The sequence below is a fragment of the Castor canadensis genome, chromosome 1 (genome assembly GCF_047511655.1).
Source record: "Castor canadensis chromosome 1, mCasCan1.hap1v2, whole genome shotgun sequence".
Lineage (NCBI taxonomy): Eukaryota > Metazoa > Chordata > Mammalia > Rodentia > Castoridae > Castor > Castor canadensis.
Window position 1 is genome coordinate 185480815 of NC_133386.1, and position 72089 is coordinate 185552903.

At 34.6% G+C, this 72089-nt stretch overlaps 3 pseudogenes; 2 read left to right on the forward strand and 1 right to left on the reverse strand.

The window, feature by feature from the left end:
- Positions 1-5608: 5608 nt before the first annotated feature.
- On the forward strand, positions 5609-6544 carry LOC109676681 (olfactory receptor 4C46-like; annotated as a pseudogene).
- An 8147-nt stretch (positions 6545-14691) lies between these two features.
- LOC141413819 (WD repeat and SOCS box-containing protein 2 pseudogene) lies at positions 14692-15562 on the reverse strand (annotated as a pseudogene).
- A 17947-nt stretch (positions 15563-33509) lies between these two features.
- LOC141421567 (olfactory receptor 4C11-like) lies at positions 33510-40179 on the forward strand (annotated as a pseudogene).
- Positions 40180-72089: the final 31910 nt, after the last annotated feature.

The window sequence follows — 72089 nt, forward strand, 5'->3', positions numbered from 1 at the left end:
AGTCTGAGATGCCAACGTCTCTTTTGTATGGTCACACACAGCACAGGGAGGAGTAATAAAGGTCAGAGTTGGTGGGGAAATCTATTTTAAGGACTGCACCCTGGCTGAATATAATGATAATTGTCTGACCTATATCTCTAGCAGGTTCTGGATAGTGCCTGAAACCCTGATCCATAAGCTCTGTGGGATGGGGCTGAGGAAATAAAGTAGCCTGCTTTTTACTGTTTTCACTGAAATGATTATTCTACAGGAAGGAATAGGAAGAGATTGTGTAAGGGGGTAATGTGAAAGGGGAAAGCATGATGTGTTACTGTGTCATTAGACTGATTTAAAACAAACAACTAAAATGAAGGAAGAAAGAATGGAAGGAAGAAGGGAGGAAGGAAAGAGGGAAGAAATGAAAGCAGAGGAGGAGGAGGGAAGAAACACTTTGAATTAAGTGAGTCAGTAGGGAAAAGAAATTAAAAGTGAAAACAATGGAAAATTATTTATACATTTTTTTCTAATTTAGATCAACTTGTTATTACATACTTAACATACAAAAATTCATCATTTTTATATGCACAATAGGTGATTTCTTGATAAATTGTATATACTTATGCAATTTCTACCACAATGGCAGTTGATTGTAAATTTTATTTATTTCTTCCAAGAACTTAATTTTGGCTATGCAGTCTTCCTCATTTTGCATGCTATTTCTTGGCTTTGAACTCAAGATCTTCCTGGCACAGCCTCCACAGTGCTGGGGTTTAGCCATGTGCCACTATGCCTAGCTTAATGTTTTATTTTAATCTCTATTAGAAACAATGGAAACTTGAATACAAAACATAAAAGTGCAATAAGAATTATTGTGTCAACACAATTTCAAGAGTTTCTCTTCATACTATTCATACTATAAGCAGGCCTAGCTGGGAAACCACTGCTCCAGGTAGAATATTTCTCTTTCTCCTCTCCAGTTAGGAAAGAAAGGAAGTGGGATTTGAACTGATTTCAACAGTGTCCATTATACTTTGTATCCTCACCAGCAGAACTGGAGTCCAATCCTCTAGTCTTCCACACTCAGATCGTTACAATAATCCCCTGCTCTCCTGCTGTCTGGTTTGTCTCATTAATTCCACTCCTCATACTATATTTAGAATTTTTCTAAAACTCAATCTCACCTCACCACTCACTACTTTAAAAATAATTTCGATATTTTCTCCATATTCCTATCATTAAGCTTTAACATTACTATAAAAATCTTTTGGACGTTTCCATTACTACTCTCCAGTTTCATGTCTTAAAATTTACCTTCATAGTGTCCACTTGTTACCTGATACTTGTGGTTTCAATAAGTAACTTAAAAAATTTATTAGCATAAAATTGTTGTACAAGGGGATACATAGTGATATTTACTTATGTGCTTTCAATACATCTTGGTTAGATTTACCCCCTCCATTATTCTCTCTCTTGCCCCCACCTGCTTCTTAGAACTATTTCAACAGGTTTCATTCTTCTATTTTGATGTATGGATACAAAATGCATCCAATGCATTCACCTTCATTTCCCTTTTCCTTGTGTCCACCCACCTCCCACTGGTATCCACCCCAGAAAAGTAATGTTTGAATTAGTGATGAATTAATGACCTCAGTCATGTTGAATTGACTAGATATACTATATATTCTTTCTTACTACATATCCATTATTATCTACCTGTACTAGCAGTGTTTTAGCCCAACCTCTTGCCCTATTCACTACTGACCCTATTTTATCACATGGACACCACTTTTAAGGTCTGTTCACCTAGGAATATTTTTCACAATCCACACCCCAGGTCTTCTCATGCGTCCTTCCAGTATACTTTCATAGTATCCTGCTATCTTTCACTGATAGCATTGTGCAGTAATTTTCTACTCCCATTATGAGTCTCTTAATGGATTTTCAATTATGTAAAGAAATAATCTCTCTGTTTTAATTCTTATCTGTAACCTAACAAAGTATCAATTGTTCTTTGACTCAAGTGTATGTGTTTGCTAGTGAGTGAAAGATGGAAGAAATGAATGAAATTTTTATCCTGAAACTGCATAGGTAGATCCAGATATTTTTAAAAACAGCTTTTAATAATGTAATATGATAATAAACTGATTAAAAGTAATATATGAAATATATGAGAAATATGTGAGATAAGAATTCCACATTCAGGGATAAAAGTTTCTTGTGAATACAAAGACTACATGAAATATTTGTCCATTGGCTGAGAAACTCACTTTCAAATTCTTTCACATTCTTTAGTTTTAATGAGAGTAAAAAGTGAAATTTCCTTTAGAAATTCCCTTCAGTGCCTAATCAGATAAATGCTTACATTCCATTTTTCATTTACAGCTTATTTTATTGAATTTAATTATGACTACAAATTGGTAAGGTTTAATATTAGTCCATACTGACTAGGCTATGAGTCATAGATATCTCTGTAATATGGAGACTTTTGGAGTTTTTGGTTAATTTTGAAACTCTCTGAGAAGTGTGAAAAGAAGCATTTGAAGTAAAAACCTTAAAATGGCTAAATTTAATTTAATTTAATGTCTTCATTACTTTAGTTCTCAAACACTCAACACTGTGTTTTCACAAATAGTTTAATATAGGTAAAAAGAAAGATGTTCTCTTAGGGACATACATCATCACAGAAATTGCATCACTAGTCGCCACTTTGATGTTATGCCATGCTATTCACATGGCACTTCACTTTCTTAACAGGAGTTCAGATGGAGAAAGAAGCTCACGTGTGTATATGGTATGTACATAGAATATAATATCCATTCAAGAGAGGATGATTCTCAAACACGTCTGCCTAGATGACTTGCTTCTAAGACAAAGCCTTTCCATCAAAGGAGATAATGAATTTCTGGGAGAGAAAGCACAGCTACAAAACCTGTTTAAATATCCTTGTAGTGCAAGATGAAAATGTGATTTTGTTGTAGCAAACATAGCCAGTGCAAAATTCATCATGAATAGGGTGATTTATCAAAACAATTTTCATCTAATCATTTTACCTCTTGCACTGCAGAATCAGAATTCCAAAACAAGGGTTATTTGTCCATAGAGTATAACGAAAATCCTTTTTAAATTCAAATACCAGGTTGTGAACATATTTTTAACCTTTAGAAGGAAAGATAAGATTTATACTGATGCCGATATTCCTTAACACTAGTTAATGTGATGTTGAATTATCTGAGGTCTCTTTGCAAATGTATCATAGTGGATTTTTTTTTATTTCTAGCAGATGTCACTTTGAAGATGCTATTGAAGTGAGCACCTAAAACTATGAGTTCTATCAGCAAATACTGTTAAGGTAAGTTTTTCAGTAGTTTTGATTCTTACTAAATATAAGTTTCATGTTTAGGAATCATTATTTTTCAGTATGTTAAATACACTCATAAAGAATTTTATCCTCATCCAAATTTTTCAAAATAACATTGGTAAATATCTCAACCTATTTTAACATTGAACAATGTGAGACTCACAAAGATGAACCAGTTCATAGCATCCAATTTTATAATTCCAGGAACCACTCATTTGATGGGACACCTCCTTTAATAACTAAGACTAATCATGAGGATGAACACAAAGCTGAAATTAAACACTCACACACACAGATAGACACATACACACAGACAGACAAACACACACACACACCCCAAAAAACTATAGATGAATGTTAAGTGACACAGCTGCTTAATTCAAGTATAAACTTGGGGAACTCATACTGAGAATATAGTGCTATGGATAACAAACTTTTTGTCACGTCCTTGAAAGAGATATTGGTCATGATTATCTCTTAGTATATGTCAGTTTGTTTCTCTCTGTTACTACTCATGTTTTCAATTCTGGTTATACACAGTTTGTAGCTATAAATGAAAGTCCATTATATGTCCCTAGTCTGCAGTACACATATTCAAATAACAATCAAATTTCAGAAAACCCATCAGGTGTTATTTGATAAGTAGATATTGAAGGACATGTGTGAACTGCCAGGAAATGTGCTCAAACTGAGAAGTTAATAAGTAGGAGAACCATGATTTTAATTTGGTCTCTCTGATTCTCAAACTTACATACTTCCCCCACTGTTGTAGATGCAACACCACTGCTCTTAAAAGTTTTCAGCAGAACCCTGGAGCCCATACTTTATAATGTTACTAAAGATCAGAGACCTGGGTCTGTGTGGCAGCTCAAGATAAAGAAGCTATTCCAATAATACAGCAGCAACACTCACTTTCTTGATACTTACTGGGAGGTTCAAATGTATCATTATGAGTCTACATGTCTGCTGGTAAATTGCTTCATGTAAAGTTGCTTCTGATGTAGAATTAAAGTAATTTAAATTATTATGGTCCTGCAAAAAATAATTTCTAATTCACAAGTTTACAACTGGAAAATATGGGTGTAAGAATTAAGGCTATGAATTCTTAAACTTCAAGATATTGAAGTATATGAAGTTTAATAATATGAAGTTCAGGAATACAAAAATCAAAAAATAAAAATGGACAATAACCTTATATATATAATGTATATATAAATATATATGGATCTGTCATTTGTAAGTTGGATTCTTAACTTCTATGAGCTTTTATTACTGATAAAATAAGTTTACAAACATCTACACTTTATAGTGAGAATGAAATCAGCAAGTATCTGCTAAAACATTAAGTGTTGAGAGATTATTAATACTACTAATGTACTTAGTCTCTGTGGTCATTTTTCTGTATGTAAAATGTATTAAATAATTCCATCCACTAATAGGAATAACGTGGGCAAACAATTGGTACCATACCATACACTGAAACTATTTTTATTATTGATTATTACAGTTATTACCTATACTCATCAAGTATTATGAAAGTACTATTCTATCATTTCCTTACATTTCCATCATTGTGATCCTGACATTCCTTATATTACCATTTGTAAACATTATACAAACAGGGCCATTGTGCTCTGCTACCATATATTAGTAAGCCTTAATTGGCTCCATTCAAGATACAGAAAGATGTTAATTTATATATATATATATATTATATAAGTATATAAGTTACTTTATTTACGTATAATCCAACAGTCCCCTTTCCTCAAATTCCTTGTCAGCCTTCCACTCATATTCTCAATCACCTTTCTTGGCTGTTCATTTCCTAAGAAGATAGGGCAAAATTTCTTTGCCATACAGTAATGTCTTAACAGCCGTCATCTACCATCCTCCAGCTACTACCAACCACCACCCATGATCTTAATAGCCATCATCTACCACTCCAGTTTCTACCTCCTTTTGGAGATCTTAATTGTGATATGTGTGCAATCACCAATTTCATTGAGGCTCTGAGTTGTGTCAGACTGTTATGTTTACTTAGATGGGCTTGTATCTTGTGTGTTTAAAAAGTTCTTCCTGCGTATACTTTTCATACAATCTGCACTCAAGAGTAAATTTGGAAAATCTTCAAGAATTAAAAACAGTTTTCTCCATCTCAAAAAATAATTTCACAAAAGACAAAGACTCATTTGATTTCACAGTCCAACAGTACATTAAATTCAAGTTTGTATTAATTTTTTCAGATAATATAATAACTTTCTCATGAAGTAGATGGAGAATAGGAACAACGTGACAGAGTTTGTTCTCTTGGGGCTTGCCCAGAATCCAAAGATGCAGAAAATCACATTTGCTATGCTTTTGGTCATCTATATCATCTCTATGACAGGAAATGTGCTCATCGTGGTTACCATAACTGAAAGTTATGGATCCCACTGTTGGGATCTCCTATATACTTTTTCCTGGCCTCGCTCTCCTTTTTTGATGCATGCCTTTCCTCTGTCAGTACCCCTAAACTGATTGTAGATTCAATCCATGGAAAAAAGACCATCCTCTTCAATGGATGTATGACTCAAGTCTTTGGAGAACATTTGTTTGGAGGAGCTGAAGCTATACTGCTCACTGTGATGGCCTATGACCTCTATGTGGCCATATGCAAGCCCTTGCGCTATGCAACCATCATGAACTGGCAGGTGTGTAGCCTGTTAGTGGGAGTGTCATGGGTGGGAGGTTTTCTTCATGGAGCTATACAGATTCTGTTCATCTTACCATTACCTTTCTGTGGTCCTAATGTCATAGATCACTTCATGTGTGATCTGAACCCTTTGCTTGAAGTGGCTGTACTGATACCACACTCTGGGGCTCTTCGTTGCTGCCAATAGTGGGTTTATCTGTATGTTCATCTTCCTCCTTCTGCTGGTCTCCTATGTGGCCATCTTGTGGTCTCTGAAGACCCACAGTTTGGAAGGAAGGCGCAAAGCCTTATCGACTTTGATCTCTCACATCACAGTGGTCATCTTATACTTTGTACCCTGCATGTTTGTGTACCTGAGACCTGCTGCTACTTTACCCAGTGATAAAGCAGTTGCTGTATTCTACATGATCATAACTCCTATGTTAAATCCTTTAATCTATACCCTCAGAAATGACCAGATGAAAACTGCCATTAGGAAAATGTGCAGTAGGAAAATTCTTCCAGTTGAAAAATAAATGTGCCTAAAGCCAAATATTCATTCAGCTGAAGAAAAGGTCAAAAGGTTACTGTAGATGATCTCAGGAAGTACTAATTGTAAGACAAAGAAAAATAAAAAGACAAAGAAAAATAGAGAGAAAAAAATTCATAGACTGTAGAAGAATACAAAAATAAAAGTGAGTAAGTATAGAAAACTTAAGCTGGGACCACTTTTTGTATATCTCAAAATCGTAAAAACTCATGGCTTGTCTTGCTAGCCTTACCCATGCAAGTGGATTTACATACTTTCCTTATAATAAAAATAATAAGCATAAAGTATCGATACTGAGCATCAATGTTTCTTACACTCACATGACGTAAGCATAGTTTATACCTCCATTTCACCTGGGAGGCAGCATATTGAAAGGGGAAGAATAAAAGACAACGCGGTAATGAGCCCGAGTCCGGACCATGCTGATATTTAGAACATATTCTTAACTAATGTGACACACTGCCCGATAATGGTAAGGAAAGGGAACTTTGAATTCATTTCTAATTTTCAGAAGAGAACTCTGCTGGGCACATTTGTATATATCAGTTTATTTTCTATGGCTAAAATTCAAGTAACTTTCTGTAATATTTTCTATTATTTTAAAATCACAACAGATGGCCATCAGTTTCTGGTAATATTATTCTGTCTTAGTACTTTATGGCTATGAGTCATACATTGCAATGAGTTATAAATAATAACTATGTTTTTAAGAATCATAATCATTTTGCATTATTCATGTTACCCTTGGCTGATAAACCAACACAAGGAGTCATGATGTTAATGAATGATCACTTGAATATCAATACGCACTCCTATTTCAAAAAGATAGACTACTCATAAAATACTTGCCTCTTATCTAACAATAATTTCTACAAGGTAGCACAAAGTCCAGCACCTGATACTTATTAAATAAATGAATAAAAATTTAAATTACTGAAATAAATTCAATTAAATGGTCAGTATAAAAAGTGTATTTAGAGATTATGAAAATAGTTTCTAACTTTATCTGATTCAGTCTCTGAGTTGAGTCCTAGCCTGTCATCTAAGGAAAAGCATAATTTTTCATACCTCATGCTTAATCTGTGGAATGAAAAAGAATTTAAAAGTGAGTTTCTCAATATATGAACAAATATTTTACCTTGGTGTTCTTTCAGCAAGATTTTATTATACTAAAATATACAAAGTTATTTCTCTATTACTCTATGTCTCTATTACTTTGTAGTTACATTATTAATGGCTATTTATACAACTATGTAGTTGTATCTACATACAAAGAAACTTGAGATTTAATTGTTTTCATTTAATTTTTCCTTAACTCATTAATATATTGATTCAAGTCCAAGGAATTTTGATAGTTAGTGGGCCTTCGTGTGAATATGAAGACGCCCAGGGTCATTCTCCATTAATCTTATGATCCATTTAAAAAGAGAGTAGAAAATAACCATAGTTTGTTATAAATGTTAGGATATAGTATGAAAACATTATGAGGACCTGAGGACCACACCACAAAGATCTGGGAGGGAAGCACATAGAGTGACATAAAAATTCTCTCCATCTGTTTAAACGGGGCTAGCAGAGTGAATAAGTAGGGAAGAGGTTAGATCACAGATTCCTTGAGCAGTAGTAGACAACAATGTTCAAGAAGTGAAAGAGGATACAGAAATTCTAACCAATTCAATATGTCTGTTCTTCTATCCACTCAAAAATATTTATTGAAATTCCAGTTAGTGGCATGTAGAAATTGGACACAAATATAGCAAAAAGACAAATTGTACACTATGAGAATGGACAGATAGGAACAGGCAAGTTCACATAGGCTCCCATAATTCTATTAAAGGTAAATAATAGGGAAACATTGGAAATATTTTTAATCCAGAGAGTGGCACAACTAGATTTCATTTTACAAATGATAGCTCTAGCTACAGGATGAGGAATGGAATGAAGGAGACAAGAACAGCAACAGGAGAGCAGAAGGTTACTGTCAGAATTTAGTGTGAAAGGCTGGAGGGTTCTGGTTTTGCTGCAGTAGCTACAATGTGGGAGAAACTGCTGAATTTAGCTACAGTCCTCTCCACCAGGTCAGTGCTTTCATGCTCCAACAATTGTGAGCCTGGGCATCTTACATGTAACAACCCTACTCTTTTCATGGTTATGAACCAAAGAAGAGGAACTTAAGTTTCATGATTGTGCCCACCATCTTACAACCTTCCACTGCTCAATAAAGGACTGTCATGAAGTTTTGAAAAGTTTGGTTCCACTTGCCTGCATGTAGAAACAGTCTTTAGTGTGATGTATAGCACAGAGCTCTTAAGGCTCCATGCTAAATCCAGCCTTTAGTTGAGATTACACTGCACAATTCTTAGGTTAATCTTTGCCCTCTCCCATGTGGAAGGTACTGTGTATTTCCAAGGTAACTGTGTATTAGTTAAAAGAAATCACATATTTCTGAGGCTACTGGGCCTTTATTACAAGCTGACACTAATCCATGAAATTGCAGAACATTAGTGTGATCCACCAAAGTAAAGCCTCATATAGGTTAGGTTATCTATGGAAATTTAAATTAGGTCTGTCTCTTAGTAGGAATCATGATTCATTTTTTCATTATTTCCCCAAAAGGAATAAAAAAAAATAATGGGCCAAATACAGTGGGTTTTGAATGAAAGATTTCCAACAATTTAATGATCCCTCTGGTAAATAAATGACCACAATGATGGTATGAAAAGGTGAAATCTGCTTGCCTTCTTATTGAACTAGTCCTGTAGTACAATATATATTCTGGAGCTCCCAAGGTTCAAGGCTTTAATCACACTTCAGTTGAGAACACATTCTTTCTTTGTCCTACCTTCGTTGACTTCCCATAATCTCTTCTTGCATCCATCACTTGCATAAAATTTTCCATCATTGATCATATACATACTCATATGTAGAACATGTTTGCAACAGTGGAATTACTCTATGGAACATAGGGAAAGAAGGAAATGAAAAGAGAATGATAGAGTATCAGTAATATTGTAATATATAACACCTGTGAAGGTAGAGACTATAAGGGTGTATACTGAAAGCTGTTGAAACATGGCTAATGGAAGGTAAAGGGGTAAAGAGGGAAATGGAAGGGATTGAATGCACAAAAGTAAAGTATATCCACAGTGGAGATACATTGAGAAACCACTTTGAACATCAACTCAAATATTAATAATGAAAATCGGTACTGTAAGATAGGTATGGTGTCTTGGGAGGTACAGATGGGGGGGGGTGAATGAAGGTGATTATGATGGGGGTATATAGTTGATGGACTTCACACATCTATATGAAACTGAACAAAGAAACCTCTTGCAACTGTTTTAAATGGGGTGTGTACATGGTTGGTGACACAGATGATGGGGGCAATTTAACTAATGTATAACAGAAGCTCAATTAAAATTGCCATTGTGAATACTCTCCTGTATGATGAATATATTGTAATAAATAAAATTAAAAAAAATTAAAGTTTTCCCATCATGTTGTGAAACTAGGGAAGAAACAGTGACCTGGGGAGATAAAAATGTTTCCCTAAATGTTTATTATTGTGACCCCAGGCCTGGAATGTAAAATTGGAACAGATGTACAAAGCAATGGTAGAACCTCTACATTGGTACTCTAGTCCTCATTGGAAAGGACCAAATTGAAACCTCTAGAACTGCCTCTATCTTGGAAAGTAGTACACCAAATCCAGCATTGCATCTTATGCTGTAAATATAATATTCAATTACAAATATGAATTTCATTTCTGGAGGGATTTCAGATTAGTGCTACCAAATAAGACTTGACAGCTGTAGCACTGATGCATCCCATCATATATTCACTCAGTTCAGATGCTTGTTCTGTGAAGAAAACAGGTGATTCTAGGGAAATGATGATGAATTTTCATGAGTTTAATCAGGGGGAGGTTCCAACTGCAGATGTTTTACCAGATGTTATTTCATTGCCTTAACAAATTAACAAATCCCCTTATCCCCTGGTATCTGATATGTAGCTAGTAGTTGGGCAAAGATGTTTTTTTCTCCAAAACTGTCAAGGAGGACCACCAACAGCAGTTTGGTTTCATATGGTGAGGACAGTAATATACATTAACAGGCTAAATTAGTTGTGTGTCAATGCTGCTGCCCTAGTTATAATTTAGTTCATAGAATCATGTTTGCCTTTTCTTTTTACAAAATATCATGCTAACTCCTCACATTAGCAGTGTTAGGCTGGTTGGATGTGGTAAGTGAGAAGTAGGAGCAAGTCTAGACTTATTGTTAAGAAAATTGAGTCAGGAGAGAAACAAATATGACTAAACTTCAGGGACTTTCTGCTTTAGTATTTATATCTTTGAGTCCAGAGGTGTGAGGCACATCAAGATTTCCTATCTAATGTAAAGAATAAGTGTCACTATTTTTACAAATGAAAAAGAGGTACAATGCCTCATGGGCCTACATGGGTTTTGGAAACAGTCTATTTCTCCTTTAGGTAGACTATCTAACCTACTAAGGTAATAGCTATTTTGTTTGAAACTATAGGCATAGGGTTGGTGGAGTGTCTTGAGCAGTTAAGAGCGCCTGCCTATTGAGTGTGAAGCTCTGAGTGAAAACCCCAGTGCTAGCAGAAGAAAATACCAAGAAACTAAAGTCATATTGAATATTTTTTCTAATCAAATGCAATACACTAGAAATGAATATAAGAAAAATATTTTGAAACTATGCAAATGCACAGGTAAAGGAAAAAAAATGAAGAAGTGTTTTTAAAAAATGTCTTGAAACAAATATATGTTGGAGTCAGCAAAACAGTAGTAGGAGGGTATTTCATAGCAATCAAGGCCAACACTAAAAATGAAGAAAGATCTCAAACAACCTACTAATGTGTCTCAAGGAATTACAAAATTAAGGGTGATTATTTTCTTTTACTAATTTTTTTTTGATGGTACTGGGGCTTGAACTCATGGCATCAGGCTTGCTTGCTAGGCTTTCTAGGCAGGCACTCTGTCACTTGAGCCCTGCACTAACCTCACATGCACAACCTTTTTTTTGCATTCTTTTTTTTTTATTTTTATGCAGCACTGGGACTTGAATATACTTGCTAGGCAGGCGCTCTACTACTAGAGCCACAAAATGGATCAGCCATACAATCAGCAATTCTGCTCCTATGGATATACCCAAAGGTATGTGAGTCAGCTTACCACAAAGGCATCTGCACACTCATGTTATTGCAGCATTATTCACAATTGCTAATCTGTGGAAACAGCCAAGATGCTCCACTATTGAAGAATGGATTAGGAAAATGTGGTATTTATACACTCAGCCACAAAGGAGAGTGAAATTTTGTCATTCACAGGTAAATGGATGGAACTGGAGAAAATCATCTTAAACCGAGTTATTCAGGCTCAGATTATAGACTTAAAAAATATTATGGGACCAAAGTCACACTAAGTGGAGGTTACTGTCAGTAGGGATAGGACAAGGGAAGGAAACTAAAAATTTGAAAATGGTTGATGTGTTCACAGTACAGGAATAAATATAGAAATCTTAAACTGTCTGGAGCCACCATAGGAAGGGGACTAGGGAGGAGTGAAGAGGACTAGAGGAGATGAACCAGTTGGGGTTGAGATATACATATGCATGGAAACAACATGAGGAAAGTCCCTGTGTAGCTCTCTCTATCTCAAACTAGAAAACATGTCATGTTTTTCCTTTTATTGGTTATGTTTTTTCTTCTACAAAGTCAGAGAACAGGAGGATGGAACAGGTTCTGTGGGGAGGGTCGTTTAACCAGTATGGGACAGAAGGGATAGGAGGATGAATGTGGTGCAAATAATGTATACACATGTATGTGGATGCAAAAATGATACCTGCTGAAACTGTTCCAGGAATTGGGAGAAGGGAATGGGGGAGAGTGGAAAAGGGTGAACTCAAGTACGATATATCTATTACATTGTAAGAACCTTTGTAAATGCTATGATGTACTCCCACCCAGCACAACAATAAAGGCAAAAAAAGGCAAAATTAAGAGCAAACTAACCCAAATTTAATAGAATAAAAAGTAATATAATCAGAGCAGATGTAAATGAAACAGGGAGAAGATACAAAAGATCAACAATAAGAAAGAACTGGTTGTTTGAAAGGATTAACAAAATATACATAAACTTAGCTAGATGAAGAAAAAGAGAATCAATTCCAACACAAGTACAGATAACAGTGAGTCATTACACTTGACACAATATAAATACAAAGGGTAATTAGAAATTGCTATGAAAAATTATATGCAAAAAATTTGATAGTCTGGAAAAATGTGTAAATTCCTGGACATGCACCCTTTCAAGATTTTACAAAAATGAAATACAGACCCAGAACAGACTAATGAAAACAGTGAAGACTGAATTAGTAATAAAAATCTCCCATTAAAGAAAATGACTTTATTGCTGGATTCAACCAAATATTTACATAAGCACTAATATCACTAGGTATGGTGCTTCATGACTATAATCCCAGTTTTTCGGAAGCAGGGTGATGATGATCTTGATGCTGGCCCTGGAAAAGTTAGGGATACTCTATGCGAAAAACACGAAATACAAAACAAAAGGCTGGTGGTGAAGATCAACTTAATGAATGCTTACCTAGAATGTGTAAGTCTCTAATTCAATTTTCAGTGGGGCACACAAAAAATTAAGTATTAGTTCTTCTTTTCCTTCAGTGAAAGCCTTAGGTTTTATTTATTTATTTATTTTTTTTCTTTTATTATTCATATGTGCATACAAGGCTTGGGTCATTTCTCCCCCGTGCCCCCACCCCCTCCCTTACCACCCACAGCCTTAGGTTTTAGATAAAATATTTTTCTTCAAGTAAAAAAAATGGTAGAGGAGATTCCTCTACTCTCCATAAGTAGTACCACATTAACACTAAGTCCATAAAAACATCCTTTAAGCAATACAAACGAATAAGATGTTAAACCTTAAAAAAAATTTTGAATTAGAATCATATGCTTGATTAAATAACTGCACATTACTGAAGGAGACTAGTACTTTTAAGAGGTTGTTTGTTTAATGGTATTTGAACCAGTCTGTTGAAGCACATGCAGTCAAGCAGCAAAGACAGACATAATACACAGCAGTATGAACTGAGATGCTGACAACAATTCTTTGCACCACTAAGAAGGCATGCCTTCACAATTGGTCCCTTTAAGTACTCTGGATTTAAATTCCACTGAGAAAAACAGAGTTGTACTTTAAAGTCTGTTAAAACAATACAAATGAGTTTAGTACAAGTAAGTACCCAAAAACGGAGAACTCTGCAGCCATTCGAACAGTCATGTAGTTTAGTAATGGATTCTTGTGTCATGTGATGTACAAATGTGTCATGTCCTGAATACGCACACCACTGTTAAAATAAATCCAGTAGTATGCTCTGTATTGATCAGGAACAGTCTCTGATTCCCACTTAATTTAGTTAACTGCCTATACCAAATGTCTCTATGAATACTTACCCTGCTAGTCAGAGCCAATTTCCAACCACAAAGCAACACTGACCACTGCTAATACTGCACCAAAAACAAGGGTGATAGGTAGTATGGTAAAGGCCAGTCACTTCCCAGCTGAACTTAGTGACTTTGCAGTCACTAAGGAAAGGCTCTAGAGAACCAATTCTATTATTACCTAAACTTTCAATCAAAACAACTAGAGGAAGGGGAGTTTCACATTTGCTGTTCATAAAGGACTGAACATTAAGGTAAGGCTATCACATCATGGAAACGGAATTTCATCCAAGACTGTTTCACACATAAGACAGAAAAAGAGCCAATGCTAGTGCCCTGGGATCTGGCTTGCTGCATTCTTTTCATCATCCCAAAGAGGTTCCCCTTCAATCAGACCAGAAGTTTCCTTTATTATTCCAGCTTTGCTTTTGCCAGGAAGGTTTATTCTGGTATGAAAGAAAGTGTTTAACTCTGCTTTATAAGTCCTTGATGTGAGAAACTCTCATTCTCTTGGGGGTTGACAGTGCTAAGCCTTGGTAAGCTATCAGGAAACATCACAGGATGGTCTAGCCTAAGTTGTTCAGTGAGGTCAGGATGCTAGAGGTAGTCCAGAATTAGACATGATTGTGTTTTGATACTGTGGTGATAACTTCACCAGGTGGGAATGCTGGGCCCACTATTGGCCATAGAAACAAATACAATTGGAGTTTTCAGGTCCAGAGATTAAACCCTGAGAAGCCACTCATCTGCCACTGTGACAAGGTAAAAGCTTTTGGAAGAGAAGCACATGGATCTCAGTGAGCTCATGTGGGCATTACTGCCATCCATAGCAGGGTCACACTGGGTTTAGTGGAGCAATCTCATTCTCTTGCTAGTGTAGTGGTCCCACATAATCATGTTGGTTATCAAAGAGGTTGTGACAAGTAAAGCAGATTCATGGAAGAAGTTGCAAGAGATTATGCATTGATGGTGGCCCTCAAGTTTCTAAATTAATGTGTAAGACCACATGCTCCATAGAAAGACCAACTTCTCTCTAGTTGCATTACACAGTAGATGTGGCTGGGGGAGATGGAGCAGCAGTAACTCACTGAAAGTCGCCTGTAACACTTGAATCTGTTACTGTGCTTATTCAGGGGTCAGATAATGAAGAGTCATAATCTATGATTCAGAGACCAAACTCAAACAACTACTGGGTCTGAAGCTTAGATCCCTCACAATATATTGGTGGCCAGAAAGATTCAATAGCAGGAACTCTGTCTGCACTTCCAATATCTTGATTTGGTCCTTGATTCTCATGGAAGGGATCAGGTAAGACACATCTGGGAGTGATGACATGATGCCAGCCTCCTTCTGGGTGGAGAAGCCCATGGACTGAAGACCAAATCCCATGTAATGTGACCACAGCCCAATAGCTTCTTTTGGTTGCCTTGTCCTTTTCTATGATTTTTGCTGTTTCACTTTTGGCTCAAAAGTCTTTAGGGATAAGCTGCTCCTCCCATAGACAAGGGATCATCATGACCATAGAGCTGTTACTCTGATAAAACACCAGGAACTAAAGGGTTCTTTGTCTCACCCAAAACAAAATTCAGGAGTTGACACCTGGAGGAGTTTCACACAGCAGGTTTATTACAAGCAAGCAAGCAAAAGCACAGATAGTGAACCTTTAGAGGAAACTGAGGCTGTAGCTCCACTAAATAGTCATGTACCCCAAATTCTCTAGGTGTCAGGGTTATTAATAACACTGTTTAATGATGCTGTTAATAGGATGCACACAATTGTGAGGTTTACTAAGAAAAGAAAAGGCTTTTTGGAAACCATTTTTGGAAATGGTTGACTAGGAAAGTGGCTACCTGATAAGGTACATTCAGAACCAAATGGCATTTGTAAGGTGGCATGTACATAAAACCACACATTTAATTATATGTCAATGACATCTTTTAATGATTTTGTACAAACTTTTGCAGAAAGTTTTTGCAAAATTGTCCCCAAATGCCACAAGGCAGAGGGGTCACAGAGCTGTCATAGTAGAAGAGTTTTTTTTTTTCCTTTATTCATATGTACATACAATTATTGGTTCATTACTCCCCCCCACCCCCTCCCTTTTCCCCCACCCCCTCGCTTCCAAGCAGATACTGTTTTGTCCTTATCTCTAAGTTTGTTAAAGAGAGAGTATAAACATTAATAAGGAGAAGAGGTTTTAAAAACAAGGTGAGAATGGCAAGAAGACAAGAAAGGTTCTTGTTACTCACTGTCTCCCTCTTATGGTTTTGTCCACTGGTTGTAGTTTTGTCTGTTCTTCCTTGGTGACAACTTATCCTGCTGCTGTGTTCAACTCCAACTCCTTGCCTAAGACCCAGTACTGCCAAAAAAAAAAAAAAAAGTCACCTTTGGAGAAGACACACTCGAGGTCTCACAGCTTAGCTTCCAATCAAATTGGTGGAGGCTACTAGGCTTGAGTTCAGTCAGCAGTAGGGGTTCCTCTCCATCTTCCATGGTTTTCAGTTCCCAGTTCCTCTGACCCTCATGCAGGCACCCAAGCCTGGTCCAACCACAGTATTACCCACTGACCTATAGTGGGTTAGGTTTCACCTAAGTTGTCTGCATGGGTGTGATGGAAGAAAATGGGCCTAGAGTAGAGGTAGGAGGGAAGGGAAAGGAAGTATTGAAAATTCTGGCCAAGAAGGGGTTTGAGGTAAAATGGGGGCAGGTGTCTGAGGGGAAAGCCTTGGAAAGACTGGGAAATGGAGAAGAGTGGGGCCAAATAGGGGAGAGGGATAGATCTGAGGGAAAATATGAGGGGAGTTCAGAAATTGGGGCTTCAGAAAGAAAATGGGTTAAAGTGGGGACTGTGCAGAGACAGAGTAATAACCCAGGACAAGCAGAGTGGAAGAGCAAAGAGACACATGGGAGCTGGCTCAAGGGAACCTGGGTTGAAGTAGAGGGGACATAGACAGGGCTTGGTTAAAGAAAACCAAGGTAGGATGGCATAGGAGGGCACAGGGTTGGAGGGAAACAGGGGAACTGGGAGTGGAGTAAAAGAGAGAAAAGCTACAATTTAGAGAGTGACCTTCCTAGAATCTTAGATTTTTGAGTCATTAATGTAAAATACTGCTCCTGGGAAAGCAAAACTGAGTATTTCTCAGTCAAAATTCTATGTGGCAGTGGACTTCAGAAAGTACATGGTAAATCCAGCTCAATTTGGCATGTTTTCTAATATTCCTATGAGAATCCAAGAGAACTTACTAACTTGCATCTATGGGAAATTCCTTGAAATTTTTCGTTCCTTTAAAAATATTGGATAAAAGTTTGGCTCAATCAGTAAAGAATCTGCTTTGCAAGCATGAAACTGTCAGTTCAAAGCCTAGTCCCACTGAAAAAGCATATGTATGTGTATGTATATATTCACCTTCTACATTTATCATCGTTTGTAATATAGTAATGTTGGATTAATCAAAGTTTCCATCCTTCTTTTTCATTAATAATATCTAAAGCATTATTTAATGCAAATGTTTATGAGGCAAAATGTCATGCTATGATATAGGTAGATATCATAGGTAGATAGATACATAGATAGACAGGTAAAAAGATAGATAGATAGAGAGATGGATAGGTTGATAGATAGATAGAATATGGAGGGTGATTAAAAGTCATTAACACATCCGTCATCGAGTCCCCTCTTTGTGCGCTAAGAATATTTAAAATTTAGTCTCTTAATTATTTTGAATTATAGAGTACAATTTTATTATAATATATAATCACCATGTTGGTGAATAGATCTTAAAATCATTCCTCCTTGCTGGGTGACAGGGGCTCATGCCTGTAATCTTAGCTACTCAGGAGGCAGAGGTCAGGAGGATTGTGGTTTGAAGGCAATCAGAGAAAATAGTTTGCAAGACCCCATTTGAAAATGCTCATCATAAAAAGGGCTGGTGGAGTTGCTCAAGGTGAAGGCCCTGAATTCAAGCCCATGTACCTAAGAAAAATAAATTCATCCTATCTAGTAGAATTCTTATGCTCTGACCCACATCTACTCATCCACTGCTTATTCTTTTATAACCACAAACTACCTCTATATCTCTCTGATTTGAATTCTTTTTGATTACAAATATATTGAGGTAATGTGTTTACTTTAATGCCTGGTTTGTCTCATTTAGCATAATGTCCTCCAGCTTTGTCTATGTTTTTACAAATGATGGAATTACCTTCTAATTTAAACTTGAATAATATTCTATTTTCTGTAAATACCACATTTTCTTTATACAGCTATCTGTTGCAAATATAGGTGGATTCCTTATCTTGACTATTGTTAATAAAGTTTCAATGATTGAAGGAGTGCTGGTATCTCTTTCAATATACTGATGCCTTTTTTAAAATATGTACCCAGTAATATAAGTGCAAAGCCATGTGAATACTGTGTTTGTAGTTGTTTTGAGGAATCTCCGAGGTATTTTCCTTAGTGTACATGTAAATTCGCATGTGGCCAACAGTGTACAAAGATTGTCTATTCTCTTCATACTCACGAGCATGTGTTGATTTTGTCTGCTTGATAATAGCCATTCTATCTGTATAAATTAATATCTCATTTTGATTTTGACCTGCATCTCTCTGATAATGGGTAATGTTGAGCACGTTTTCATGTAAATGATGGCAATTCATGTCTTCTTTTCCTACGTGCCCATTTCGATCATTTTTCTTTTTTAACTTATATTATTTATTTCTTGTTATTCTTAAATTGTTTAAGGATCTCATATATCGTGAGTATTAACCCATCATCAGACGCGTATTTTATAAATATTTTCACCTGCTTTGTAGGTTATCTCAGAACTTTGCTTCCTTTTCTCTGAAGAAGTTTTAATTCAATATAATTTTATTTGTCAATTTTGTCTATATACTCTGTGCTTCTGGGTACATATTCAAAACATCTTTGCCTATAATAATATCTTGATACCTTTTGGCTGTGTTTTCTTTTAGTATCATGCATTTAAATATTCTATTTTGATCTTTGAACCATTTTGAGTTTATTTATATTTGGTGAGATATAAGGGGTTATCTTTGGCAGTCACATTAGAGAATCCTATTTTCTCAGCACCACTTCTTCAAGAATATACATTGAATTGCTCAATGTACATTATCCAACCATATAAAAGAATGACATCCCACCAATTGCAGCAACAGGGATGAGCATGTGGAACATTATGATAACTGCACTAAGTAAGGTGCACAAAGGGAAATAATTTATCAGAATAAGAAGGACATTGTTAGAGCAAGAATCCCTGGATACTCCTTTTCACCAAGGAGACACCAATGTAATAATAATACATAGATAAATTCTGATTATGAAATACACATAAATAATTAAAAGCATCCTTTACTAACCCAATCACATAGGGTAATTCATGTCACACATTTTCCATTTTGTCTCTCCTAACTTAGCATGGTGCAATTTTAAAAAAGATGTCACAATCATTCTTTTTGCTGGGGATAGAAAGAAAATAGTAAAATCCATGTCCAACATTCATACTGTGGGGGAACTTTGATATGATCTACTTTCTTTCTTCCTAGAATTTAGCAGGCAGAAATGGACACAAGATTGGATTGTTCTATTTAAAATGTGACACTTTGGAGCATTCACTTGTCCTAGTCTTTCACCTTGTCTCTGTGTGGAGAAAATAGAAGAACATGCCCAGCTTCTGACTCCTTCTTGTGGAGGGAAATTCATGGAGCATATACCCAAATTTCCAGGCATTTGAATGCTACCCGGAGGACTGGTTTCTTAACTTTACAAGAGTACAGACAGGAATCACCATACTAAAGATGCCTGGGGACCACTGAGAAAAAAGGAGAATTACATGTGTTGCTACTGCTCCATTAGACCCAAAGAAAGATATTAGTGTATCATTTGTTCAATAATCTAACTTGTCACAATGTCCTTCAAAATAATTATTTCTATCTAATGGAATAAAGCATTCTAACATGAACCCAAATGTTCAAGAAGTCTGTGGCTATGAAAACAGAAGCAAGATGGTATGACTGCACCATCTTCACTGTGCCTGATGAACACAAGAGGGAAAAGTCATGGCATCTGTTGAAAAAACAGGAGTGGTTATTTATGGAGGTTGTGGTTTTTCCATGCACAGGTCCACAGAACACAGACACACAGACACACACACACATATACATACACATACACAAACACACACACACACCAGACACATATACACACACATTCGAAAATATCTCCATAACCTCTAGTTGATGTGACTGGCGGTGATGTTTCATCAATGCCAAGTTTGTTCATGGAGGCTTAAAGAAGTGGCTGAATTTTCCATTATGAAGATTCCAACAAAAATTACAAGGCGTATAGTCACATGTGGAAACACAATCCAATGATAGAAACAAAGTAAATTTTTAAAAATTGACTCTAGACAATCAGATATATGTGAATGAAGTTGTAAATAATTTAAAATAAGCATCATTCAATGTGATTTGAGATTTCCAAGAAATAGAAAACTATGAAAGAAACAAATGAAAACTCTGTAGCTAAGACTATCTCTTATTTATAAAGTTACTGTGGGGATTCAACAGACTTGAGTCAGGCAGAAAAATTAGCCAACCAAAGACAAGTCATTGAAAAGGACTCAGAGATCCAAAAAGAAACAAAATATGAATAAAAGAAAGCATTTGAAGTGTATGACCAATAGGATGATCAATGCATACTTTCTGGGAGTAATAGAAGAAGAGAGAAAAGTGGGTAAAGAAGCCTGATTGAAAAGATGATGACTGATACTTCTCAAATTTGGAGAATACAATGGATAACAGAATCAAGAATCTTAATAACTTTAATCTAAGATGAACCTACAGAAATCCACAGTAAGATACATTAGTATCAAAATTTGACAGTTAAAAAAAGTCAGAATTTAGTAAATCACAAGAGTACATAACTCTAATGATAAGAGGGAGACTTCATAAGATAATCAGTGAATTCCTCAACATGGATTGCAGCCAAGAAAGAGTAAAATAATCTGTTTAAATGACTACAAGAGAAACACTATGAAAAATAGCACATCAACCAAAATGCACTTTAAAAATAGAGAAGCCTTGAGGATTTTCCTAGACAAGCAAAAGCTAATAGTGTTAATCACCACCAGTCCTGCTGTACAAGGAAGGCAAAGAAAAGCCTTCAAGATGAAACAAAAAGAAGATACACAGTAATACAAAAGTGTATTAAAGTACAAAATATGGTATTCAAAATAAACAAGTAGAGCCAAAAGCAGATGGCTCATGCTTATAATCCAAGCAACTTGGGAAGCTGAGATCAGGAGTGTCTCAGTTTGGGCTAATGGTTCATGAGACTCCATCTTCAAAATAACCAGGGCAAAATGGACTGCAAGTGTGGCTCAAGCATTAGAGTATTTGCTTTACAAACACGAAGCCCTATGTTCAAATCCTAGTCCCACAAAAATCAATCAATTAATCAATCAATAGATAGACAAATAAATTAAATAAAAATAAACAGTCAGAGAAGTAGAAAATACTAACATAATATAGTACTCTAGCAGGCATGAGTATATCACTTTTAACTCTATTATAAAAGTTATAAAACAAAAGAATGAAAATAACTACAACTCTAAAATATGCTAATAGTTGCATAATACAAAAGATGTAAAGAATAGTGCATAGAAGTAGGAAAAAAAGAGTAGAATAATTTTATCCAACTAATGTTAAGTTGGTATGTACCTAAAAAGAAATGATTACTAAATACAAAGAAAAATAACTGAGTAATGCAAGTGTTAGACCTCCTGCCTAGCAAGCATGAGGACCTGAGTTCAAACACCACTTAAGGAAAAATCAAGGAAATGCTAATCTAAATGAAATGCCTCCTCACACCTAATATGGTGTCTAGTATAAAAATAGAAAATTAATAGTGATGGTAGCAATGAGGAAAAACTGCAGTTATGTAAAATGGTACAATCATGTATAATGGTACAACTGGTATGACAAACAGTATAGCCTAATTCAGAAAATTAAATATAGATAAGGATGTATATTGGAAGCTGTTGAAAAGGGAGGGTGGGAGGTAAAGGGATAAGGGAGGACAATTGATGGAATTAAACAGCTCAAAATAAAGCACACCCACATAGGGCATACATTGAGACACCCCTTTGAATGCCAACTTGAATGTTAATAATGAAAACCAGGACTGTAAGATAGGCACAGTGTGTGCGGGGCAGGGGGCATAGTGTGAGTGGGGAGGGTGAAGGAAGGAGATTAAGGAAATATATGTTTGATGGACTTCACATACCTGGCTAAACAGAACAAAAATCTTCTTGCAATTACTTTGTGTAGGGTGGGAAAAGGGCTGAGGGAGAGAGGCAATGGGGGAAATGTAAATAGTGTACAATACAAGTCTGATTGGAATTGTCACTTTGAATCCCCCCAGTATAAGGAATATATCCAAATAAGAAATTTAGAATAACAGAAAAGAAAATTAATTATAGAAGTGTCATGCAATTCAAAATTTCAACTTCTGTGTATAAGCATGAAATAATTAAATGGGATATTGAAGACATATTTCTATTCTAGTGGTCATAATCTCATCAGTTAGAGTAAGCATAGGCAAAATGTAATAAAGCCAAATTTTTCAAAAAAAGAATGAATAAACAAAATGTGGTGTATATTTACAACGGAATATCACTCAGTGGGCAAACAAGGACATTCTGACTTGTGCTAAAACATGAATGAAACTTGTGGGCATTAAGTAATATAAGTCCTTCACAAAAGTACAAATTCTGTATGACTCAATTTATATGAAGATCTTAGAATAGTCAGACTCACTGATTCGGAAGACTGTATTATAGTTGACTGGGGCTGCAAAATGGAGTAGTGGAGATTTATTGTTTAATGAGGAAATATTTTCAGTTTTTAAAAAGGAAAGAATTCTAGTGATGTACAGGGACCATGGTTATGAAACAATATGAATTTAATGCTAATGGATTGTACATGTAAATACATTTAATTTTATAACGACATTAAATTTACTACAATGTAAATATAATAATAATGAGAAGAATGAGAAAGAAAAGAATATGATAGTGGTGTTTTGCATCTCTAAAAGACTATGTTTTATTGAATGATACATACTCCAAAATTTAGACAAAAATTAAACATCTGTTCATCTGTCTATCTATATATCTATCAATCTGTCTCTAAAACTCATTGAGTATGTGACAATCTAAATTGAATTATCAACATAGTCCTACATGCTTTCTATATAAGTCTGGATAAATTCACTTTTAAATATTTATATTTTCAGGACATTTGTGAAAATAGTAGTTTTCATATACCAATACCTAGTTTTTCAAATTATTACTTCATATTGATATGATACAGTTGTCAACATGATTATTAAATAAGAATTGTCAAAATATCCAGTAAATAAGATTCATACTATATCTGCTTATCTATTTATCACCTATCTATCATCTATCTTTACATTGCATTTCAGTGCTATGTTATTTGCTTGCTCACATTCTTTACAGCTTACATCACTACCTGCTCTTTCAGTTGATCTATGTCGGCATTGCATATGCCTATCATTGTGAGTGTATCTGCATGTGTGTACTTTATCAGTTCCTTATTTCCACAACCTTAAAGTGCTCCATTAATATTGAACATTGTCAACCAACCTAGAATCAGACATATGGTATTAGCAAAAAGGACCTGGTCAATAGGTGATTGTTTAATTCTACTCACAAAATGGCATTTTTTTGTGATTTAATTTAACACATTCAATTGAATTATATATATATTATACATATTTAATTGAAGATTAAATTCTTTATCACAACTGGCTCATTTTTCTCAATTGGAAGGGAAGGGACACTTCAGGAATAATGTCTACAAAGAGCTGTATTTTATGTCATATTTATTAATTATACTACTAGGTAAGGAAAATGGGAAAAAGGCCAATCTAAATCCTGAGTGAGAGTGGATTTCAACAAGTTGAGCGAATCTGGAACCAAGTGAAAACATAAAGGCTCTGTGAAACCAAAGAGCTCCTCATTGCAGAAAATCAGACATTTATTTAAAAGCATTTGAAATTCTCAATTGAGTAACCAGCCTCCAATTAGTTTGAGACAAAAATTGAACATCCTATCCTTTCATAAAATCTTACCAAAGCTAGTGATATTTGTATTAACTTATTTGTGTTTTATCCTTATGAAATATTAATTAGATTACTGTCATAACCAGCATCTGACACATACCAGGCACACGTGGAAGGATAGAATATTTAGGAACCTTTCTAGGCATGCTTTCCAATGTAAAGTGAAAAAATGAAGATAAAAGATACAAACAGCTGACCTTGATGGAAATAGACACTAGTAGGTAAGGACTATAGATAGATGGGGATGTTAGAGATAATGAAATAGAAGTAGTAACTACTAAGGGTCATCCAAGAAATGCTCCATAAAAGGTAAATGTCATCACCTGTATCCAAATTATACCGACATCCCTTTTTTAAGGAAATTAAATGCAGAACATTATGGATTGTGATAGATTTGTATCTATAGGAAATGTCTTCATTATATAATATCACTTCCTGCCAACATGTATATCATTTTGGTCTATAACTCACGTGTGGTGTAAATTATGTATAATACACAAATTTGTCAGAATGGTTACACAAATTTGTCAGTATGGTTTCATATCTAAATATCCATAGGCATAAATATATTAGTAGATAAATATATAGAGATAAATAGACTCTTTATATTACTTAATTCAAAGAACCCCAAAATAGTTTTCATTTGTTTGTTAGAGCCTTCACATAAATACGGTTAGAAAACAACCAATTGAGCAAGTGAACCTGAGGCTTTTGGCAGTATGGTGGTATATTATATATTTAAAAAGTAGTGAGCATCACCACTACCCCAAAAGCTGATTCTCCATCTTACTCAGATGTCTGGAGATCAGTGTTACCCTAGAAATACAATTATACCACGTGTCTGCAGCAGAAGGTAAGGTAAGGTTATAAAGCTTTTTAAAAATGCTCTATGATTATAAAAACTTTCAACTATGGCCAGGGTGTGTTTTAATATGGATCTTCCATCTAGATTGCCAAGAAAAGTTTTCCTTTCAGAGAATACAAATATTATATTTTGATGATTTAATCTTCCAGATCGAATTATTTTAAGTATGTACATATGTGCAAGTTATACAATTTATTTAATGAAAAATTATCACAAGTATATTGTACTGAACTCTTGACCCTCAACTTACAACATATTTTACAGATAGGTAAATATAATAGCTATACTCTATCTATTGAATTTCAGAATTATGCATTTGCCATGATGAAGATTCAAGTTGCTTCCTATCTTTTGTTACCTTTACCTAGGGGAAATACCATCTCAGGATCAATATCTAAACACCATCATTGTATTGCAGGTTTTACATCACTCTCTTAGACATTATAAACAGTTGCAAACCCACCAAAACTATGTGAAATTAGTTATTTCTCAAACATTTGTCAGTATCATTTCTTAAGAGACTTATTAAAAGATTTCTTTAAAAATATGATAAGTGCGAAAGACTTCCCACTGGAATTACAATTTGAATGTGAAATTGAAAGAATTGAGCGTCAATCCATACACTTATTTTTTTTCTTCTTTTATAAAGTTTTTATTCATTTATTCACATGTTCATATACTGTTTGGGCTATTTCTACCCCCTGACCCCTCCTTCTGCCCCCCACACCCCCTTGCTTCCAGGCAGAACGTGTTCTGCGCTTATCTGTAATTTTGGTGAAGAGAAGGCATATGTAATAATAAGAAAGACAAAGAATTTTGGCCAGTTGAGATAAGGATAGCTATACAGAGAGATTCTTAGCATTGCTTCCGTGTACAAATGTGTTACAACCCAAGGTGATTCATCTCTACCTGACCTTTTCACTAGTTCCTGATCCCCTACCCATATTGACCTCTGTCACTTTAAAGTTTCTGTATTAGCTCCTCTGCAGTGGGGACATCAAACACTTGCATGTTTTGGGTTTCCTACCTATCCCCCATACCTCCCATACATGCTCTCCCCTTAGCCTGTGACCCAAGTCCAACAACGTTGCTGTATTTACCCTAGATCTAAAGTCCACATTTGAGAGAAAACATATGATTTTTGGTCTTCTGAGCCTGGCTAACCTCGCTCAGAATGATGTTCTCCAGTTCTATCAATTTACTTGTGAATGATAAGATTTCATTCTTCTTGCTGAGTAAAACTCCATTGTGTATAAGTACCACAATTTCTTAATCCTTTCATCTGTAGTGGGGCATCTTGGCTGTTTCCATAACTTGGCTATTGTGAATACAGCTGCAATAACCATGGGTGTGCAGGTGCCTCTGAAGTAACCTGTGTTGCATTCCTTTGGGTTTTTCCCCAAGATTGGGATTTCTGGATCATATCGCAGATCTATATTTCAATTTTTAAGGAGCCTCCATATTTTTTTCCAGAGTGGTTGCACTAGCTTGTATTCCCACCAGCAGTGAATGAGGGTTCCTTTTTCCCCATATCCTCCCCAACACCTGTTATTGGTGGTGTTTTTGATGATAGCTATTCTAACTGGAGTGAGGTGGAATCTTAGCGTGGTTTTAATTTGCATTTCCTTTATGGTGAGAGATGGTGGCCATTTTTTCATGTGTTTTTGGTCCATTTGAATTTCTTCTTTTCAGAAAGTTCTGTTTAGTTCATTTGCCCATTTCTTTATTGGTTCATTGATTTTGGGAGAATTTAATTTCTTATGTTCCCTGCATATTCTGGTTATTAGTCCTTTGTCTGATGTATAGATGGCAATATTTTCTTCCACTCTGTGGGTTTTCTCTTCAGTTTAGAGACCATCTCTTTTGTTGTGCAGAAGCTTTTTAATTTTATGAAGTCCAATTTGTCCATCCTTTCTCTTAGTTGCTGAGCTGCTGGGGTTCTATTGAGGAAGTTCTTGCCTATACCTATTAATTACAGAGGGTTTTCTGCTCCTTCCTGTAATAACTTCAGAGTTTTGAGTCTGATAGTAAGGTCTTTGATCCATTTTGAATTGATACTAGTACAGGGTGATAAACATGGATCTAGGTTCAGTGTTTTGCAGACGGATAACCACTTCTCCCAGCAACATTTGTTGAAGAGGCTGTCTTTTCTCCATCATATCTTTTTGGTGCCTTTGTCAAAAATAAGGTGGGCATAGCTATGTGGATTTGGATCCGAGTCCTCTATTGTGTTCCACTGGTCTTCATGTCTGTTTTTGTGCCAGTACCATGCTGTTTTTATGGCTATGGCTTTGTAGTATTTTTTGAATTGGGTATTGTGATACATCCATCATTGCTCTTTTTGCTGAGTATTGCCTTGGCTATTTTTGGTCTCTTTTGTTTAGAAATGAACTTTAGGGTAGATTTTTCAATCTCTGTGATGAATGTCATTTGGATTTTGATGGGAATTGCATTAAACATGGAGATTGCTTTTGGTAGTATAGCCATTTTTACTATGTTGGTTCTTCTAATCCATGAGCACAAGAAATCTTTCCACCTTCTGTAGTCTTCCTTGATTTCTTTTTTCAGGGATTTGTAGTTCTCCTTATAGAGATCATTCTCATCCTTTTTTAAGTTTGCTTCTAGGTATTTGATTTTTTTTAGGCTATTGTAAATGTAATTGTTTCCATATATTCTTTCTCAGTTTGTTCATTATTGGTGTATAGAAAACCTAATGATTTTTGTAAGTTGATTTTGTATCCTGCAACTTGCTGTAGCTGTTTGTGCTGTCCAGGAGTTTTTGGGTAAAGTTTTTTGGGTCTTTAAGGTACAGGATCATATCATCTGCAAATAGACATATTTTGACAGTTTGTTTATCTATTTGTATTCCTTTTATTTTTTCTTCTTGCCTAATTGCTCTGGTTAGGAATTCCAGTACAATGTTGAACAAGAGTGAGGATAGTGGGCACCCTTGTCTCATTCCTGATTTTAGGGGAAATGTTTTCAGTTTTTTACCAATAAGTATGATGTTTGCTGCAAGTTTGTCATATATAGCCTTTACAATGTTGAGGTACATTCCTTCTATTCTTTCTTGTCTTATAGCTTTTATCATGAAATGGTGTTTGATCTTATTGTAAGCTTTTTCTACATCTACTGAGATGATCAAGTGGTTTTTGTCTTTGCTTCTACTAATGTGTTGTATTGCATTTATAGATTTGCATACTTGAACCACCCTTGCATCCCTGGGTTGAAGCTGACATGGTCAGGGTGAATGATCTTTCTGATGTGTTGTTGGTTTTGGTTGCCATTATTTTATTGAGGATTTTTACATCAATGTTCATAAGGGAGATTGGCCTATAGTTCTCCTTTTCAGATGTGTCTTTGTCTGGTGTCGTGATGATTGTAATACTGGCTTCATAAAACAAATTATGCAGTGTTTCTGCCCTTTCTATCTTGTAGAACCATTTACAGAGTGTTGGTATTCATTCTTCTTTAAAGGTCTGATAGAATTCAGCAGTGAATCAATCAGGTCCTGGACTTTTCTTTTTTTGCAATAAAGAGCAGCTTCAATTTCATTTTGTGTTATATGTGCATTCAGGTGATTATTATCCTCTTGGTTCAATTTTGGATGGTGATAAATGTCTAGAAATCTGTCCATTTCTTCAAGATTTTCAAATATCTTAGAGTATAGTTTCTCAGAGTAGTCTCTGATGATTTCCTGGATTTCCGTGGTGTTTGTTGTTTTCTCCCCTTTTGCATTTCTGATTTTACTGATTTTGGTTTTTTCTCTCCTCATTTTAGTCAGGTTTGCCAGGGGTCTGTCAATCTTATATAGTTTTTCAAATAACCAGTTTTTCATTTCATTAACTCTTTGTATTTTTTTTGGTTGTTTGTTTCTATTTAATTGATTTGAGCCTTTAATTTTATTATTTTTCTCCTTCTGCTTGTTTTGGGATTTGCTTGTTCTTGGTTTTCTAGGAATTTGAGATGTAGTATTAGGTCAGTGATTTGAGATCTTTCTAATCTTTTAATATATGCAGTCATGGCTATAAACTTTTAAGATTGCCTTTGCTATGTTCAGGTAGGTCATGTTTTCATTTTCATTAACTTCCAGGAACCTTTTAATTTCCTTTTTTATTTCATCAATGACCCGTTGATCATTGAGCAACGTGTTGTTCAGCTTCCAATTGTTTGCATGTTTTTTATTGTTGCTTTTGTCGTTGATTTCTAGTTTTAATGCACTGTGATCAGATAGAAGGCATGGTAGTATTTCTGTTTTCTTATATTTGCTGAGGCTTGGATTGTGGCCTAAGACATGATCAGTTTTGGAGAAGTTCCCATGGGCTGCTGAGAAGAATGTGTATTGTGCAGAAGTTGGATGAAAATGCTGACCTAGACATCAGTTAGGCCCGTTTGATCTATGGTGTAATTTAGGTCTAGAATTTCTTTATTGACTTTTTGTTTGGATGACCAATCTATTGGTGATAGGGGGGTATTAAAGTTTCCCACTACCACTGCTTTCAAGTGTATATATATATATATATTTTTTTAATCCTTCAGAGTATGTTTGATGAAATTGGGTGCCTTGAGGTTGGGTGCATATAGGTTGATAATTCTTATTATTTTTGGTGTATTTCTCTTTTATTAGTATGCAGTGTCCTTCTTTATTTCATTTGATCACTGTAAGTTTGAAGTCTACCTTCTCTGAGATAAGTACTGCTACTACTGCCTGTTTTAGGGGTTATTGGCTTGGAAAACTTCTTCCAGCCTTTCACCCTAAGACTGTGTATTTCTGTCGATGAGATTGGTTTCCTGTTGGCAACAGATTGTTGGATCTCCTTTTTAATCCACTTTGCCAAACAGTGTCTTTTGATGGAGGAATTAATTTCATTAACATTCAGTTTTAGTATTGATAAGTATGTGGTGATTCCTATCATTTAATTGATTTTGTTTCTAAGGGTTTGAATGTGTGCAGCTGAATCATTGTTACTCTCTACTTTCTTACCTTTTCTTCTCTTGTGGTTTGGTACTGCCTGTCCGTTCATGATTTTCTTTGATTTCATTTTCTGTGTGCAGAATTTCTTGAACAATCTGTTGTAGCGGTGGCTTAGTGTTCATATATTGTTTTAGTTTCTTCTTATCATGGAAGACTTTTATTGTTCTATCTATTTTGAATGATAGTTTTGCTGGGTAGAGTACCATATGGTTGAAGTTATTTTCATTCAGAGCCTGGAATACCTCACTCCATGATTTCCTTGCTTTTAAGGTTTCCAATGAGAAATTTGCTGTGATTTTGATGGGTTTACCTTACATGTTATTTGTTTTTTCTCTCTTGCAGGCTTCAATATTTTTTCTCTATTCTCTGTGCTTATTGTTTTAATTGTAATATGTTGTGGGGTAGTTCTATTTTGGTCAAGTCTGTTTGGTGTCCTGAAGTCTTCATGTTCCTGAATGTGCATGTTTTTCTCTAGATTTGGGAAATTTTCTGTTATTATTTTGTTGAATATATTACAAAATCCTTTTGCTTGCACCTCTATTCCTTCTCAAATTCCCATGATTCTCATGTTTGTTCTTTTGATGGCTTCAGTGATTGTTTTGCATTTTCAGTTCATGGGTTTTTGAAGTGTTTGAGTAATAGCTTTTTGGTTTTTCTTTTAATTTCCATTTCATCTTCATGTTCTCAGATTCTGTCTTCTGCTTGTTCTAGTCTGCTGGAGTGGCCTTCCATTGTGTTTTCTGTTTCTGTTTCATTCTTTTTTTCTGAGGTTTTCCAATATCATGGGTCACTTACCCTTTAATAGTGTCAATTTTTTTTCTTAATTCATTTATCTCTCTATTTATGGTATTCTCTATTTCACTTTGGTATTTATTTAGGGCTCCTATGAGTTTGCTTATTTGTTTTTGTGTCTTCTCTTATTCTTTATTTATTGTCTTGGAACTTCTTGAGTACCCCCTGTCCGTTTGGTTGACTAGAAACATCTCTGTGAAATTCTCAGTAATTATTTGCAGGATTTCTTCTTTCAGAGTGTTCTTGTGGGCTTCACTGGGTTCCTTGGCATAGTTTGTCTTTGTTCTGTTGGAGTCTGAAATGGATATCCATTTTCTTCATTCCCCTCTGAATCATGTATTAGTTTATTTTTAGGGAGAGTGGTTTCCATCTCTTTTTCATCTTCCCATCATTCCACTGCTGCTATTTCTATCCTGGTCTCTGTATAATTTAGTATTAGCTAACTTACAATAGGAAAACTAATAAAACAAAGAAAGAAAGAAAAAAACAAAGAAAAAGAAAAAAAAAGAGAGAACCAAAAGAATCAACAGGGAGAGGTGGTGGACAAACAAACAAGGAACAAAACAAACACATAAAAGAAAATTCTATGTTCAAAAACAGTAGAATTTCAGTCTTAGTAGTTCTGGTGTTGCTCTTTCAGCATCTAGTCCTGTGGTATTTAAGTGGAAGCAGTCTTAGTCTCAGCAGGTGGTTGGGGAGAATCGCCCATTTGTTTTTCCTGTCTTTCAAAGGCAACAGTGTAGTCAGCTCTTCCCTCAGGGTGGTGTGGCTTGTCCTCACTTTTTGGAGATCAGCTCTCTGGCCCTCTAGCCATCCTGCTTTGGATTTGGATGTTACTGGGGGCTTGTTTCTTTGCCTCATGCCCTTTCTTTAGGGCAAGTTTAGAGATCCGTCAGCCAGCTTTCTGCTGTCAATGTGTTATGCTGGTTTGCTGACTTTTTTTAAACTTTGCAATGTCATTTGACTTTGGATGTTGTTCACTGGCTCAGGAGATGAGCTTTGTGGACTGCTATCTGCCCTACTTCAGGCAGCAGCTTATCACCCACCCACTTTCAGCTTTTCTGCCTTTCCAGTCTTTGTTTACTGAAAGTTCCCGTGTAGATCAGCTCCTTGCCTCTCCCCACTTTCTGGTGTGTTCATAGCACCCCGTCCCCTCTGCTGCATGTCCTTTTCAGTTCCTTGTTTATTATTCTATTTTTTTTTGTGGGGTGGAAGTTAGTCTGGCTAGGGAGCTATGATGGTTTAACCCAAAGGTAGATGTGGGAATTCAGCATGCTGCTTATTTGCTCACCTCTTTGTCTGTTTCTCCCAAGATTTGGATCTGGCATCTACTGGCACAGGAACCCTTCTGTTTTCTCAATGTAACATGGCATGGAGAAGCATTGTACAGGCTGGGGTCTCAGGGTATTGGAGTTTTGATCCTTCTTGGTTTTTTTCTGCCAAGTGGGCTCCAGCATCTCAGCAAAATTTTTGATTTATGGAGCTCACACTTTGTTTCTGCCCTGTAGTCACCATCTTGTATCCTCTTCACTTATTTTTAATCACAAGGATATCTTAAAAATCAGCTAGTTGCCCAAAATTAATTTGGATTGATTTTTTATTTTTATTTTAGGTGATCTAGGAAAATAATGTGTATTTTAAGAAACTATGCTTTTGACTATAATATGTGAGCTAAACATAATTTGACTTTTGGCACATATCTTTTTGTGACTATGTTATCATTAATTATGCATATGGTATAATAATAAATTTTATTGTATTTAATAAATCTACATATGTCCTTTATATACATACAATCTTACTGAAGTGAGGGTATAAACTCAAAAATATACATATTTACAATAACATTGAAATTTTCAGCTGTGACTGACTCACCTAGAGATAATTTTCTAAATCTCTGATATTTTCTTAAAACCTGAATTTGAAGAAATGTACTGATTTATGTATTGCTTTCTTTATTCTTTTCTATTGCTTCCAATAACTCCTTCTATTATGTGAAAACTTCTTGTAGGACTCAGAAATATCAAACCTTGAGTGGTATATTTAAAGTTAATGAATTGAGTTAAGGAGGAGAGTTTAAATACATTCTTATTTTGGAAAAGACCAATTGAATTATTCTTCATTGCTAAAATTTTATACTCATTACTTCCATCTATCCATCTATCTGTCATATATTTATCTATCTATCTGTCATCTAGACATTACTAAGGAAAGTAAAAAGTCATTATTAAGAGACTCAAAATAACTACTATATAATTATGCTAAAATGCAACCACCAAGTTCCAATCATGTGAAAGTTTATTGAGGTAAATCTTGCAGTAGTTTCCTCATTGTTTTAACATGTTACAACAATATTAACAAGTTTTTGTTTAAACTAATAAAGCACCTTGAGCCATCAACATCGTCTATTCATACTACATCCCCCAAACTGACATTTACTTTCTTTGAAGATTGACTATTTTACCATTGTCATGTGCAGTTAGATAACTATTAGATAATTATTAAATTAAATTTAAGGAAAACTTAGAATGGTAAGTGATATCTCATTGAAAAGTTAGTTTATAATTAAGAATATTTATTTAACCACCAAATTTTGTATAATTATTCATATGTTATTATTTTCTCCTTTGCAGATTATTTCAATCTGTGATTTCCCTGCATTGACTGAAGAAATGCATCAAAACAACAGTGTAACTGAATTTATATTGCTAGGGTTGACAGAGGATCCTCTGAAGGAGAAATTAGTGGTTTTTGTTTTCTTAATCTTCTATATGGGTATTGTAGTGGAGAATATGGTCACTATTGTGGCCATCAGGTCCAGCTAGACATTTGGGAGCCCCATGTACTTTTTATGTTATTTGTCCTTTGCTGATTCACATTTTTCAAAAACCACAGTCCCTAGACTAACTGTGGGTGCTCTCCTTACAATCTGGCAATTTCAAATGCGTAAATCTATTTACTTTTTCATTCTTATCTAATGTATTTGATTTAATGTCTCCTTCACTGTGCTTCTGACCATAGATGATAGTTTCCCTGCAATCCTAAGTGTGGCTCTTTCTTTTCCTGAGAGGTCACCTCTGGCATTGCTGCATAGAAATTGTATGTCAAAATTCAGTCTACACAATGATTCAATTAGAAGAATAACATATATGCATTCACATTTGTCCAATCCTATGAGTATCATTAAAGAAGATGTAGTTCTCTGTTTTCAATTCCTTCTGTAACACATCTCCAATAAAGTAGTAAGCTTGCTCTTGATCATTTATTGTGCAAAAAAGTAGTATATCCATGTAACATATTTCATTTTATCACTAATATTTCTGAATATATCCATAGTTTCCAACTGTAGGCATTTCTTATATTCTTTACTAATTTTTCTAATTGTTTCCTTTGGCTATTTATATAAATGACATATATTGATAAGATGTTTTTCTGCACTATAACAGTGATTTGAAATATTTGTCTGTTTATGTGATCAGCATATTGAAGGTACATTGACAACAGAACTCAATGACACTAAGGGGTAAGTAGCAAAATAATATGTGGTAAAAACTTAAATTAAAAATTTTAAATTTGTTGGATATTTGACATATTACGTGAGGTTGCATAGAAGAAATGTAGAAATTTTTTTGAAACTGAAAGTTATATGATCTATTTTATTTAAATTTGATATAGTGAATGTATAGTGATTTAATATTAGTCTTAATCCTGTTCCATACTAATGAACGGTAAAACATTGCCAATTGTCAATTATCCTTATAATTTAGTATAACCTTAACATTTGGTGTTTTATCATATTTGTGTCTGTTTAAAAATGTACAAAGTTAGTATTTCAATTGAATAATGAAATTTTCAAGTGAAAAACCTGTAGGTGGAAATCCCTGTGGAGTACTAGTTTAAGATTTTAAACCAGTTTTTGTCTTCCAAGCATGATCCTACTTTATCCCTTAAACATCTTTCTCATTGAATAAAATGGGAAACTTTAGAAAGTTAATGCCATGAACATAAACTGCACATATTTTAGTCATAAAGTGGATGGCAAAATATAATGATTGAGTGTTAATCTGTGGGCTGAGAGCCTAGGACTCAGTTAGTTCCCAGGCTTTATCTACAGTAACACAGTAACACACACACACACACACACACATTTAAACTCTAGAATAAGAGTAGTCACCTGATTACAATGGCTTCTTAAAATTTGTGTAACAAGTTTCAATGATCATAAATTCCCTGGAGAAATTTATATGTGTAAAAGTCTTTCTCCTGCCTGAATTTTGGACATGGCTGCATGAACTAGAGAATAAACATTCTTTGGCAGGTATATATTTATACACATGTATGCATAGAGAGAGGTATCTGTATCTATATCTATGTCATCTATCATCTATCTCTGTCTATCTATCTATTTATCTATCTATCTAACTAATAACAGACAGGTTGGCTTTATTTGTATACTGATTTTTGTCCATATTGTAGTCCAGTGACATTTGGATATCCATAGTAATCCAAAAGAAATTAGATAGAAAAAGACATTGTTTCATTCTAACCTAAGTATTTGAGGACACTGTTAAACATACACCTCTGGTAATCTCCCACCTTGCTTGAGATAGGTTCAATGATGCATGCTCAGACTTCAAAGACTCAAAAGTCCAATGGAAACCTCAACCTTCCCTGAAGATTCTCTCAAATGTCTCTGAATGGTGAGGGAGAGAACAGCATTCTGTTTGGATGTGATATCCTGTCATCCTGGGGTCTTTCACATTATCTTCACAAAGAACCTGGGAGATTTGGGCAGCTGGATTATACAAAGGAAAGATGAATATCAATGAATGAAGAAGAATGTGTATGAAAAGTGTTGACTTACTCTAAAAGAGTTTCTTGATTCTTATAGCTTATTAATCACTTTTGACTATAAAAATAATTGCAGGAAAAATGGAGTTTCAGGACATACCTGTGTACTTGACATACAATAGTTTAGCATCTCAGTTGCATGTTTATTTGGATATCATATATGATATAAGTAGAATTTTTCCTCTTAACACTAACTGTAAATTTAAAATTCAGACTTCTCAGAATAGTAATCATATCTAGTGTTTCTTATCTCTGGAGTTTCAGTTTTATATTAAAGTATTTTAAATTGAGGATTTTCATTTTGAAATAATCTAATTTGTATGTATAATGCACACACTCACAACCACCACTTCATAATCTCATGATCAAATCATACCATGTTATTTCTGTGCCTTAGTTTATCATTCCAATCAAATTGGCGGCTGCCAATTTGACATGCTTAATGTGACGAGGGCCAGTGAAAGTGAACATGATGCACATTGTGTGCTTATGACCATTTCTTACTGAACACAGTATATTATGTTTCAAAGATTGTCAATAACTTTAATATGAGCAGGTTGCAACAGGGTTCATTCATATTCCACAAAGAACATTTTCCAATTCTCCCAGTTCCGTATTCAGAAGAAGAAAATTTTTTGGCCATTATGCCAAATCAATACAAGCAGTTTTCTTTATTTTGTAAAATTGAGATCTCTTTTCAGATCATTGATTATCTGGACGTATGTAAATAATGTTTAATTGTAATTGCTTGTTAAATAAGCAAGACATAAACAAATTGAAAAATGTCTTTTACTGATGTTTTATAATCATTGCAAAATGAGATTTTATGAGTGTCTGAATTGAAAATCACAAGGCTTTGTCAATTTTCCTCTCACTGTTAGATAACACAGAGCCCCAAACTCCATAGATTTTTAAATATGGTTTCTATCAGTACTTTAAATGTCTAATCCAAATTACCCTTGTAATTGTTGAAAATCCACTGTCTGTCCCCCCTTACCAATAGCACAGTAAGATAGATATGGTTGACAAGATTCAATTTTCTAGTCCAATTCACCGAGTAGAGGAATTTATTTAGAATGTTGCATGCACAAAGCCATGAGAGTTGTCTTGTGATAATGCATATGTTGGTTACCTTATTCTGTTCACTTCACATCAAATACATGCATTGAACAATTACAACATTTCCCACAATCTTGTATGATTAATATGTGTACACTGAAATAAAGCTATATTTGAAGTAGTTCTGGTTTCAATAAATATATACATGGAAAAGTCACTATGAAATTCACTCTATAGCTACCTTAAACAAACAAAAAAGTCTTTTTTTTAAAAATGGAAAACAGGAAGGTAAAACAAGTTCTTTCGGGAAACTAGCACCAGTAGGGGGTGAGAAGGATACAAGGGGAGGGTTTTGAGAGTGAATATAGTGAAAATATTATGTACTGATGTATGAAAATGAAAAATGAGATCCATTGAAACTGTTCAAGGAATGGGGTGAGGGGAAATAAAGAGAATGATGGAGGGTATGAATTCAAATCTGATGCATTGTAAGAACTTTGGTAAATTTCACAATGTGCCTCCATATCCAATAATATGATAATAAAAAATACTGAAAAAAAAGAAATAGGCAGAATGATTTAAAAAAACTTAATTTGTAATTCACATGTACTGTTTCTAATCAAACTTTCAAACTTAAGTGATTATTAAATAAGAACTATTAATTAATATATAATTTGATTATATCAACCAGGGAATTTGAGATACTTCATTTTCATGTATAAATGTATTTCACTTTGCTCTAATTCAATGAGTACTTCTTCATATTCAATTTTAAGATATATTTTACAGACAAAAATATGTAAGCTTAACTCATATCTGAAAATAAAACCTCAAAGGAAATTGAACAAAGACCACTTTTTGGAAAGGACAATGAGCATTGCAACAAGAAAAGGTGTGCAGCCAAGGAAAACATGTCTAAAAGTAAATTTATGATTGAGTTAAGGGAAGAAGTCAAACAAAGTGACCTCATAGAATACCCAAGATAGCTCCTGTAAAATCATTTTGTGTTCTATATGGTGAAAAATTCCATTTTTTAGTTCCCCCTTCTCTACATTAAGCTATAAGCCTTAATCCTAAAATGAGAGTGTCAGAATCCTAGAAAGTATCATTACTAGTGTGTCAATAGACAATATGAATGGACAGTGTTGGAAGTCACCACAAAGTTCTGGATGACAAAAGTCCCTCTATATAGCCAAATGGCTGACAAACATGCATACAATTTTGGAGCTACTACGGAGACCTCTTATTATTCTTATTTTCTGTCAGTTAGAAGGAGAGTGTCACCTTAGAAGCTACAGTGTTAGTATGTGAATAAGTAGTACAGTGGTGGGGAATCATAGCACTATCTTGGAAGATAGAAGAAAAAAAGCAATTAAATGGTTGTTTGGCAAATGAAATGTAAGATAAAATATGTACCCCCACATTTCTATCACTTTGCCTCAGTCATTTTCACCACTTCTTTGTGAGATTCTTATAGCTGCAGACATTCTGTAGCTGCTTCTGCTCACATGATGGGAATCAGTGGGAGAGGGCAATGAGAAGGAGAGGGTGATGGAGGGGTGAATATTATTGAAGTGCATTATATGCATGCTTGAAAATGGGACAATGAAACACATAAAAAGTTATTAAAAATGGAGAGGGAGGTATGAAAGAGTAATTTGAGGGGGATGAGTAATTTGATAAGATAAATAATTTGAGAAGTATAAGATACATTTTATCAAAGCACACTGTGTATATATATATATATATATATATATATATATATATGTATATATGTGGAAATATCACAATAAAACCCCTTTACACAATTAATATATGGTAATAAAAAGTTAGAAAGATGTGCTTTATTCTAAAGATGCCTAACGTCCCTATATGAGGAATACTTACTGTATACCACACTCTCCTTGATTACATCTACACTGCTAAAAATATATATAAATATATAGACCTTCATGCTAATGAATACTTCCTTAGATGTGGTGCCCACATGCAGATGACACCTTTACACAAGTGTGTGGCATATCCATATGTCATCTTTAGCAAAACCATGCCTTTCAGTTGATATAATTGTGTGAAACTATCCTTTGCATATCATTTACATGTGTCTCCCAAAGGTTCATATGTTGGAGAGTTAACCAACTATCAAAACTATCAAATATAAGGTGGTGGCCAATGGGGAGGTTAAAACTAGTAGAAGGTAGTTAGATAATCAGAGGCATACTGTTAGCAGTGGTACCTCAGTTTTTCCCGGCCTCCCTTTTTGAGACTTGATCATTTCCTCCAACTTATACTCATCCTATCAATCATGACATCTTCAAGAAACCTGAGCTGACGTGTGGGTCATGTCTTTGAATTTCTAAAACTGTGAGCTAAATAAACCTCATTTAAGGTGTTAGCTTGCCTCATGTATTTCATTATACTGAGCAAAATGGAGTAAAACATACACTATGTTATGGAAAATTTATATTTCATCAGGGAGATATTGGTCTTCTGAGTCTGGCTAATTTCACTATGATGATGTTCTATGGTTCCATCCATTTACCTGCAAATGACAAAGTTTCATTCTTCTTTGTGGCTGAATAACATTCCATTTTATGCAAATACCACATTTTCATGATCAATTTATAAGTGGTGAGGCAACTTGTTTCCATAGCTTAGTTATTGTGAATAGTGTTGCAGTAAACATTAGTGAGCCTGTGCCTTTGTTGTAACCTGACTTACATTCCTTTGGGTATATCCATAGGTGGTATTGCTAGTGTAATTATACAGATAGTACATGACAGAAATATTTGTGGTGCTATTTAGTGTTTGTACTACATTTATTTGGTAGCATGGAGATATTTATCCATACATCTTCATGGCTATTGATTGCTATGTGGCCATTTATAAGCCTTTGCACTACCCAAACATCATGAGAAGGCAGGTCTGTCTCATCTTGATTGTTCTTGCCTTCATAGGGTCTTTTATACATGGCACATCTCAGGTTATTTTGCTCTTGATTTTGCCCTTCTGTGGACCCAATTTGACCATTACTTCTGTGATTTGCAGCCCTTGTTGAAAGTTGCTTGCACGAACACTTATATAATCGACTTGTTGTTCATGTATAACAGTGGGGCACATTGCTCATGTATTTTCATACTTTTGATGATCTCATGCATTGTTATCTTGCATTCACTGTGAAACTGCAGTGCAGAAGGGAAGCAAAAATCTGTCTCTACTTGCACTTCTCACATTATTGTATATGTCTTGTTCTTTGGGCCTTGTATATTTGTATATACACAATCCCCAACAACTTTGACCATCGACAAGATGGTGACAGTATTTTATACTCTTAGAACACCTTTTCTGAACTTTCTTGTTTACCCTCGGAGAAATACAGAAGTGAAGCCTACCATGAGAAAGTTAAAGCATGTTAAAATCATGACTGAATAATTTCATTTCTGAAACTGTAGATATAACAAACTACCATATGAGTTACTGACTCTCTTTTTCTAGTCAATTTGCTCTATGAATTACACAACATGGTCTTTTTTGTCCTAGCTATTGTAACTTATCTCTGATAATTGTGTGCCAATAGTTTTTCATCTTCAGATTCTTTTCCTTTCCAACTATGAAGTTTCCAGAATGTAAACCAGACTATCCTTTTGCACTTTCATGCAGTGTATTTGATTTCTTTTCCTTTTCTCTGTTTCTGGCTGTCAACTTGTAGCTTCCCTGAAATCTTATGTATGGCTCTTTCTTTTCCTGATAACTGAATGCTGGCTCTGCTACCTAGTAAGTATATGTCATAATTCTACCTACACACTGCTTCATAAGAAAAAAGGCATTTATGAAATCACAACTGTACAAACTCCTAAGTATCTATAAACATAGAGCAGTTTCCTACATTTTATTATTTTCTTATCACATTTCAAGTAAATTAATGAGTTTTCTATTGATAATTTATGGTCAAAGGAACAAAATCTATATAACATGAATGCATGATTCATTTTATCACTAGCATGGTATTTGAATTATTCCATTATTTTTTGAACCAGAATCTTCCCTGTGTTATGGTATGCTAAACTAATTTAGTTATTATTTCATTTGCCAAATATAACTTGCATATAATTTATGACCTTTTTAAAATTGGCTGTTACAAAGTCCTTAAATATTTACCTATTTATGATATCAGTATATGCAACATATAATAAGTCTGTAACTCTAAGGGTTAGGAAAATAAAATAATAATAAATAACACATTTAGTAAAATAACATAAATTTTGACACAATGATTTCTTTGATTTTCTGGGACACGATGTAGCCCACTGTTTCCATTGGCTGTCTATTGTTGAGAAGTCAGGCATAGAAAACTCCCCACATTTGATAAACAATGAAAATATAGGTCTGTCATAAATTTGTCTATCTTTACTAACATACCAATGACATACATGTAGACCCACATACAAACATAAGCTACAAAAGCTTTTGTTTTATTTTAGTTTTAGGAAGAAATATTGAAGATGGTATGTAAAGAGGAAAAGAAATAAAATAAACTATAAGGAAATAAAGATATAAAAGTAGAGTAAGAAGTTAGGTACGAAGAGAAAATGTAAGGTATCTGTGAACTTTAAAATTACTTGTGTCAAATTAAAACAGGGATAATGAAGTACAATTATTCTTTTAAATTATAGGTCAACATATACATCCAAAGGACAATTTTGGGGTGAACATCAATACTCAAACTTGATTGACCTAAAAACATTTGAAAATTATAGTCACACTCTGGTCTTACACCAACTGCCTAGTGTGAGTAACCACAAAAAAATCACTTGAGATGAAAAATGGTTAAGTTAAAATCCCAAGCAGAAGAGGGGTGGACAGGAAGATTCCAAGTTCAAGGCCAATACTGGCTAGTAAGAAAAACCTTATGTCAAAAAGAAAGTAAGACCCAAAGTGGTTGAGGCATATCTCAAGAGATAGAGTGCTCAAGGTCCAGAGATCAATTCCAAGTAGTATAAAATATTACATGGGTAAAATATTATTCTTCCACCCAAATTTTCTGGGACTATGTTCTTTTTTAGTTAACATACATTATTTGTACTTGTGATGGAATTCACTGTGATATTACAACACATGTACAGTGTGGATAGATCTAATAAGGACAATTAGCAATTACCTCTCCTTGTCATATCTTTATGTTTAGAGTCTTCAAGCTCCTCTCTTCCAATTCTTAATAAAAATATATTAGATTACTGGAAAATATAGACTTCCAAATTTGCTGTGGAGTGTATTTGGTACCCATTATCTAACTTCCCTTTCCACTGTCTCTTAGCACTCCCCATAAATACAAAAACTAAGGTAGTGTTAAACACATTAGTATTAAGTAAAAATAAGAAAAGTGAGGCAATAGGAAACATGTCCCAGGATCTTCTTATTTTGCATCTTTTGCTTTAAATATTTGTATGTACATAAGGGAGCAGAAAGATAGGAGCATTCATCTCACATGAATATGAGAAAACATAATCATAAATTGGGGCAGATGGGTTTTAATTTATAATGGCCTCTCTCATTCATTGAATGCTTGAATAGATAAGAGATGAAGAAACTCCAGAATATCATTTTCATTTATTTAACATCATCTTATGTGGCATAATATATTCCCACACGAATATTTATATTTCTGCCTCAATTCTTCATTTCTATGGAATGGTGAGATAATGTGAAAGAGAGACAAGATATATAATCTATTAATGATGTTTCATAAGAATAATTTTTGGATGGCTAAATGCTAAATCTGATTTTCTTTCTTCTCAAAATATTGTTTTTCCTCTTGTATGCTTTCCATCATAGTTTGAACACACACAAATTTTCTATAGTATCTTTCACAATATAGAAGCAAAAGGAATAATTAATCAATTCCTCTGATCCATCACTACCTACTGTATAAATATCCACAGAGATATAAAAAAGAAAACCTCAAACCAGTGCAGACTATATATCTGTGGTATCTTTGCCTGGTGTAGCTCTGTGATATTTGGAAAGGGCATGTAAGTCAGGCTGCTTCACCAGAGGATGGTCTGAAAATTGAGCTTGTCCCCAACATTATGAGCTTTTGTTTCACCCCCAAGACAAGATTGTGTCTCACCTCATGTTGAGTGTTGACTTGCTTAATCAGGGATCAGTGAGAGCCAGGAATTATTGGCTTCTAAAAAATAAGAATGGAGACTTGAGGGCTCCTTGGAAAAATGTTTCCAAATTTCTAGCTGTCTGGTCTACTAAACTCTTTCTTTGTAAAATTCAGTATGTAAAGACTAAGAGAAGACATAAATAAGTAAATAGACATAAATGAAAATTTTTTGAGGAACAGAAGATTTAGGAAAACGTGATTAAAGAAACAAAAATATGTATTACAACTGAATTGATTCATCTCTACCTGACCTCTTCACTACTTCCTGGACAACAGACCTTGAAAATAGAGATGTGTAAACTGTGTGAAAAAAGACCCCATAGAGTTTAAACTTCAGTGAGTTACACAATAAAGGTAGACCATTAAACAAAGTGAGAAAATAATTCATTAACCAAATGAGAATAAAACAAGGCATCAAAAGAACTAAAGAGTTATTCCAAACCCGAAAATACAAGAATAAACTAGTAATGATGCTAAAGGTATAAAAGGAGACTTAATCAGCCAAAAAAAAAAAAAAAGTAGAAAACTAAAACAAAAAAAAAAAAGATTATTTGAAACTAGTAAGATGAGGAAAAAAAACGAAAAGGAATGAAAAATGTTCGAGGGAATGAAAGTGATGTCCCAAATATTGCAATCAATGTGGAGTTGAAATTCTTGCCAGCTCCTGGGGACCCAGTTATTGGTGATCATGGAGGATGCTGAGAGTTATATAGCTACTACAGGATGAATAGAATATAGGGTACTATAATCCAGTCAGTCCCATAGGACTTCTGACTACACTCAATCCTTTAGCACTTTCTCTAAGGCAAGCTAGGAACTCTTTTCTTATCAACTGCATACAACACACAGATGCAACCTTCATTGTATTCTTTTCCCTTTGAGAAATAAATTTGTTGAGCACTTATCTCTTGGAAGTGAGCTGTGCAAACATAGATGAAAGGGAGTCAAGGGCAAAGTGAAATAGCTTTTCTTACTCATGCTACTTGAGGCATTAATAATTCAAATCGCTTTAGTGATGTCAGAGCTTCTCAAAAGGATTATGATAATCTCATAAAGGTATTTTATTGTTGTATATATGGTTTTACAATCCAAATATTTGCAGCAAAGTAGATGAAGACCTCCAAATTTGTCAAGTTCCCTTTTTCTGGTATTCTTTTTAATCTTATATTCTATAGTTGCTTGATTTCTTATATAAATTCTACAATTATCTCACAGATGAGTTTATTCAATCTCATTTAAATTACCACTTAAAAGTAATAACTAAAATTATTTTATAAACCTATCTTAAAATAAATACTTTGAAATAATTCCACTACCTAACAAACATTTTCACTGGTCTATTTCATAGCTTATTGAAATTCAACCTAAGCACACTGACTTGCTTTTAATTCTGAGGTGCTGAACCCAAGACACCATTACTCAGCTGTAAGAAATAGCTTTCGTCATAATTACTTGCTAGAATTTCTTTGTTTTCAATTTGGGTTAGTGTAAGGAAAAAGTATCAGAAGAGTAAAAACCATAGAATAATGCAATCATTAATATATATCTTCTTGCTGAACTCACTAAATATATAACCTAAGCAAGATCTTCAAAATCTGGAACTTTGTTTTCTCTCATGTGTGATGTTACTGGTAGTGCATAAGTCATGGAATAATTACAAAACTTGAAGATATAACTTATGTAATGAGACATTGAAGCTAGCATTTAAAAGTAGGCAATAAGGAGTAAAACAAAATTATTTGAAAGAAATGTATTCTTTATTAGTTGTGTTTTTACTAACATGAGTTAGAAAAACCAATGGAAATTGATTTGAAATAAACTGGATGTATCAATCACTTTGCAACCAATGTTTGGGGTACTAATTTATCTTCACATTACTTGGTGTGATTGTCTAGTTCTTTAGGACAAAATGTTTAGAACCCATAGTGAAGAAACTCTTGTTTCAGAATATAATATTGCTTTCCCTGGAGTTTACTTGCAATTAAATTACAAGTCCTAGAAACTAATCTTTTGGTGCAGATGGACCTTTGTAGGACATTAAGCAGAGCTATGCCCTGAATGATCCATTTTCTTTTTTACATTGACACTATTTTTATTCTTATTTTCTATTACTGTCTTCATTATCCATTTGTAATTTTCCTCTTTTTTAACTAATATTTTTGATAAGCCTAACACAATAATATTTTAGGAATGATTGTTAGTCTGCTTAATTGTTCTGAGGAAGAATAAATTACTATTCTTGTAGTCTAAATCTAAAAAATAAAAGTTAAGTTTTACAGTTGCAATAGTGATGACTCACAATGAAAGGAAAACAATAGGAAACAATACTTTCTAGGATACCAATGCATCATTATGTCTTACAATATTCCCCATTGAATATACAGAGGGACAGCTTTTAGTGTTCTGTTACAAGAATGCTATCATAAAGAGACAGACATACATGACACTAATTCAGAGTCTTCTAACAGGTAAGTGACACATTGAATCATTATAAAATAAAACATTATAATTTTTTACTTCATTTCTGTAACTCATGTATGAAGATTACACCATTCCTACCCACATACTCTCTGAAAAGAATTGAAAAAAAATTTTTTTGAGATTACTGTTAATATGGGAAATGAATGAAAAACAAGTGACAGGGAAAAGTCATGTTTTGATCTTCCCTAGCATTTTATGAACATCTGTACTTGTTCTTGGTGTCCTTTTATCTACCTTGGTCATTCACAATGCTCCTTCTCTGTTTTAAGGATTTAGAAATCAAAATAATTGAATGTGAATTTCCTGACATTTAGGAAATGTGTAATGATATTGAATTTGGTTAGTACCTTTGGTTGTCATGTCACACTTACTCCAGGATATCTCTTGGTTACATAACAGGAATCATAGTATTCATTTGAATAGACATATGTTATATAAATTTACCATAATATTCATTGTTGCAAACTGAAAACAATCCAGTTAATTTATTGGTAATTAAGACAAGGTTACATAAGTCATCTATATCATATAATTTTTAAATTTATATTTTCACTTGCCTAGAGTTTTCCTTCTAATATATATTTGATAAGAAAGTTGTGAGACATGGATTGTTCTTTAGTTATATGTATGATAATATTTGTTTTACATTTTGGAAAAGAAATCTATTAAAGAAGCAACATTTCAAACATAAATAATCATTAAAGTTGACAGGGATAAAAACAAACTGAACATAGGCAGTTACTGAGGACTATTCAACTTCTAAGTCCTCAGCTCCCTTTTATTTCTGCTTTTCTGGTACTTTCCAGTGAATCTGGGTTTGAGAAGAATAGTCACACTCTGGTCCTACAACAACTGCCTAGTGTCAGCCACCACATTTTTGATATCTAAAATCTTTAGAAAAAGGTTATTAACAAAAGCATTAACTATTAAGTAGCATCACTTACTTGTTGATATAGAAATATATTCTTAGGACTCTGAGTGCTCTAAGACTTGCTTTTCAGAAAATGGAGAAATAAAAACAGAACTGGGGATATTTGAGATATAAACTATCAAAAATTCCTCATATTCCTTCATGTATGCAAAAACTGAATATCATAAAAATTTCTGAAGTCTGCAAAAAATTATTTAAAGAATCAAATGTTTCTTGGCCTTCCTTACAGCTATCATATGTGGGGGAAGTATGCAGAGAAGTAAAACATATAATGCAATTATAAAAATATGCATTTGTACAAATAAGTGTTATAAGCACATAATGTATAGCATGTGAAAATATTTCATGAGATTGATTTTGCACTTATATTAAGAAACTCTTCGGAAAATCAGATCTAATACATAATAAGTAGTATGCCATGGAAACAAGAATCATAAAAATTTTCGACTATAAGAGAAATATTAAATGGATTTATATTGCTAAATTTTGCATTGATTATAGGGGGAAATTAATCAGAGTCATATTACCATTAACAAGGTTTTATATGAAGAGATTCTTATGACAGTATCATATCCAAAATTTTGAGATTCAATAATCAGTAAATTGGCCATTACAAATTTTAAAAAAGTTATTGAAATGACATATTTTCATGTCCTTTGTGTTATTTATTTTTTGTTTCTTTTTATATTGTTGGGGTGCATTTACATTGTGGCTTTCACAAAAGGGCTTACAATATATCAAAATACACCATACATGAATTCACCACCTTCATCATTCTCCTTTATTCCCCCTCTGCACATTCCTACAACACTTTCAACAGATCCCATCTGAGTTGAAGGAAAATGTACTTTTCCTTCATTTACAAAATCGAGGTCAGTTATTAAAAAAATCTTGCCGAAACTTACTCAATAAATATACTCATTATTGCTTTAAATATTCAACAATATTACACTCCACTATGAATTAATTTGCTTGAGTATTCTGTAATTTCAAAGAAAATATAAATGAAATTTTTTTTCTTTTGTAGATAAATCACTTGAGACTAGCCCTTTCTCTTCATTCATGATATCATACAGCTGAATAATGATGTGACTGAATTCATTCTGCTTGGATTGATACAGGATGCACTTAGAAATAAATTAGTGTATGTCATATTCATATTCTTACTTTTTTATTCAGGAACATTATTGGGTAACATGTTTATTGTTGTTACCATCAAGACCAGCCAGGCACTTGGGAATCCAATGTACTTCTTTTTCTATTTATCCTTATCTGATACCTGCTTTCTACTACCATTGCCCCTAGAATGATTGTGGTGCCTTTTTGAGGAAGCCCACTCTTTCCTTCTGTGATTGTGTAATCCAACTCTTTTCACTGTGTTTATTTGATAGCCTCAAAGTCTTTATCCTTATCCTTATGGCTGTTGACCACTATGTGGTCATCTGTAAGCTCCTGCACTGCATAACCATCATGAGTGATTGAGTCAGTGGTGTGTTCTTGGTCGAAGACATGGTGGGATTCTGTGTGCATTTTTAAATCAGATTTTTCTGATCTTCAGTCTGCCTTTTGGTGGTCCCGACATGATTGTTCACTATTTCTGTGACTTGCAGCCCTCGTTGAAGCTTGCTTGGTCAGACACTTATGTGGTCAACCTTCTCCTGGTGTCCAACAGTGGGGAAATTTGTATGGAGAATTTTGTCATCTTCCTCAGGTGTTCCTATGCTATCATCTTGCATTCACTGAGAAACCACAGTGCTGAAGAAAGGAGAAAAGCCCTCTCCTCCTGGATTTCCCACATTACGGTGGTCATCTTATTCTTTGGACTTTGCACATTTATGTACACATGCCCTGCAAGTACCTTCTCCTTGCATAAGATGATAGCTGTTTTTTACACAATTGAGATGGCTTTGATCAACACTCTGATTTACATACTGAGGAACGCAGAATTCAAAAAATGTCATGAAAATGTTGTAGAGCAAGAAATTATTCTCACATAACCTAAGATGAGTGGAGTTTTGAAACCATTTCTTCTTTATTTTGATATACTAGAAGTCAATCAAGAATACCATTTTAATCAAGAAAATGTGGTATTTATACACAATGGAATTTTATGCAGCCATGAAGAAGCACGAAATGTTATCATTCGCTGGTAAATGGATGGAATTGGAGAACATCATTCTGAGTGAGGTTAGCCTGGCTCAAAAAATCAAAAATCGTATGTTCTCCCTCATATGTGGACATTAGATCAAGGGCAAACACAACAAGGGAATTGGGCTATGAGCACATGATAAAAGCGAGAGCACACAAGGGAGGGGTGAGGATAGGTAAGACACCTAAAAAAACTAGCTAGCATTTGTTGCCCTCCACACAGAGAAACTAAAGCAGATACCTTAAAGCAACTGAGGCCAATAGGAAAAGGGGAACAGGTACTAGAGAAAAGGTGAGATCAAAAAGAATTAACCTATAAGGTAACACCCACGCAGAGGAAATCAATGTGAGTCAATGCCCTGTATAGCTATCCTTATCTCAACCAGCAAAAACCCTTGTTCCTTCCTATTATTGCTTATACTCTCTCTACAACAAAATTAGAAATAAGGGCAAAATAGTTTCTGCTGGGTATTGAGGGGGGGAGAGGGAGGGGGCGGAGTGGGTGGTAAGGGAGGGGGTGGGGGCAGGGGGGAGAAATGACCCAAACCTTGTATGCACATATGAATAATAAAAGAAAAATGAAAAAAAAAAAAAAAAGAATACCATTTTTTTTTGTACTGCATTGGGGTACATTGTGACAATAATACCATCTTCTAAGGGATTTTATATAACACTACCTTGGGGTATGACCATTATTTCCTTCAGGAAGAGAGACTTGGTGAACACATCCACCAGTTTGATTCTAGTTCATGTAAAAGAATCAACATAATGCTCCATACTGATATGGAAGATCTATGGCAGAACATTGTTCACTGCTGTCCTCTGGCTCTCTTTTCTGCCTGTTTTGACATGTAGATTTTGCCTAGTGTTTCCACTGAAACATTTCTTGTAAATGTACAGCATTTCTGTTTCTAATTGTCCTTTCATATGCTCATATCAAAAGAATGACATATTTTCTCTTGGCCAAATACTTTATTAGTTACTTGAGCCTCTATGCAAATATTCACATGGAAACTGTAAACAAAATTAATAAACATAGAAAGTTAACCTTCTGCAGGAGTTCTTTGATCTTAGCCAGACTTTGTTGGCTTTTTTGCTAATATTAATACTCTTCTTCTAAAATGTACTTTATGATCAAAATTGATCCCTTATAATTTTAGGACAAGGCAATAAATTATCTAGAATTGTACCAGTTTTAGTTGTTTTCTTTATAACGTGTTCATTATCATTGCATCATACATGACCCAAATGCAGGGGGATATAGTCATGTGTACTTGGAGCTGAGTCGTATTAGTGAATGTTGAGTTGTTTATAGAATAATATAAAGAATGAACTCACTCATAGGAGGATTTTTAGGCTTAATAATAAAATTGATTGCCTGAAGGGGGAAAGAGACCTGTTGCATGATGAATGAATAGTTGAAGCACAAGCTACTTTTCCTTCCATGTAACTGTTCTGTGCAGTACTGTAATGGTGGGAACAAGAGAAAATGCATTTGTCAAAAACATAAATCTTGGAAAGGGTAAGTCCTTATATAATATGTGAATTTCACAAAAAATTTGATACCAGTCATCAGTTATAACAAATGTGCCATATTAAAGCAACATGTTATAATAAGGCAAACTGTGAGTTACACAGTGCAGGTATTAAGGTACTCCCTATACTTTTTCGTATCATTTTTGAGGGAACCTTAACTAGTATAATCAATAAACTCTATTTAAAAAAGTCATGCCCACATCAGAAGGTTCAACTTTACCTTATCATTTTTTAAAATGTAATTTGAAATTTTGTACAATTTCTAGTAAAAATAAAAATTTTAGTGTTATACAACAATGACCTGAGACTCCTGACAATTTACCGTAATGTACTTCACAAATACAATTATTAAGCACACAATTTAATATTTTATACCAATAATTTGAATTGAGAAGTATTAAGTAGTAATAAGAATTAATTTCAAATGTTGCTACAAATAATAAATAATTTCCCTTAAAATATTAGCTATATTCCATGGAATAGTGTCTAATGGGTTTTTTTCTTTTCTTTTTTAAAATACTTGTTTCTTTTCTTTTTAACCTGAGCCATGTAGATGTTTTACCTCTTCATCATTCTTCCAGTCCTTTTTGCAGTGGGGATTTGTGAAAAAAAATCTCACTTTATGACTGGCCCATCATAGAATGCAATCCTCTTATTTGTGCTTCCCTGCACAGCTGAAGAAGACAATTGTAGGCAACTGGGCCCAGCCATTTGTTGAAATAGTTCTCACAGAGGTTTTTTCTGGGGATGGACTCAAACCATGCTTCTTCAGATCTCTTTCTTGTAAGTAGCTAGAATTATAGGCTTGAGCCACCATACTAGCCTGTTCTTAGCATTTTTAAGTTCATAAAATGTTTGTTTTCTTCCTTATCTTTGTTTTGACACATATCAACTTCACAGACATCTCATTTTAAATGAATACACAAAAGGATACAATTTTGTAAATATTTGAATACTCCTAAAATAAAACAAATCTATTTATATGAACCAAAATACAGACAGTACAATATGACCAAGAACATCCTGGAGAAATGAGAAAAATACATACATAGACCTATCTCTGTAAATTACTAGGGACAATTCCAAATCATCAAGGATGTAGAATTCAACACCATTTACCAAATGATACATAAATTTAACAACAGCACAATATGCATTATTTTCACCTGCCTGAAAAACTTGTATCAGAATAAATCATTATATGGGTCACAAAATAAATGGCTAATTAAAAGTTAAAAAATAAACTACATTTCAACCACAATATAAATAAACTAGAAATCAGTAATGGAAAGAAAATGAGAATAAGTAAACTCAGAAATAAGTAATCACTTGTTGGTACAACCTGTAGAACTGCACAATTCAGAAGAAATGATGCACTCATGTGATGATGAATCAATAGACTCCTAAGTCCCATGTAAGTGGGTAACAAGACCTGATTGGGAACAATGGAAAATCAGAAATAAAAGACACAAATAGAGAAAGTTAGGATCAGATGAACTACACGCTCCTGATGAGAGATGTGAGTCCGGAACTACTCCAGCATGTTTATTTTATATGTTAAGTACAAGGAAGTGAAAGCAGGACAATATTCATGCATCAAGGCACATCAGCAGTAAAGGTTATCTGGAGGTCATCAGAGTGAGGGAGATCAGGAGGTCTCATGACGAAGTCATGGGTTGTTTATTTTCTTGCACTGGGGAACAAATATGAAGATGTAGTTAGCTATTTTCTAGGGCTGAAGGTCAGTATAGAGCTCTGGAACTTTTACAAGAAAGCTGTGCAAACTCTTGGTGCAGGAAAGCTGTGCAAACTCCTGTGGTCCTGAGCTGGGAAACTATGGCTGTGCCAGCATGGCTGGGCCTACGCCAGGAGACCAACTCTTTGCCTGGCTTCCAGTCCCCTACAGTAGATTATACATACTCATAAAATATTTCTTAAAATTTCAGTGTTGAGAAGAGAAACTGTGACTCAGTCTATGAATAGACTATATCAAATGCACTAATCTATGGTAAAGAACATTTCTAGAAAAAAAGGAGAAAAAGAATGGTGCAAGAAACATAAAAAGGAACATTTGAAATACTTCTATGCTTAATTATGAATGTCAGTCACCCCATGAAAGAAAAAAAGGAAGCCATACATAGGTACATTATATTTTAAAAGCTGAGAGATGGATGTAAACACAATATGTTCATATCAGGCAGATAAAATGTAATGTTGTACCTTATTGTATACAGTGGAACAGTGATAAGAATCCTGATTCCTACCAGAAACAGTGGCAGTTCTCATAAAGCTCACACATTTTATTAAAAAAAAGTCAATGCAGAATCACACATTAAGTGACATCTACAGAAACTCTGCAGATAAAGATAGGAAAACATTCCCAGTCTCCAGTATTCCTTTTTAGTAAATATCAAGCTGTATATTTTGTTGAATATTTTATTTAAATGGAAAATGAACAGCAATTATTATTTAAATTATGTGCCAATATATCCATCCAAAGGTTAATTTTGGAGTTACCCCCACAAGCTCAAACATGATTGTTCTAGACAAGAAGCTATGAACTTTACTGATCTTTGCATTTTCAGAAAAACTAGGGACTTATGTGTCTAATGTCATTTTCTTATCCTTTTTTGGGGGGGGTCTCAATAAAATAATATCAGAGTCAGCCATTTATGTTGAAGGATGTAACTTTCCTAATGAAAACTCTACATGTAGAGAAATAAACTAAACCCTAGTGGTCATTTTGCTGTAAAGTCAAATTGTTTTTTTTGAAAAGTAAGATAGTACCTTATTGCTTGAAATAGACATTTGTCAAATAGTTTAGACAGAAGAACTTTGGAAGACTAATATAATGATCAAGAGCTGCACTTGTTTCACATTAAATAGGTGGTGGAATACAGATTGTGAATATGGAATGGGGCGCTAAGTGTTCAGCTCAGTGGAAGAATTTTGCTAGCACAATACAAACCCTGGGTTTAATGCCCACTATCACAAAAAATTAGTTCAAGAATCAGACTGTATCAATCCAAATTTGTTGTTATCATCTTATGGGGTTGGAACTTTAGGAAAAGTACATCAGTCTTGGCCTTTGGTCTTGATCTGTCAATTAGAAGTGGAAATACATCTGATTTTGTTAGATTTTCATGAAGATTACAAAAAAGTGATATGCATAAAAAGCTTGAAAAGATGAAAGTTTAATATGTGCCATTTTCATCATAAAATTGATTTCTCAAAATAAAATTAATCAAATTGCTTCGTTACTTATAAAATATCATATTTAAAAATGAGAAAGTTTAATTTTTAAAGCTAGTCATGTTCTTTTTTTCCTGCTTACTTTAAACAACTTTTAAAAACTTTTACTACCACATAGAATCTCAGTAAGAACAAAAGATTTGTTCTCATTGATGCTTTCACAATGTTGACAATATAAGGTTTAAAAGATAACCAAAACTGAAAGTATATCTGTCCCAGGGATTTCCAAACTGTCTTCCAAATATAATGGGTTCTTACAACAGTTTACCAAGAGCTATAAAGTTGACACATTATGTGGACAAATTTAGCAGGTGAACCTGGGCAGGGTTTCAAGCCTGCAATCCCAACTACTTGGAAAACAGAGATAGGAGGATTGGAAAATAAACCTAACACTGGAAAGGTTAGAAAGACCCTGTCTCAAAAACAAAGTAATCACCAAAGTGCTTGGGGCATAGCTCAAGGGGGAGAGTGTGCAAGACCCTGGATCAAATACTAAGTACTACAAAAAAATTATATGGGTAAAATAATCTTTCTTCTACCCAAATTCTCTGACATTACATTCTTTTTAAATTTAGCATGTACTAAGTCTACATGTAAGGAAATTCACTGTGCTATTTGTATGCATACATAGAGTGTGTATGCATGAAATCAGGGCAATTCTAATTTCCCTCTTATTTCTTAACTTTTGGAGTCTTCATCTTCTGTTTTCTTGATTGTCATAAAATATACATTGGGTTATTGTGAATTATAAACCTTAAAATTTGCTGTTTAATGGCAGAATTTATAAGTGTTTGTTTGCTACCCATTTTCCAAATTTCCTTCTTCATTCTCTCAATTGTATCTAATATCTTCACATATATGAAACCCGACAGAATGTTAAGTGCATTGCTAATGCTTAAAAATGAAAAATTGGAGTTGATGGGAAACATTTCGTAGGATCATAACCATTTACATCACTGGCGTTAAATAGTTGTATATAAAGAAGAGGGGTGAGAGAGAGGAGCATTCATTTGGTAGGAACATAAGAAGAGGTGATCATAAAGTGGGTCAGATGGAGTTAATTTAACTTGGCCTCTCATATTTGCTGAGTATTTGAAGAAGGAAGAAATAAGATATGAAGAAATTCCAGAATATCATTTACATATTTAACATCATCTTACCAGGGAAAATGCATTCCTACAAGACCTGCCACTCATACACTTCCTACTTAATACTTTATTTCTACTGTATGGTGGAAGCGATTGAAGGAGATACGATTTAGAGCCTGACAGTATTGAAGTTTCATAAGAACATTTTCTCTTTGTTCAATTTGAACACTGAATGATTAATCTAGTTTTCCCTTCTCTCTTATTTTTTTCCTTCCTGCATACTTTCCATCATTGTTTGTACACACACATTCAGAAGACAGTATTTAGAGGACAGTTATTAAAAACAAAGTAAAGTTCATGGGAAAGACATAGTGGGGTGATCTGCACATGAAAATATGGTTAAATCTGTGTGTCACTTGGGAATAGCAAAAGTAAGAAGTGAGATGCAACTAGACCTCTATTAGAATGACCAAAATTCAAAACATTGACAATTGAAAACCTGATGAGGATGTGTAACAAGAAAAACTTTTATTTATTGTTGTTGCAAATATAAAATGGTACAAACTGGAAGACAGCTTGACAGTTGTTTATAATGTCAAACACACACTTCCCAAATGTACTAGACATTGTGCTCCTTAGCATTCAAGATAAATAACTGGGAGTATATGCACAGGAAAACATGTTTACATTATTGATATTAACTTTGTTTATAATTTCTACACATTTGAAGCATTAAAGATATTCTTCAGTAGGTACACTGTATCCTGTGGGCAATGAAATGTACACAGACGGCCCCTGACTCACAAAAAATTGAATTATAATGTTTTTAAACTTTATAATGGGTTAATTGGAATTTAGCTCCATCATAAATGGAGGAGCATCTGGAATGTGGGTGGTTCAATTCATGTTTTTTTTAAATTTTATGATAAGATTATAGGGTCATAACCTCATTTATATCAAAAATCATCTACACAGCACTATAAAGAACTGAGCTATCAACCCATGACAAATGAATGGAAGAAACATAAATATGGAGGGTTGGCACCAGTGGGAAGGGGGAGGTGGTGTTGAATGGGGATAAGAGGAGGGAATATGTTGCAAAAAATGTGTACACCTGTATGTAAATGCAATAATGATACCTGTTGTAACTATTTCATGAATGGAGAACAGTTGTATAAAGGGGAGTAATGGGGGGGTAAATTCAATTATGATATAGTTAATACATTGTAAGAACATTTGTATATATTACAGTGTACCCCCAGCAAGCACAAGGATAAAGGAAAAACACCACAACAGAAAAAAAAGGTTAAAAAGATAACTTGAAAATGTTATATATTTTATGATTCCAACTATCTGTTAACAATGGGTGAAAATGGTGTATTCACATACTTGGTGGGAGTGAAGGTGCTTACAGTCTCTAAGGGAGTAATGTTAAACCTATAATAGAATAACTCCATGGAGACATTGACCCAGAGATTGCATTTCGTAGAGACACAACCACTCACAAAGAAGAGAACATTGCATAAATTTCACTGGTGCTGAACGATAGCTAGCCACTTCAATTTTTATCATAGTAAATGAATAAACCAAGGCAGTGTTATGAAAATATTAATATAAAGGAGACACATGGCATCAATCCATACAACTGTTTCTCAAAATGTTGCAACTTTAAATCAAGATTGCAATATAGTAAATACGCTTTGAATTACATTTTCATTTAAAATATATGTATTCCAAAGACACACTTACTGGCAAATAAATGAATCATCTTTTGAAGACTATGTACAAAAATATAATGATTGTAGTCTCTGAGAGGTCAATTTGCTTTCTTGGCATTCCAGATGGAAAATTTGCTTTAACATATACAGTTTTGCAAAACATGAACTATGCTGTAGTTATAGTGTGTGAAAAATAAGGTTTTTAAGAAGTCTTACCTTTAGGGAGATTGGAAAATGACAGAGATGTAGAAGCTTTTGCCATAAGACACTGTGAACAAGAGTCTGGATAACAAAGAAGAGTCTTCTTATAGAAGAACACAGGGGAGAAAGAGCACTGAGAACTACAAAAGAGGGACAGGACAGCTGAATAATGATGCAAAAATGAGAGTAACTGAGTAAATTATGAATCAGTTTGTAATTTCATCCCTGGCTGCAGCCTCAGTTCCCCCAGCAGGGAGGGGAAGATAAGGCCTCCGCCTTGAGAATCACAGAGAATTTTGATGCCAGAGCAAAAATCATTTTGAAATAATCAACATATCTTGAGAATTCTCATAAATGCCAAAAACAAAGACCCACTTGGCCAGGGACCAAAAAGAAAAGCAACTGGCAAATGGAGGAGAAGCCACAGCATTCAGCAGGAAGCTGCTCTTGAATAAGCTGTGGCAGAAAAGTCTCTGGGAACAGATAATGAGAAGACTCCAACCATAGAAGATGAGCAGAACAGAGTCAATTGTGTGTCCCAGAACAAAGAAGCTGACTGAAGTGTGCTGCAGTATCTTCAGTGGCTGTGACAGCTGTAAAAGAAACAGCTGAGGCTGCTGGACTAGGTCCAGTGAAAGCTCTTTGATGGGGTAGAAAATCCAGGGGCTGTTGTGTTGTGTTTCCAATACCATTGTCAGGACACCCACCAGAGAAGAAATCTGACAAAAGTCTGCTTTGGGAGCATAAAGGCAGACTGCAAGTGGAGGGGATCTGAGACGGGGGGAAGATACAAGTTAAGAAGGGATGGTGCGAGACTTGACAGTTGAGGACACAGCTCCAGAAGACTTCACCAAAGATCGAATTTAGACCTCCAAGTACTCTCCTCTCCCCACCCAAACTGGAGAAGGAGCATCAGGCTGTCAACAGACACATTCCATAGGGAAGTACACAGTTAGGCTGCCACTTAGTGGACTGAAAGTCTTGGACACTAGAGGATTAAAAAAAAAGAAATAACAAAAAAAAAAACCTACCTATTCAGAAGAGCACTGATACATTCTGAATTTTAATCTTACATTGTTCTTGTTGCTCTTATGTTTGGGATTTAAAGATATCTTACAAATTTATTTTATGTTCTTTTCCATACATTCAAATTGAGAAATTTTTCATTCTCTCTCCCCTAATTTCTCTTTTGCTCTGCATTTCTCCCTTCCTATTCTTTGCAGTAATCATATGAGAGCCCCAAAACCTGTCTTTCATTATTCAATCATAATGTATTGCTTCTCTTTTTCTTTCCTATCATGCTCCCAATTTATGCTTTCCTTTTGTCTGCAACCAAAAGTGCTTTGTAGTTTGTATTTTTGACTTTCTCTGCTTATCAACCCATAATCCTCCTTTATCAATCTTTTGGTGGGTAGATTGCCGGAGTTTTGTAACTTTGTTTTGCTTATGTCGGTATGTTTGTTCAATTTTCTCTATTTTTTTCCCTTCTCCTTATCATCTTAATATCAACTCAGCCTCCTCTTCTTATCCCAGTCTGTTTTTTATTTAGCCTTCTGTTACCTCAATTGTCACCACTTTATGACTCATAGAACTAAATTTCTTATATTACTCACAAGATTTATCCACCCTTTCTCCCTCCAAGTATGGAAACATGAAGCAACAAGTCAACAGTTGTCCTTCAAAAAGCCAGCTCATAAATAAGGACCTAAACAATATTGAAGAGAAGAAATAATGAATTAAAAAAATAATATTAAGAATGTTTGATGAGCTCAGAGGAGATGTATAAGTTAATGAAGGAAATCAAAGTTCATATGAATAAACAACTAACTGATCTCAAAGAGAATTCAATTAAAAGGATGAATGAAATAAAGAAGACAATGCAATATATGAAAGAAGAAATTAATGAATATATATAAATCCTGAAAATTAATCAAATTAAGTTGAATAGCTCAATATCCCAAATAATATTCTGAACTGAAAATCTGACTTACAGAATGGAGCAAGATGAAAATAGACACTCAGTAGTGGAAGAAAAAAGTAGAGGAATTGGATCAATCAGTCAAAGAATATGAAAAAATCTCTGCATAATATTAATGGGATGTGCAAAGCACCTAGAACACCATCAAAAGACAAAACCTAGATGTTATGGGCATTGAAGGAGGAGAGGAGATACAAACGAATGGCAGAGATTAATTATTCAATAACACAGTAGACACAGGGGGCTTTCAGGACACACATAGGCAAGATCTGAAAAAGAAACATCCCCAGACATATTATAATTGCAACCCTCAATGCATGGAACAAAGAAAGAAAATTGGAAACTTAAAAAGAGAAGGGAGAGGTCACATATAAAGGCACAACCATCAGAATTACAGCAGATTTTTCAACACACAATTTAAACACAAGGAGCACATGGAAATATATATTTTTAAGTTCTAAAAAAATAAAACTCAATCTAAACTAGTCTATGCATCAAAACTGCAGCTCCTAATTGAAGGAAAAATGAAAATCTCAAAAACAAACAAATGCTAAAGGAATTCATGGCCACCTACTTAGCATTGGGGAGGTGAAGGCTCAGCCAGAAACATAGAGGAAATAATAAACTGCATTGACCATGCAGATTAGCAAACAAGGAATGGGGGAAAATAAACAGCAGAGAAATTATAGAATGACTCAAAATACTTCATATTTATGAACATTAACATGGAATATTAATGTCCTCATTTGCCCAATCAAAACCACAGAAAAAGGTACTTGGGTCAAAGTACCTTTGATTGAAAAGTACCTAAGATTGAAGCATTCATTGATTATAAGAAACATATCTCACTGACAAAAGCAAGCATTAGCTTAGAGTGACAGGGTAAAAAAATGATCTTCCAAATAAACAGACCCTAAAACGGTCAGGAGTAGCAATACTCATATCTGACAAAACAGATATCAGTTTAAAATTAGTCAGAAGAGGAATGAAGGTCAGTTCATAATGATAAAGGGAAAAATTCATCAAGAAATAGAACAATTCTTCACATATATGCCTCAAACCATGGTGCACCCAAGTACATTAAAAAAAACACAGAAAGACACCAACACAATGATAGTGGGGGACTTTAATACTCATTATCATCAACTGACATGTCATCCAGACAAAAAATAAACAGAGAAAAATCAGAATTGATAAACACCATAGACAAAATGAAAAGTTACATCTGCAGGGTATTTCATCCAGCTATTGCATAACACACTTTCTTCTCTGCAGCTCATAAAGCAGTCTTCAAAATAGGTCATTGTAAGCCATGAAGCAAGTCTTAACAAATACAAGGAAAAGCCACACATTTTCTCTCATATGTGGAATATAGCCCTAATACAAATACAAGCAATACTATGAAAAACAGGTTATGCCAAGGGGAAGTCACCTATGAGAGGAGTGTAAAAGAAGAAAATTAAGGTGAATATAATTGATGTACTTCCTATTCAAGAGTCAATATAGAATTTTTAAAACTTTTGAAATCACCATTAGTAGGGGACTTTGGTAGAAAGGAGAAAAATAAGGATGAATCAGTTGGGGTTATAACACATATATACATGAAAATGTCACAAGCAAACCAATGTATAGGTATCTTAAACAAACAAAAATATCATATTTTAGGGGAGGTTGGCAATAGTGGCTCATGCCTGTAATCCTAGCTACTCTAAAGGCAGAGATCAGGAGGATTGTGATTTGAAAGCCAGCCTGGGCAAATAGTTCTTGAGATACTATCTTCAAATAAACCATAACACATACACACACACACACACACACACACACACACACACACAGCTGGAGTGTATGCCCTGAGCTAAAAACCCAGTATCACAAAAAAAAAGAAAGAAAAAAATGTCATTTTTTTTTTTTTACAAAACTGGAGAGAACATGTCTTGTCTAAAGGCTTGGTAGCGTAGGAGGGGAGAGGATGTGGGAAGAGACTGCAGGAGGGTGAAGGGTGAATATGGTACAAGTATTGTGCACATCTGTATACAAATGGAAAAAACGAGACCAGTTGAAACTATTTCAGGAGTAGGGACAGGGGAAATAAAGGAGAATGATGGAAGGGGTGAATTTATTTTCAATATATTGATATGTCACAATGTAACCACCATGGAAGTAATAATAATAAAAAAGAAAACTGGAATAACTCCCTGAATCATACCTGATTACAATGGAATAAAACTAGAACTCAAAACCAAAAAATCTATACAAAATATTCAGTCACATGATGACTGAACAAGACATTGTAAAATGACCCATGAGTCATAGAAGAAACAAGGGAAGAAATCAAAATATTTCTAAAATCTAATAGAAATTAAAACAAAACCTAACTGATCCTATGGGATGTAAGAAAGGTACTATTAATGGGAAAGTCTATAGCAATGTGTGCCTACATTAAAAAAAAGGCAGACAGATCTGAAATAAATAACCTAATGATGCAACTTCAGTTTTAGAGAAATAAGAACAAACTAAACCCCAAACTAGCAGATGGAGAGAAATAATAACTATTAGGGCCAAAATCCATGAAATTGAGATCAATAAATTTACAAAAATCATCAACAAAACAAAAGGATTCTGACTACCAGGAAAAGGGTACTACTCCAAATTAATAAAATTAAAGATAAATGTCAGGATATCACAACAAATACAAATGAAACTAGAAAACAAATATTGGAATGCTTTACAACTCTACATTCATGTAAATTGGAAAATCTAGAAGAAATGAATAAAATTCTAGATGTTTTTATGTAACCAAAATTGAGCAAAGAGGATATAAAGCACCCAAATAGATCTATAATAGGCAACGAGATTGAAGCAAAAATAGTCTCCTGACAAAGAAGAACACAGGACCCAATGGATTGATTCACTGATGAATTCTACCAGATCTTTAAAAAAGAAACAGTACCAGTGATACACTTAATTTTACAGAAAATATAAAGGAAAACTAATAAACTGATCTGTAAAGTCAGTATTAGATGCATTCCAAAATGCAACAGAGATAAAATAAATGAGAATTATAGACCAATATCTTATTGAACATAGATGCAAAAATTCACAATAAAACACTAACATATCAAATTCAACAACACATAAAAACCTAATACACCATGATCAAATTGGTTTCAATCCAGGGGTACAAGAATGGTTTGACATATACAACTCAATAAATGTAATAAAGCATGTAAATAGAAGCAAGAATAAAATCACATGATCATCTAAATAGTTGAAGAAAAGTCTTCTAAAATAGAACATCATTTCATGGCAAAATTGGTAAGAACACTAGGAATAGAAAGAATGTACTTCAATATAATAAAGGATTTATATATGTGTGTATGTATCTATAATAAGAATATATATGCATATGTACATATATATATTTTATATATTTGTTTAAACTAAATGCAGTAAAATTGAAATCATTTCCACTAAAGTCAGGAATGAGACATGGGTGCTCTCCTTCCCCACTCTTGTACATTATAATTTTGTAATTCTTAGCCAAAAAATAAGGCAGGAAGATGAAATAAAGTAAATTCATACAGGAAAGAAAGATGTCTTTGAAAATAACATGATGTTATACCTAAAAGACTCTTAAAGCTCCCCTAAATTTCCTAGGTATCATAATTTATTCTTAAAGTGGCAGAATACAAAATTCAATAGAAAAAAGTCAGCAGCTTTTCTATATAGAGACACTGAACAGACTGAGAAAACAATCAAGAAAACAATCCCATTTACAATAATCTCAAATAATAAATTATTTAGGAATACATTTAACAAATGAAGTGAAAAATATCTTCAAAAGAATCTATAAATAACTGAATAAAGAAATAAAGGAAGACATTAGAGTAGGAATGACATTCTATGCTTATGGATCAGCAGAATCAATATTGTGAAATTGTCTGCACTACTAAAAGAAATCTACTTATTCAATGCAATCCCCAACAAAATTCCAATGACATTCTATCCATGGCTTAGAAATTCAACCCTAACATTCATATTTATCACATAAGACCTCAAATAGCCAAGGCATTCTGAGAATAATAGCAGTGATGATATATCACAATATCTGGTTTCAAATTATACTACAGAACAATAGTAATAAAAGCAGCATGGTATTGGCACAAAAACAGGCACAAAGACCAATGGGACAGAAGAGAAGACCAAGACATAAATCCACACAGTTATACTAATTTGATTTTTGACAAAAGAGCCCAAAACATACATTGGAGAAAAAACAGCCTCTTTAACAAATGGTGCTGGGGAAATTTGATAGCCACATGTAGGAGACTGAATCTAGATCCTTGTCTTTCAACCTGTACTAATATCAATGCCAAGTGTATCAAAGACCTTAGTTTTAATGCTGGAACATGAATTCACACCCCAGTATTGCACCCTTTAAGGATACCTCTCCCAACTTCAGGCTCTTCAATGCACAAAGGAAGGAATTAGCTATTTTGTTTCAAAATCCTCTGGTGTCTCCTCCTTTCCTGCTGGTGTTATACTGGCATTTGATTAAATTGGTTTAATGTATTTAATGTTACTGGTGGAGGGATCCAAGATGGCAACTAGAGGGCAGAAGCAAACAGCATAAGCTCCATAAATCAAAAATTCTGCTAAGAAGCTGGAGCCACACTTGGCAGAAAAAAACCACCAAGAAAAATAAAAACTCCAACACACTGAATCCCCAGACAATACAAAGATTCTCCATTACACATGACACTGAGAAAACAGGAGGGCTCATGTGCCACCATATAGCAGCTCCAAACCTTCTTGGAAGCTGCAGACCAACAGGTGAGCAAATAAGTGGCATGCAATATTCCCACAGCTACTCCTGGGATAAACCATCATAGCCCCCTGGGCAGACTGACCACAACACCACCAAAAAAACTGAATAATAAACAAGGAACTGAAAAGGAACATGAGCAGAGGGAGTGGGGTGCTATGAGTGCACTGGAAAAGGGGGGAAGGAGCAACAAGCTGATCTCCATGGGAACGTTCAGTATACCAAGACAGAAGGGCCAACGGTGGGCAAGTGATAAGCCTCTGCCTGAAATAGGGCATATAGTGGTCCACAAAGCTCATCTCCTGAGCCAGTGAGCAACATCCAAAGTCAAATGATGTTGCAAAATTGAAAAACAGTCAGCAAACCAGCAAACATGATGACAGCAGAGAGCTGGCTGACAGATCTCTGACCTTGCCACAGAGAAAGAGCACGAGGTAAAGAAGCAACCCCCATTAAACCAACACAGTAAAAACCCAACTCCAAAGCAGGACAGCTAGTGGGCAACAGAGCTGATCTCTGGAAACTGAGGACAAGCCACACCTCACTGAGGGAGGAGCTGACTAAGCAGCTGACTCTGAAAGACAGGAAAAAAAACTGCGAGTCTCTCCAATCACCTGGTGAGACTAAGACAGAGCTTCTGCTTAAATATGAAAACCAGAACTCTTTCTTACTCTGAAAGAGTAACACCAGAACTACTAAGACTGAAATTCTATTGTTCCTGAACCTGGAATTTCTTTTATGTGTTTGTTTTGTTCCCTATTGGTTTGTCCCCAGACTCTACCTGTTGATTTCTTTGGTACTGTTTCTTTTTTTCTTCCTTTCTTTCTTTTATTAGTTTTACTATTGTACATTAGCTAATACTAAATTAAAACAGACCAGGGACAGAAACAGCACTAAAGGGAATGATGGGAAGATGAAAAAGGGATGGAAACCATTTCTCCACCCAAAATAATTTAATACAGTTTCAGAGGGAAATGAAGAAAGAGGATACCCAGATCCACACTCCAACAGAACAAAAATAAACTATGCAAAGGAACCCAAAGAGGCACACAAGAACAAGCTGAAAGAAGAAATCCTGCAAGTAATCACTGAGAATTTCACAGGGATGTTACTAGACATGATCTACCAAAATGTACAGGAGGCACTCAAGAAATTCCAAGACAACAAAATAAAGAATAAGAGAAGACATAAAAACAAATAAATGAACTCACAGTAGCCCAAAATAAACACCAAAGTGAAACAGAGAGCACCATAAATAGAGACAAATGAATTAAGGAAGAAAATTGACAATATTAAAGAGTAAGTGACACATGATATGGAAAACCTCAGAAAAAAAGAATGAAACATAAATACAAAACACAGAGTGGAAGGCCACTCCAACAGACTAGAACAAGCAGAAGACAGAATTTCAGAACTTGAAGATGAAATGGAAATTAGAGAAAAAACTGAAGAGCTAGTACTAAAACAACTCAAAACCTGTGAAAGGAATGTGCAAGAACTCACTGACTCCATTAAAAGACCAAACATGAGAATCATGGGCATTGAAGAAGGAGAAGAGGTGTAAGCAAAATGAACTTGTAATATATTCAACAAAATAATAACAGAAAATTTCCCAAATCTAGAGAAAACCATGCCTTTTTGGGAACAGGAAGCCTCCAGGACACCAAACAGACTTGACCAAAATACAACTTCACCACGACATATTATAATTAAAACATCAAGCACAGAGAATACAGAAAGAATATTGAAGGCTGTAAGAGAGAAAAAACCAATAACATGCAAAGATAAACCCATCAAAATCATAGCAGATTTCTCAATGGAAACCTTAAAAGCAAGAATAACATTGAGTGAGGTCTTTTGGGCACTGAATGAAAATAACTTCAACCATATGGTACTCTACCCAGCAAAACTATCATTCAAATTAGATGGAGCAATAAAAGTCTTCCATGATAAGCAGAAACTAAAACAATATATGACCACAAAGCCACCATTACAAAAGATTCTTCAAGGAATTCTACACACAGAAAATGAAAGCAAACAGAACCATGAAAGGACAGGCAGTACCAAACCAAAGAAGAAGAAAAGACAAGAAAGTAGAGAGTAAAATTGATTCAGCTGCACACAATCAAACCCTTAAACAACAAAAACAACTAAATGACAAGAATCACCAAATACCAATCAATACTAACACTGAATGTAAACGGAATTAATTCCCCCATCAAAAGACACCTTTAGCAACTCGATTAAAAAGGAAGATGCAACAATCTGTTGCTTACAGGAGACTCATCTCATCAACAGAAACAAACACTGTCTTAGGGTGAAAGTCTGGAAGAAGTATGACCAAGACAATGACCCCTGAAAACAGGCAGGAGTAGCAATACTTATTTAAGACAAAGTAGACTTCAAACTGACATTGATTAAATGAGATAAAGAAGGACACTGCATACTAATAAAAGGGGAAATACACAAAAAGGAAATAACAATTATCAACCTACATGTACACAATGTCAATGCACCCAATTTCATCAAACATACTCTGAAAGACATAAAATCATTTATAGACTCCAACAAAGTGGTAGTGGGAGATTTTAATATTCCCCTACCAGAAATAGGTCATCCAAACAAAAAACTCAATAAAGAAATTCTAGAAGTAAATCACACCATAGATGAAAAGGACCTAGCTGATGTCTACAGATATTTAATCCAACTTCTGCACAATATACATTCTTCTCAGCAGCCCATGAAACCTTCTCCAAAATTGATCACATCATAGGACACAAACCAAGACTCAGAAATACAAGAAAATAGAAATAATCCTATGCATTCTATGTTATTACAATGCATTAAAACTAGAACTCAACAATAAAAACAACAATAAAAAACATTCAAACAGTTGGAAGCTGAACAACACATTGCTCAATGATCAATGGGTCATTGATGAAATAAAACAGAAAATTAAAAGGTTCCTGGAAGTTAATGAAAATGAAAACATGACCTACCGGAACCTAAGGGACATAGCAAAGGTAGTCCTGAGAGGAAAATTTAGAACCATGAGTGCATATATTAAAAGGATAGAAAGATCTCAAATCAATGACCTAATACTACATCTAAAACACCTAGAAAAACAAGAACAAGTAATCCCAAAACAAGCAGAAAGAGAGAAATAATAAAAATAAAGGCCAAAATGAATGCAATAGAAAAAAAGTAAAAAGAATCAATGAAAGAAAAAGCTGCTTCTTTGAAAAAATAAGATTGACAGACCCTTGACAAAACTGACTAAAATGAGGAGACAAAAAACCCAAATCAGTAAAATCAGAAATGAAAAAGAAAAATAACAAGAAACACCAAGGAAATTAGGAAATCATCAGAGACTATTTTGAGAACCTATATTCTAATAAATTTGAAACCCTTGAAGAAATGGACACAGTTCTATATATTTATGACAATCAAATTGAACCAAGAGAATATTTGTCCGCTGAACAGGCATATAAAACAAAATGAAATTGAAACAGCAATAAATTCTCCCAAAAAAGAAAAGTCCAGGACCTGATGATTCTCTGATGAATTCTATCAGACCTTTAAAGAAGAACTAATTAACAACACTCCTTATACTGTTCCATGAAATAGAAAGGGAAGAAATACTGCCTAACTCATTTTATGAAGCCAGTATTGCACTTATCCTAAAACCAGAAAAAGATACATCCAAAAAGGAGAACTATAAGCCAATACCCTTAATGAACATCAATGCAAAAATCCTCAATAAAATAATGGCAAACCAAATCCAACAACACATCAGAAATATCATTCACCACTACCAAGTTGGCTTCATCCTAGGGATGCAGGGGTGGTTCAACATATGTAAATCTATAAATGTAATAGAGCACATTAATAGAAGCAAAGACAAAAACCATTTGATCATCTCAATACATGCAGAAAAAGCTTCAGCAAGATCCAACACCACTTCATGATAAAAGGACTAAGATAACTAGGAATAGAAGGAATGTATCTCAACTTTGTAAAGGCTACATATGACAAACCTACAGCCAACATCATAGTTAATGGTGAAAACTGGAATCATTCCCTCTAAAATCAGGAATGAGACAAGGGTGCTCACTATCCCCACTCCTATTCAACATTGTACTGGAATTCCTAACCAGAGCAATTAAGCAAGAAGAAGAAATAAAAGGAATACAAATAGGTAAACAAGCTGTAAAAATATCCCTATTTGCAGATGATATGATCCTATACCTTAAAGACCCAAAAAGCTCTACCCAAAAACTGTTAGACACCAAAAACAGCTACAGAAAGGTGGCAGGATACAAAATTAACATACAAAAATCATTAGGTTTTCTATACACCAATAAAGACCAAACTGAGAAAGAATATATGAAAACAATTTCATTTACAGTAGTCTCAAAAAAATTGAATACCTAAGAGTAAATTTAACACAGTATGTGAATGACCTCTACAAGAACTACAAATCCCTGAAGAAAGAAATCAAGGAAGATTACAGAAAGTGGAGAGATCTCTTGTGCTCATGGGTTGATAGAATCAACATAGTAAAAATGGCTATACTGCCAAAAGCAATCTCCATGTTTAATGCAATTCTCATCAAAATCTTAATGACATTCATCACAAAGATTGAAAAATCTACCCTATAATTCATTTGGAAACACAAGAGACTGCGAATAGACAAGATAATGCTCAGCAAAAAGAGGAATGCTGGAGTTATCACAATACCCGACTTGAAACTATATCATAAAATAATAGCAATAAAAGCAGCATTGTACTGGCACAAAAACAGACATGAAGACCAGTGCAACAGCATAGAGGACCTGGATATGAATCCACACAGCTATGCCCACCTTATTTTTGACAAAGATGCCAAAAACATACAATGGAGAAAAGACAGCCTCTTCAACAAATGTTTCTAGGAAAAGTGGTTATCTGTTTGCAAAGAAACTGAAACTAGATACATTTTTATCACCCTAGACTAGTATCAACTCAAAATGAATCAAAGACCTTAATCTCATACATGAAACTCTGAAGTTACTACAGGAAAGAGTAAATACTCTGGAAGTAATAGGCATAGGCAAGGACTTCCTCAATAGAACCCCAGCAGCTCAGCAACTAAGAAAGAATGGACAAATGGGACTTCATAAAATTAAAAAGCTTTTGAACAACAAAGAAATAGTCTTTAAACTAAAGAGAAAACCCACATAGTGGAAGAAAATATTTGCCAGCTATATATCACACAAAGGTCTGATAATCAGAATATACAGGGAACTTAAAAAACTAAACTTTCCCCAAATCAATGAACCAGTGAATAATTAGGAAACTGAAATAAACAGAACTTTCTGAAAAGAAGAAATTCAAATGGCCAAATGTTCACCCTTTCTAGCCATAAAGGAAATCCAAATCAAACTACACTAAGATTCCACTTCATCTCTGTTAGAATAACCATCATCGAAAACACCACCAACAACAGGTGTTGGGGAGGCTGTGGGCCAAAAGGAACCCTTGTACACTGCTGATGGGAATGCAAGCTAGTGCAACCAATCTGGAAAAATTTGGAGGCTTCTTAAAAATCTAAACATAGATCTGCCATATGATCCAGCAATCCCAATCCTGGGGAAAAACCCAAATGAATGTGACACAGGTTACTCCAGAGGTACCTTCATACCCATGTTTATTATGGTGCTATTCACAATAGTCCTGTTATGGAAACAGCCAAGATGCCCCACTACAGACAAAAGGATTAAGAAACTGTGGTACTTATACACAATGGAGTTGTACTCAGCAAGGAGAAGAATGAAATCTTATCATTCTCAAGTAAATGGATGAAACTGGAGAACATCATTCTGAGCCAGGTTAGCCAGGCTTAGAAATCGTATGTTTTTTCTCATATGTGGACTTTAGATCTAGGGAAAATACAGCAATGTGGTTGGATTGGGTCACATGCTAAGGGGAGAGCCCATACGGGAGGTAAGGGGTAGGTAAAGTGTTTGATGTCCCCACTGCAGAGGAACTAATACACAACCTTTAAAGTAACAGAGGTCAATATGGGTAGGGGATCAGAAACTAGGGAAAAGATCAAGTAGAGATAAATCAACTTGAGTTGTAACATATTTGTACTTGGAAGCAATGCTAGAAATATCTCTGTATAGCTACCCTTATCTCAACTAGCAAAAACACTTTGTCTTTCTTATTATTACATATGTCTTCTCTTCACCAAAATTAGAGATAAGGAAAGAACAGTTTCTGCCTGGAAGTGAGGAGGAGTGGGGGGAGAAGGAGGGGCAAGGTCAGGGGGGAAATGGCCCAAACAATGTATACACATGTGAATAAATGAATAAAAAATTTTTTTAAATGTCACTGGCGCATTTTAAATAAGAATGCTAAAGTTCACCTACAAACATTGGTCATTATGAGGAGCAACTGACTCCTAAAAAACACTCAGCAAATTGCAATTCTCAAAACATTGCTCAATTTACTGCTTCCAGCTACAGACTGAGGCAGAAAAGTCTCTTTTCTATGGTCACACAGAGCAGGGGAAGGAGCAATCCAGGTCAGGGTAGGCGGGGAATCAATTCTTAGGGACTGCATGCTGTCTGGCTGTAGTGATGATGACCTGAACTATGTCACTAACATGTTCTTGGTAGTCCTTGAGATCCTGATACACAGGCTCTGGGAAAGTAGAGTAGTCTGCCTTCTATTGTTTTCACTGAGCTGCTTGTTCTAGAGGGGTGAAAAAACAATGATTGTGTAAGGGGGTAATGTGAGAGGGGAAAGTATGATGCATTACTGAATTATTAAACTAACTGAAAACAAAAATAAAGGAAGAAAGAAAGGAAAGGAGAAAGAAGAGGAAAGAAGGAGGAAGGGAGTAAGGGAAGAGGAGAAAGAGGAGAACAGAAGAAACAGCAGCAGAAGGAAAAGGAGGAGGCAGAGGAGGAGATGAAGGAAGAGAAAGAAACAGTCGTTGGAATTCAAAAGGGGACATGAAGTGATTTGCTTAGTGCTGTAATTGACAACCTCTTTACCAATTGTTCTTAATTGGAAAAAAACACAAATCTGGGACTAATCCAGAAATAATTTTTATTAGATTCATAATTCATAAGCCTTATTCTTTAAATCTTTTTTAAAAACAATATATATGTACATATATGCACATATCTGTACTGTAGTTTTATGGATGTAACCAAGAATGAATCATTGGATGACTTTCTCCCAGTTTATGTCCCAGGCATCTTCCCTCCACACATAATATAAATCAAGTTGAAATGATTTCACCTTGTTTTTACATACTTAATGTACAAAAAATTCACTATTTTATATGCACAATAGGTGATTTTTGATAAATGTATATACTTATGCAATTTCTGCCACAATGGCAGTTGATTGTAAATTTTACTTATTTCTTCCAAGAACTTAATTTTGGCTATGCAATCTCCTTATTTTGCATACTATTTCTTGGCTTTGAACTCAAGATCTTCCTGGCACAGCCTCCACAGTGGGGGTTTAGCTATGTTCCACTCTGCCTGGCTAAACATTTTATTTTCATCTTTGTTAGAAACAATGGAAACTTGAATACAAAACATAAAAGTGCGATAAGAATTATTGTGTCAAAACAATTTCAAGAGTTTCCCATCATACGATTCATTCTATAAACCACCCTATCTGGGAAACCACCGCTCCACAGTCAGAATATTTCTCTTCCTCCTCTCTAGTCAGGAAAGAAAGAAAGTGGGATTTGAACTGGCTTCAACAGTGTCCATTACACTTTGTATCCTCACCAGCAGAACTGGAGTTCAATCTTCCAGCCTTCCACACTCAGATCATTACAATAATCCCCTGCTCTCCTGCTATCTGGTTTTTCTCCTTAATTCCACTCCTCATACTGTATTTAGAGTTTTTCTAAAACTCAATCTAACTTCACGACTCCCTACTTTAAAAATAATTTCAATGTTTTCCCCATATTCCTATCATCAAGCTTTAACATTACCATAAAAATCTTTTGGATGTTTCCATTCCTACTCTCCAGTTTCATGTCTTACAATTTACCTTCATAGTGTCCATTTGTTGCCTGATACTTGAGGTTTCAATAAGTAATTTAAAAAAAATTATTAGCATAAAATTGTTGTACAGGGGGATACATAGTGATATTTACTTATGCGCTTTCAATATATCTTGGTAAGATTTACCCCTCCCATTATTATTCTCTCTTGCCCCCACCTCCTTCTTAGAACTGTTTCAACAGGTTTCATTCCTCTATTTTGATATATGGATACAAAATGCATCCAATACATTCACCTTCATTTCCTTTTCCTTGTGCCTACCCACCTCCCACTGGTATCCACCCCAGAAAAGTAATGTTTGAATGAGTGATGGATTAATGACCTCAGTCATGTTGAATTGACTAGGTATCCTATATACTCTTCCTTACTACATATCCAATATTATCTACCTGTATGAATAATGTTTTGGCCCAAACACTTGCCTATCTACTACTATCACTTTTTTTATCTATGGGTACCACTTTTTAGGTCTTTTCATCTAAGAATGTTTTACCCGACCCATACTCCAGGTATTCTTCTCATGTACCTTTCCAGTTTGGTTTCATAGCACCCTGTCTGTCTTCCACTGATAACACTGAACAGAATTTTTGTGATTTTCTTAATGGATTTTCAGTTATGTAAAGGAACAATCTAGATGTGTTTTTATTCCTATCTGTAGCAAGTATCAATAGTCCTTGGACACAAATATAGGTATTTGTTAATGAGTAAGATGGAAGAAATCAGTAAAACTTTTATCCTGAAACTTGTTTGTGCACAGGCAGAGTCAGATATTGCTAAAAACACCATTTAATAACGTAATAGAAACACAAAATAAACTAAATTAAGGGAAATATATAAAATAAGCATTTCACATTCATGGGATAAAAGTTCTTCTGAGTAAGGAGACTGTGTGCAATATTTGTCCAGGGCTTGAGAAACTCATTTGCAAATTCTTTCA